Source organism: Theropithecus gelada, chromosome 2 (genome assembly GCF_003255815.1).
Source record: "Theropithecus gelada isolate Dixy chromosome 2, Tgel_1.0, whole genome shotgun sequence".
NCBI lineage: Eukaryota > Metazoa > Chordata > Mammalia > Primates > Cercopithecidae > Theropithecus > Theropithecus gelada.
Window position 1 is genome coordinate 7,909,007 of NC_037669.1, and position 72,089 is coordinate 7,981,095.

Consider the following 72,089-nt stretch of genomic DNA (forward strand, 5'->3'; position numbering starts at 1 on the left):
TAGGTATTTCTACTAATGCTATCCCTTCCCCAGCCCCCTCCCCAGCCACCCCCAACAGGCTCCGGTGTGTGATGTTCCTTTCCCTGCGCCCATGTGTTCTCATTGTTCAACTCCCACTTATGAATGAGAACATGCAGTGTTTGGTTTTCTTTTCTTGGGTTAGTTTGCTGAGAATGATGGTTTCCAGCTTCATCCATGTCCCTGCAAAGGACACGAACTCATCCTTTTTTATGGGTACATGGTATTCCATGGTGCCTATGTGCCACATTTTCTTTATCCAGTCTATCACTTATGGGCATTTCAGTTGGTTCCAACTCTTTCTATTGTGAAGAGTGCTGCAATAAATATATATGTGCATGTGTCTTCAGAGTAGAATGATTTATAATCCTTTGGGTATATACCCAGTAATGGAATTGCTGTGTCAAATGATATTTCTGGTTCTAGATCCTTGAGGAATCACCACACTGTCTTCCACAATGGTTGAACTAATTTACAGTCCCACCAACAGTGTAAAAGCCTTACTAATTCTCCACATCCTCTACAGCATCTATTGTTTCCTGACATTTTAATGATCGCCATTCTAAGTGGTGTGAGATGGTATCTCATTGTGGTTTTGATTTGCATTTCTCTAACGACAAGTGATAATGAGCTTTTTTAAATATGTTTGTTAGTCACATAAATTTCTTTTTTTGAGAAGTGTCTGTTCATATAATTGGCCCACTTTTTAATGCGGTTGTTTGTTTTGTTCTTGTAAATTTGTTCAAGTTCCTTGTCGATTCTGGATATTAGGCCTCTGTCAGATGGATAGATTGCAAAATTTTTCTCCCATTCTGTAGGTTGCCCGTTCACTCTGATGATAGTTTCTTTTGCTGTGCAGAAGCTCTTTAGCTTAATCAGATTCTGTTTGTCAATTTTGGCTTTTGTTACCATTGCTTTTGGTGCTTTAGTCATGAAGTCTTTGCCCGTGCCTATGTCCTGAATGGTATTGCCTAGGTTTTCTTCTAGGGATTTTATGGTTTTAGTCTTACATTTGCATCTAAAATCCATCTTGAGTTATTTTTTTGTATAAAGTGTAAGGAAGGGTTCCAGTTTCAGTTTTCTGCATATGGCTAGCCAGTTTTTCTAACACCATTTATAAAATAGGAAATCCTTTCCCTATTGCTTTTTTCATGTTTGTCAATGATCAGATGGTTTTAGACATGTGGTGTTATTTCTGAGGCTTCTGTTCTGTTCCATTGTTCTATATATCTGTTTTGGTATCAGTAACATGCTGTTTTGGTTACTGTAGCCATGTAGTATAGTTTGAAGTCAGGTAGCATGATGCCTCCAGCTTTGTTCTTTTTGCTTAGGATTGTCTTGGCTGTATGGGCTCTTTTTTGGTTCCATATGAAATTTAAAGTAGTTTTTTTCTTAATTCTGTGAAGAAAGTCAGTGATAACTTGATGGGGATAGTACTGAACCTAAAACTTACTTTGGACACTATTGCCCTTTTTATGATATTGACTCTTCTTATCCATGAGCTTGGAATGTTTTTCCATTTTTCTGTGTCCTCTCTTATTTCGTAGAGCAGTGGTTTGTAGTTCTCCTTGAAGAGGTCCTTCACATCCCTTGTAAGTTGTATCCGTATGTATTTTGCTCTCTTTGTACCAATTGTGAATGGGAGTTCACTCAAGATTTGGCTCTCAGTTTGTCTGTTATTGGTGTATATGAATGCTTGTGATTTTTGCACATTGATTTTTTATACTGAGGTGTTGCTGAAGTTGCTTATCTGCTTAAGGATTTTTTGGGCTGAGATGATGGGGTTTTCTAAATATGCAATCATGTCATCTGCAAACAGAGACAATTTGACTTCATCTCTCCCTATTTGAATACCCTTTATCTCTTTCTCTTGCCTGATTGCTCTGGCCAGAACTTCCAATACTATGTTGCATAGGAGTGGTGAGAGAGGGCATCCTTGTCTTGTGCTGGTTTTCAAAGGGAATACTTCAAGTTTTGCCCATTCAGTATAATATTTGCTGTGAGTTTGTCATAAATAACTCTTATTATTTTGAGATACATTTCATCAATACCAAGTTTATTGAGAGTTTTTAGCATGAAGTGATGTTGCATTTTATCGAAGGCATTTTCTGATCTATTGAGATAAAGAAGAAAAGAGAGAATAATCAAATAGACACAATAAAAAATGATAAAGGGGATATCACCACTGATCCCACAGAAATACAAACTACCATCAGAGAATACTATAACCACTTCTATGAAAATAATCTAGAAAATCTAGAGCAAATGGATAAATTCCTAGATACATACACCCTCCCAAGACTAAACCAGGAAGAATTCGAATCCATTAATAGACCAATAAGAAGTTCTGAAATTAAGGCAGTAATTAATAGCCTACCAACAAAAAATTTCCAGGACCAGATGAAGTCACAGCCGAATTCTACCAGCGGTACAAAGAGGAGCTGGTACCATAACTTCTGAAACTATTCCAAAAAATAGAAAAGAGGGACTCCTCCCTAACTCATTTTATGAGGCCAGCATCATTCTGATACTAAAACCTGGCAGAGAAAGAACAAAAAGAGAAAATTTTAGGACAATATCCCTGATGAACATCAATGTGAAAATCCTCAATAAAATACTGGCAAACCGAATCTGGCAGCACATCAAAAAAGCTTATCCACCACGATCAAGTGGGCTTCATTCCTGGGATGCAAGGCTGGTTCAACATATGCAAATCAATTTACCTAAACAGAACCAATGACACACATAAACAGAACGAATGACAAATACTACTTAGTTTTAAAGGTCATTTGTGTGCTCACAAAATGCAAGTTTAAAAGGTTGGATTCCATCAAGCTTTAAATAGAAAAATCAAAGCTTCTATTAGCTTTATTCAATGTTGCTTCCATTCTTCCATCTCATTAGAAAAGGCTTCATGAAATTTCTGCTGAGTTTCTTTCAATAAAAATTGCCCAAGGCAAAGTACCAGAGAAATAGTTAAAATTTATTCATAATTTAAAGAAAAATAAGTTTATCTGTGTATAACTTTAATCCATTAAGGAAAGTTTATTGTAATCAATATTCCTTTAAAAACCTGTAGCCTAAAATAAACATTTAAGAGTTATTAACTTCAGGTTAGTCTAAAATGCTATGATAGTCAAGCATTGTTCTTTAGTCTAAAATGCTATGATAGTCAAGGTTTTTTCATTTTAAAATGTTTTCAAGTTAAAAGTACTGATTTTGTCTTTTTTCATAAAATACTTTCTGTTGGACCTACCAATACAAGGTTAGTTGTCTTGTCCTGTGCTGCACACAGCAAAAAATAAGTCAAAACAGCGTTTTGACTTCCAAGTGTTTTTCCTTTTGCTTTGAATTGAAGATTGTCCTGTAATGAAGGCAGTCTTAATTTCTGTGATATATGTGTGTGGTTTCAGAAGGCCCAAACTATGCTAGTTGTGAAGATGACAAGACCAATTTCATCTCACCTGTCAAAAATAACATCTATGTTCGTGGCTTTATTACAATTAAGAATGGGGTGAGATTCTCTAAAGTAAAGAACTTGAAATACTGTTGGGAACTCAAATGATTCAGAGTAAGAGCCACATAGGAGACTAGCAAGAACCATTTGTAATATTATTGCCTAGGATACCTCTTTTTTTCACTTTACCTGTTTGCAAAAAAATGTGATGAAAAATGGTCTCAAAGGACAAAGTAGGATTTTAAGTCTCCACCAAAGCAGAAACAGCAGAAAATAATAATGTGTCATGCACCCAAGTGAATTTAAGAAGATCGAAGAGAATGGTTAGTTGTCTTGCCCTGTGCTGCACACAGCATAAAATAAAAACTGCAACTTTCAACAAAGCACTGCATGGACAAATCTACAAAGATGTAAGACGTCTCAAGACTAGAAAACAGCAATCTCAAACATTATCTTCAGTGAGTATGTTTGAGAGTAAATGTCATTCACCTATATAGATGTGAGACAGATGATCATTTTAGTGTCTTTGTGCATTTAGGTGTTACAGCCATTAGAAAAGATTAGCCTATAGGTACACTGTCCTAAAATGTGAAACTAATATTAACTAGGATTCAATATTGTGTAAAGTCAGATTCCATATAAACTTTAAAGCAGTTTTTTCCAATTCTGTGAAGAAAGTCATTGGTAGCTTAATGCGGATGGCATTGAATCTATAAATTACCTTGGGCAGTATGGCCGTTTTCACAATATTGATTCTTCCTATCCATGAGTGTGGGACGTTCTTCCATTTGTTTGTGTCCTCTTTTATTTCACTGAGCAGTGGCTTGTAGTTCTCCTTGAAGAGGTCCTTTACATCCCTTATAAGTTGGATTCCTAGGTATTTTACTCTCTTTGAAGCTATTGTGAGTGGGAGTTCAGTCATGATTTGGCTCTCTGTTTGTCTGTTCCTGGTGTATAAGAATGCTTGTGATTTTTGCACATTCATTTTGTATCCTGAGACTTTGCTGAAGTTGCTTATCAGGTTAAGGAGATTTTGGGTTGAGACAATGGGATTTTCTAAAAATACAATCATGTCATCTGCAAACAGGGACAATTTGACTTCTTCTTTTCCTAACTGAATACCCTTTATTTCCTTCTCTTGCCTGATTGCCCTAGAACTTCCAACACTATGTTGAATAGGAGTGGTGAGAGAGGGCATCCCTGTCTTGTGCCACTTTTCAAAGGGAATGCTTCTGGTTTTTGCCCATTGAGTATGATGTTGGCTGTAGGTTTGTCATAAATGGCTCTTATTATTTTGAGGTACGTTCCATCAATACCGAATTTATTGAGAGTTTTTAGCATGAAGGGCTGTTGAATTTTGTCAAAGGCCTTTTCTGCCTCTATTGAGATAATCATGTGGTTTTTGTCTTTGCTTCTGTTTATATGCTGGATTATGTTTATTGATTTGTGTATGTTGTACCAGCCTTGCATCCCATTGATGAAGCCCACTTGATCATGGTGGATAAGCTTTTTGATGTGTTGCTGTATTCGGTTTGCCAGTATTTTATTGAGGATTTTTGCGTTGATGTTCATCAGGGATATGGGTCTAAAATTCTCTTTTTCTGTTGTATATCTGTCAGGCTTTAAGAATGGGGTAAATAAATTTAGCTCAACAGCCACCCTCTTTCCCTTTAATCACAATAGAAAACAAGGTGACTTACATATAAGGAGTAAAAATTTGTTTCTTTCAAATTTGTAATTCTGGGAAATGGTGGTTTGGATAGAAATATAAGCTTCCATTGTTGTCCTTTATTATTTGTACGACTTTCTTTGATAAAGACAGCTTAAAAAGCAAACTGAAGGATAATATCAGAGAGCATAGTTCAACTAAATGGTATTTTATTCAATGATCTGTTCATAAAATATGTCTAATTTTTATGACTATATAATAAAATATCTGACAAAAACAAATGGAATGTGAAATGAGTTTATCCACATTTCTATAGATTTTTACACAGAGATTCAGAGAAATGTGAGGTGTAAAATAGGATTCAGGAAACACACAGAAGGCTCTTCACTTGCATATATTCTCTTCCACAGTTGTAACAGTGACCTCTCTATTTTCCTAAATTCTAAGTTTATCACACCTTTTTTGTCCTGAGGAAAGTATAGTTTTCTCAACCTGTCAGGTTTACCTTACTCCTGAGACAGGCTTAGACCTATTAGTTACATGACTTGATACTCTTTTATTGTGTGTTTTAACTGTGAAAAGAAGTTTGAATTTTCAAAGCAGCCACATTCAAAACGAATTTGAAATGTGATCATTTTTATTCAAGGTTTGTAATGTCCAGGCACTTGTCACTTTTACAGTCACACATAGACAAGTAGGCGTGGCTGCTGCCAAAGTCAGAATTAAAACAAAACTGAAGTAAAATTTTCTATTGTATTTTTTCATTTTATGAAACCTACACATTATGTTTCTTCTTCTTTTACGTGTCATTCACCTATTCTTTAAATGTCAAAGGAAATAAACATCCCTGAAATTATCAATGTCACTATTGCTTTATGCCTTTCCAAGATCAGAACAAAAGGAATCTTGTGAACATTCTGGTTTAGATAACAATAATTTAAATTTGTAATATAACAAATATGTTAAAGGAAACAAAGAAAACTTGGAAACATCTCAAAATACAGATCGTTGCAAATACACAGTGAACATGAAATGACTAACAATCTCATGACAAAATTGGGTCAGAATTCAAAGTACCTTAAAATAAAAACTATCAAAGTCCACTGATGTTTTAAATAATACCAGATATTCAAAATTAAAATATATTTGCTTTCTTCATGGCTTCTTTGCTTACAGGATAAAATGAATAACTGAACTATGCAATTAATTGCTAACTGATTCACTGCAGGTCAGAAAACTTTCACAAAACAGAGCAAAATGAATGCATATGGTAGAATTCATACACCCCACACACACACCCTACACACATATACATATAAATCAGATATTTTTGTTCCCTTTTCCGTGTTCCTTCCATAGTATAAAAGGGCTCTACTGTTTCTGATCTCTGGTCCTTGCTTCCCTAACCAAATTCTATGGGATGAGACTTTTTGTTGTTGTATCATCAAGATTTAGTCTTTATCTTTTACATTTCCCCATGTAGATTTAATAGTTGATGGCAGTACTCAATAAGTTTCCAGGGTGGGAGCAGAAATTGAAGAAGTAGAACTAGAACCATGCATGATTTCATGTAGAGGGACTGCCTTACTAGTAACAAAAATTGGGAAAGGCAGCAAGCAATAATAAGTCTAAATACTGAAAGCATTTTGGGAGTGATTGCCTAGAGTAGGAAAAGTATATTTGTCTGCTCAGGCTGCAATAACAAAATACCACAGGCCAGGTGAGGTGGTTCATGCCTACAGTCCCAGCATTCTGGGAGGCCATGATGTATCGATAGCTTGAGCTCAGATGTTGGAGACGGTGATGTATCGATAGCTTGAGCTCAGGTGGCCAACATGGCGAAAATCCGTCTCTTCAGGAAAAAAAAAAAAAAATAGGTAGGTGTGGTAGAGTTGGAGTATGCCTGTGGTCTCAGCTACTCAGCAGACTGAGGAGGGAGGATCACTTGAGCCCTGAAGTTTGAGGCTGTCCTAGACAACAGAGTGAGACCTTGTCTCAAAACCAAACAAGAAAAAAACAACCAAGACTGCATGGCTTACACAACAGAAATTTATTTTCTCATAGTTCTTAATGCTGGAAAGTCGATGATCAAGGTTTGGCATGGTTTGGTTCCTTGTGAAGACTCTCTTCCTGGATGGTAAATGAGCACTTTTTCCTCGTATGGCTTTTCCTATGTAAGTGTCTCTAGAAAGAGCACAAGCTCTTTGGTGTCTCTTCTGATAAGTACACCAAGATGGGGAAAGAGACTAAAGTAACCGTGTAATGCTGGGTTTCAGAATGACTCTCAGAGCAGAGAGGAAATAGCATTGTTAATTGTTAAAGAGATTTGTCTTCATTCAAAGACTTGACCTTAATAATCAAAATACAGGAGGTACTATTGTCTAGCATCAAAATAATGCAATATTAAGCCCCTAGAATGATCTAATTTCAATATTTTTGTAGAAATTATGTGGGTGTCAGCAATTTGCTTTATTAAAAAATTAAAATTAGGGATTTCACAGAACATCCTAGATGAATTAATCATAACTCTTTGAGGAGAACTTGAATTCTCAAATTCTTGAACAAGGTTAAATGAAGGATGCTGGAAATTTCTAGGTGATGTTTGAAGTACGTAAAAACCCTTAGCAAATCAGAAATGATGGTTGGCTTGGAGAGACACCAAACTGGGTGCCCTGTGTGAACGTGAGTTGTTTCTTAAAAAAAAAAAGTGCTTTATGTCTTAAAAAAAAAAAAAAAAAAAAAAGGATACATGTGCAAAGCATGCAGGTTTGTTACATAGATGTACGTGTGCCATGGTGGTTGGCTGCACCTATTGACCTGTCCTCTAAGTTCCTTCCCCTCACCCACACCCCACAACAGGTCCTGGTGTGTGGTGTTTTCCTCTCTGCGCCCATGTGTTCTCAATGTTAAACTCCCACTTATGAGTGAGAACATGTAGTATTTGGTTTTCTGTTCCTGTGTTAGTTTGCTGAGGATGATGGCTTCCAGCTTCATCCATGTCTCTGCAAAGGACGTAATCTCATTCCTTTTATGTCTGCATAGTATTCCATCCGGTATATGTACCACATTTTCTTTATCCAGTCTATCCTTGATGGGCATTTGTGTTGGTTCCATGTCTCTGCTATTGTAAACAATGCTGCAATAAACATACGTGTGCATGTGTCTTTATAGTAGAATGATTTATTTTCGTTTGGGTATATACCCAGTAAGGGGATTGCTGGGTCAAATGGTATTTCTCTTTCCAGATCCTTGAGGAATCGCCGTACTGTCTTCCACAATGGCTGAAGTAATTTACATTCCCACCAACGTGTAAAAGCATTCCTATTTCTTCACAGCTTTGCCAGCATCTATTGTTTCCTGACTTTTTCATAACTGCCATTCTGATTGCCATGAGATGGTATCTCATGGTTTTGATTTGCATTTCTTTGATGATCAGTGATGATGAGCTTTTTATTCATATGTTTTCGGCTGCATAAATATCTTTTGAGAAGTGTCTGTTCATATCCTTTGCCAACTTTTTTATTTATTTATTTTTCTTGTAACTATGTTTAAGTTCCTTGTTAATTCTGGATATTATACCTTTGTCAGATGGGTCTGCAAACATTTTCTCCCATTCCATAGGTTGTCTGTTCACCCTGATGATAGTTTCTCTTGCTGTACAGAAGCTCTTTAGTTTAATTAGATCCCATTTGTCAATTTTGTCTTCCGTTACCATTGCTTTTTTTTGTTTGTTTTTATCATGAAGTCTTTGCCCATGCCTATGTCTTGAATGGTATTGTCTAGGTTTTCTTCTAGGATTTTTATGGTTTTGGGTTTTACATTTAAGTCTTTAATCCACTTCAAGTTAATTTTTGTATAAGGTTCAAGGAAGGGATCTGGTTTTAGTTTTCTGCATCCCTTCTGAAACCAGCATAAGACAAGGATGCCCCCTCTCTCCACTCCTATTCAACATAGTATTGGAATTCTGGCCAGGGCAATCAGGCAAGGGAAAGAAATAAAGGGTATTCAAGAAGGAAGGGTGGAGGTCAAGTTGTCTCTGTCTGCAGATGATATGATTTTATATTTAGAAAACCCCATCATCTCAGCCCCAAAACTGCTGGAACTGGTAAGAAACTTCAGCAAAGTCTCAGGATACAAAATCAATGTGCAAAAATCACAAGCATTCTTTTACACAAACAATAGGCAAGCAGACATCAAATCATGAATGAATTCCCATTCACAATTGCTACGAAGAGAAAAAAAAAATGCCTAGAAATATAGCTAACAAGGGATGCGAAGGATCTCTTCAAGGAGCACTACAAACCACTGCTCAAGGAAATAAGGGAGGACACAAACAAATGGAAACACATTCCATCATCATGGATAGGAAGAGTCAATATGAAGAAAATGGCCATACTGCCTAAAGTAATGTATGGATTCAATTCTATTCCCATCAAACTCCCACTGACATTCTACACAGAATTAGAGAAAAAAAAAAAAACTATTTTAAATTTCATATGGAATCAAGTCCCCATATAGACAAGACAATCCTAAGCAAAAAGAGCAAAGCTGGAGGCATGCATACTGCCTGACTTCAAACCATACTACAAGGCTACAGTAACTGAAACAGCATGGTACTGGTACCAAACCAGACATATAGGCCAATGGAGCAGAACAGTGACCTCAGGAATAACACTACACATCTACAACCATCTGATCTTCAACAAACCTGACAAAAACCGGGAATGGAGAAAGGATCTCTTATTCAGTAATTGGTGCTGTGCTGTTTCTTAAACCCAGGAAAAAAATTAAATTTACATCAAAATATAACAAACCTTTCTGTATAACTTTCTGGAATTCAATTACTCTTGATGTGTATGCATAGGTCTCAAAGTAAGAGTCAGTATTCTGGGTCTATCTAAAAGCAGTCACTAATTGGGAATCAAAAGGCACATCACTCTTCCTTATTTTTAAGTCAAGATTTTGGTGTTACTGCTAATAATTTCCTGCTGTTACTTTACTTTCTGTTACTTTATTGTAAGCAGAAACATTAACATACACACAACATGTATGCTCACATACATGAAACTGACACAAAGCATATTTAAAGTTTTATTTAAACTACCACAAAACATTCACATACATTGGATCCCCCAGAACACTGAAAGACGTAAGAGATTCTTATTAAGATGTTTTCATAGTGCCAACACTGCGAGGAAAAATTGTAATAGCTTTTAAATCTGTCATTTTAATGAGCTATGGTACCCTTTTTAGTTTGTGTTTTGTATGTATGCTTGTTTGTGTATGCATGTGTTTGTATATCATTTGTGTATGTTTATATGTGTTTTGAATACCAGAAATTTTAGCATATTTCTGTTTTTGCCTCCAACTATGTAACTATTCATCAACTATCTGAGATGGAGAAATGTAAAATAATGTGTAGAGTTAAAAATAATAAAAACATCTTCGAGATGTATTAGCTAAAATTTATGCTCTTTGTTACATGTGTACATACTTTCCATTAAACATAACGAGTTCTGAAATTGCCATCGTCTTGTATTTGAAGCTTATGTTGTGGTGTTTCCTGTGTTGGACTTACCAACGTCAGCACTAACTGGGTAGATACTGCCTGAATAAAAGCTAACAGAATTACAACTTTCATTATAGGTATGCTGTGCTATCAATTTTGTGTGTCATTGTAATCAGAGCTATTTCTCATAAACAAACACTGAATATAAAGTCACTTCAACATTTAAACAATTGCTTTTATTCTTTAGATCATATACATTAAAATAAAAGAATATTCAAAAATTGTACTTTGCTTCTGAAACATTTAAAAGTGATTAAATATTTAACTCAATGATAGATGTTTAAATGTCAGTATGAAAGTACTCCATCCACATGTCCACAGGATTAATGAAGAAAAAAGGCTCTCTTTTAGAACTTGGACACATTTTTAAAGTTATTTTTCTGTATCTTAAATATAAATGAATACACAATGCTGGCAAAATGAAAACAGAGACAGGAAGGAAGGAAGAAGAGAAGAAGGGAAGGAAGGGGTGGAGAGAGTGAGGGAGGAAAAGAGAACAAGAAGGAAAAGGAAAGAAAGAATATGGGGAATGAAGGAGAGCAGGCCTGAATATAATCAGTTAGTTGATATCCCATAAGATATCAGCTACATGTGACAACTCTACAACTCCAAATACACAGCTACACAGAGTAATACATACAAATATTTAAGACATTTCTCCAAAATTGATGGTTCATTTTATAAATATGTAGTCATTAAGAAAACTACTATTTGCATTTTTATTGCTACAATAAATCTTCATTAAGAAAACTATTTTTATTTTTAGTTTTTAAACTTTTTTCATTTGTAAAATTTGTATTCATTCAAGAAAGCAATGCTAGCTTGATAACAGCTTAATTTTAGTTCTTTAACACCAAATCAGTTATTACTAGTGGAAATTCTCAGGTAAATTTTAAACACCTATATGCTAACACACACAGTCACACAACCAACCTAACTAATATTAGTAAAAAATATTTCTCTCACACCCATTTCACAGGAAATCCAAAACACTACTCTGGTATAATTAACTCAGGGTTTATCATTAGATAAGAGAAACATCAGTTTCTTTTCTAAAATTAGAAGATTCATGCAGAAAAAGTGAGAAATGCAATTCAACTCTATTAGTTTGCGGTATAAATATTCAACATACTGATGATATGTAATGATATTACAAATCATTATGGTTAATTTTCCATGTAAACTTGCCTCAATCACAGTACTTAGATATTTAATCAAAAACCAATCTAGATTTTCTGTGAGGGTATTTTGTAGATGAGAATAACATTAAAGCAGTAGACTTTGAGTCCTTAATGTGGGTAGACCTCATCCAATCAGTTGAAAGTTTGAAGAGTGAAAACTGAGGTCCTAGTGGACAAGGGAATTCTGCCTCCAGATTACCTTCAGACTGAAGCTGGAATGTCACTCTAATATACAAACAGTCTTTCACTCTGGCATACTATGCCAAATAAATTAATCCAGCAAAATAAAAATACAATCAACTTTAAAAATAATAAAATATCAAATGACTAGATGAACACTTCACATGATAAATTTAATTTAAACTCTTTTGTGCTTATTCTTCATACGTGTCATTTATGTTATGTCTTAAATAATTTGAGACAGCATTCTGTTCTAAATTATATACTACTCACTTTCTTTTACATGACACAACTCACATAAACTTTGTTATCTAAAGTTTACAAAAATAATAAATATTAGGCTATAAAAATTAACAAAATTAATAATAAAAATGTTTTTATTTTAGTTTTGTTTTTGAGGTGAAAAATGTTAACAAAAACACTGATAAATTCAGAACTTATTAAAAACCGTAAAACTTATTTCAAACAATGTAATATTTATAGTAATATATATTTATTACACATTTTTTCATGTATTTCAAACAACAGAATATCTAGGATAATCTAAATGAAATTATAAGCTAGTGGTAACCATGCATCAGGAAAATTACATTTGTATTTGATACATTAATACTTTTAACTTTTACATTTACAGCAGTTCCCTAGTCTGAATCCTAATTTTAAAGAGAGATGCATCACCTTAGTATTTAATGCATAAAAGTTGAGTGGCAATAAAACATTTAAAAAAGAATTTTTTCACTATTTCTTATGACTGCTAGGGCAATTTTCCAGGATTCCCAACACATATAACCAAATATGCTGAAAAATTTTATTCTTCTAGAAAACATTCTTCAAAGAGCCTAATGAATAAGATAATTGGAAAGTGCTAATAAACTGAGAGTGCCATAGCATTAACAGTTTTCAACATAATAATCATATTACTTTTTAATAAAATTACTGCTATTTATGAGATATGATCATTTAAAAAGAAATTTGGAGATACATTCTTACAGGATAAAAAGGAGAGGGAGAGAGATACAAAGAGAGAGACCAATAACTAACATTAAGAATTTCTTCTCAAATTTCTCCTTATCATATTAGTTTTCCTTTTGCTTTTGTTCTGGGAAAGTTTAAATTTGATATTCATTTAATTTCAAACCTCAATTTAGAAACAAAACAAATGATTGAATATTTTCACAACTATATTATTCACTAATGTCAATGACCTTTAACCAGAAACCACAAGGAACACATCAGCAGCTTCAGCAAGAAAGAAGATCCCCAGGAGGGACCCTCAGGCCTCTCAGTAGGAGGGTTTCAGGACTTACAGGATTTGCACTCTCATTCTGTGATTTTGGAAAGACTTTATGCAGTCATGGATTTACTCTTGAATTTGTTTCACTCTCAGGCAGCAGGATTAATTCGATGTATCTCTTTATCTAGAAGGATAAAGAGGCAGCAGTCCTTCATCCTAGCCAGAATAGGGGGATGTTGACCATTTTTATGGCTTGGACAAGGTTCAGTGTCTATGTTCAGACATGAGAACAGAATGGTCTGCTTTTGTCTTGAATCATATGGGCAGCGAGTGACCTTACCAATGCTAATATTCAGTGAAGCTGTGTGTTCAACAGCAGAACATCAGGGCCTAACTACAACTACAAGGCTAGATCTCCTGTTATGGAGTTGTTTTTCTCTTCCTCATTAGTCCATGTAAGATTTCTCTCAGATGATTTATACATCCCATTCCGTGTACGGGCAAAGAATATCAGGTGAAAGTGTCTTTCTGATTAAATCCTATGTTAATGAGTTCAAGAGAGCCTTTGATGTAGTATATATGTCAAATTCCTAAGGTCAGAACAGAGAATAGTGGACAAAGAGTTTGCAAGAGGACGTGAAACTGTCTAACTAAGAAAGTTACTCTTCCAACACTATGTTGAATAGGAGTGGTGAGAGAGGGCATCCCTGTCTTGTGACAGTTTTTCAAGGGGAATGCTTCCAGTTTTTGCCCATTCAGTATGATATTGACTGTGGGTTTGTCATAAATGGCTCTTACTATTTTGAGATACATTCCATCAATACCGAATTTATTGAGAGTTTTTAGCATGAAGAGCTGTTGAATTTTGTCAAAGGCCTTTTCTGCATCTATTGAGATAATCATGTGGTTTTTGTCTTTGTTTCTGTTTATATGCTGGATCGTGTTTATTGATTTGCATATATTGAAGCAGCTTTGCATCCCAGGGATGAAGCCCACTTGATCATGGTGGATAAGCTTTTTGATGTGCTGCTGGATTCGGTTTGCCAGTATTTTATTGAGGATTTTTGCATTGATGTTCATCAGGGATATGGGTCTAAAATTCTCTTTTTCTGTTGCGTCTCTGCCAGGCTTTGGTATCAGGATGATATGAACAGACACTTCTCAAAAAAAGACATTTATGCAGCCAACAGACACATGAAAAAATGCTCATCGTCACTGGCCATCAGAGAAATGCAAATCAAAACCACAATGAGATACCATCTCACACCAGTTAGAATGGCAATCATTAAAAAGTCAGGAAACAACAGGTGCTGGAGAGGCTGTGGAGAAATAGGAACACTTTTACACTGTTGATGGGACTGTAAACTAGTTCAACCATTGTGGAAGACAGTATGGCGATTCCTCAAGGATCTAGAACTAGAAATACCATTTGACCCAGCCATCCCATTACTGGGTATATACCCAAAGGATTATAAATCATGCTGCTATAAAGACACATGCACATGTATGTTTATTGTGGCACTATTCACAATAGCAGAAACTTGGAACCAATCCAATGACAGACTGGATTAAGAAAATGTGGCACATATACACCATGGAATACTATGCAGCAATAAAAAAGGATGAGTTCATGTCCTTTGTAGGGACATGGATGCAGCTGGAAACTATCATTCTCAGCAAACTATCACAAGAACAGAAAACCAAACACCTCATGTTCTCACTCATAGGTGGGAATTGAACAATGAGAATACTTGGACACAGGAAGGGGAACATCACACACTGGGGCGAGTGGTAGGGTGGTGGGAGTGGGGAGGGATAGCATTAGGAGATATACCTAATGTAGAAGACGAGCTAACGGCTGCAGCATACCAACATGGCACATGTATACATATGTAACAAACCTGCATGTTGTGCACATGTACTCTAGAACATAAAGTATAATAAAAAATAAAATAAAAGAAAGTTACTCTGTCCGACTTCCAAAAAGAAAAAAAAGTCTGGTAGCAATAAACTAATAAATGAAGAATTTTTGAATAGTTACTTTAGAAGTGGTTTTGTACTGGTGAGTTTTTATTGGCCTTTTGCTAAAAGTTTTCTCTTAAAAACATTTTCTGCAACATTTAATGATTTAAAGTTTTTAAATCATGAATAAATACAAAAATATAAATAGACTCATAAATATATAAAAGCTAGATAGACAAAGAAATTATAGTCCCTTCAAACTCAACATGTTTAAATAGAACTTTTTCTGTTCTTCCAAAATAATAATTCTCCTTTGTCCCCACATCTGATCTATTAACACATTTTGACACTCTGCTAAAAAGTTATTGAATCCAGCTGCTCTTCCCAAACCCCACATTTTTTCCTGATTGTAAAAGTTCATTATATATTGTATATATTATACATGTGTATATGTTACATTATATATTTTATATCTTCAGCTATAATGGTAGAATTTCTGGCCTTAATTATTTGTCAGTCTCCCAATTCTTTTTTCACTTCCCATCTTATTCTTTTCCCACTCAGCCCTCACAGTGATTTAAGAACACGTTCTGAGTATGCGCCTTTCTCTGCTTATAACTCCACAATGATGTCTGTCTCCCTTCAGAACAAAGTCCAGCTTCCTTGTCAAGCATTAGAAGGGCCTTAAGTTCCTTAACGCCCCGGATTCATCCTCAAAGTTTTAGGGGAAAGCAAGTTTGAGAGGCTCTGTCTCATTAGCCTGACCCAACCAATACTGTTATGTAGAAAATGGCCACTTAATCATTCTATGTAAAGGGTGAAGCAAATATATTCTCAAGGTTTTCTTTCCAAACATACTGATGCTCATAAATTCTTCATTTGAGCCCTCCAATACAAATGAGGGTTTCCCTCAATGAGCACACACACTTACACACACTATCACCCTATGCTCCAATTGCAATGTATTTATTTTGTTTCTCATATTTTGACATTTTCCCCCTTTGGGAGTTAGCTCACAAGTTACTTCTGATCAGAACACTTTGCCGCTGTTACCTTTGTTTTACTGTCCCGCCCCCCTTCAAATTCTGTGGATACATCTAACTTACTATTTGTAACTCAGCCTAGCAATCACTTTATCCTATTTGTGGAAGAAAGAACTATCATAAAAGGCCTCTCTCTTCTGTTAATTTGGGAGCTCACTGAGAGTTAATGAGATTTATGTCTTTATATTTTCAGTATTCACAATTGTATTTGAAAATAAAGTTATCTTGATATTAGTGAGAATTTATCATTTTTGAATATAAAATTATTTTCACTTTTTAAATGTATGATTATTAACACATTTCTGGGGGGGAAATAAAATAATCACACTTTTAAATTTCTGATGTAACCTGTCCAATTTGACATTCAAATACAGGATAATGTACCTCTGTGTTTTTCTCCCCTAACACTCATCAATCATCATTAATCTTTGACATCTTCTGAGTTAATAATAATCAAGAATCATCACTCTTTTATTTTGGCTCACATCATTTTCCTTTCTTTTTGAAATGTAAATATGTACCATCATAAAACAGAAGAGATTAGAAATAAAAATATCAGATAATTGCCATTCAAAAGTGTTGTCACTAAATACAGAAGAGATTTTTGTTTTTGTCACTGTGAAAACGATCCAAATATAAAATGCAAAAAAAGCTATCTTTGATGCTCTTTCTTGATCTCTTTTTGTGTTTATATTTTTTGGACTATTTTTCTAACTGTATTTGGCACTAGCAAAAGTTAATCTAACATTAGCCTGCTTTCAACAACAGCCAAAAAATTAACTGATAGCAAAGAGGTTGATGTTTCTGACAAAGGTAGAGTGTAATATTTACACCTTTGCCTTCTATTCCACAGAAGTTGGGTACAATTGTAATTGTTGCAAAAAAGAGTGATAGTGGGTTTGAAAATTATTTAAGCTTTTAGAGAAAGTTTATTTTTAAAATGCCAAATTTCCTGCACCTAACAATAGCAGTATTTTATTAAATTATTTAAATAATTATTATTTATTAAATAAACAAGTGTTATTAAATAAACTTAAATAGAAATACAAATAATATAGTTATTGGTTGCAGAAAAATTTAGCACATCCTATATATGTGGAACAAAGTCTTTTAAACAAAATCATGGGGTGTACATACTACATTTTATTTCACTTTGTGTGTGTGTCTGTGTGTGTGTGTGTGTGTGTCTGTGTGTATATTCCAAATGTCCTTTTATGACAAGTTCTACATTACCTAGCTTTCGCATACCACATTCTGATGCATCATACACAGTTCTTGGGTGGGGGTGGGGGGGTACTTTTGAAGTATAAAAAGCATTTAAAGAAATGTTTTTGTTTTGTTTTAGAGAGAGAATTTCTCTCTACCACCTAGGCTGAAGTGTAGTAGTGCAATTATAGCTCATTGCAGCCTTGAACTTCTGGAATCCAGTCATCCACTGACCTTGGCATCCCAAATATCTTTGATGAAAGGCCCGCGTCACCATGCTTAGCTCATATTTCAAGCTATTTTTAGAGATAAGAACTCACTCTCTTGCCCAGCTTGGTTGTGAGCTGTTGACCTTCACCAATCCTTCTGCCTGGACGTCCAAGTAAGAAAGTTTGTAAGAGTTTGAATGTAAATAAATCCTTTGAATGTAAATCCTTCTACGTTTGTTTCTCACTTTCTCTAATATTAATGATTAATGTGTTTCTAGTCACAACTTTTGTTAGTTATTCTCTTGAATCTCACGCCATATTTGTAATTATGTATATATATGTTTGTAATTATGTATATGTATTTGTAAATATGTATATATCCATAATTATGTGTGGGTTTGTATATATATATACACACACACATACATAATTACTAGCTGATATGGCATAAACAGATTTAGGATTAATGCTTTTCACCTGTTGAAAACCAGAGTACATAGGAGACAGGAGATTCCTAATGTACATTTAGGGTGCCATAGACATTAGTCAGTATATGCCACAGTGGGAAACAGGAACGTTAGATAATCTGGAAAGACTGCTAAGTGGACATTCTTTACGTGACTTTTTACTGTTTCAATGCCTGTAAGTAAAAGTAGTTAGATTACTTAAACTGTTTTCAAATCTCACCAAACATTTTGCATGTTTTATGTATAAGATGCGTCAAATATACAAATTAAAATTCTCATTATTATTGCTGAAATCAGACATCCCAAGAATTTGTATACATTCTATAAATTAGAAAAAATAATTACAATGTTTGATGTGTTATGAGCTGAATATTTTTGTTATTAATAACAAAAACTACAGTTTATTAAAATATTTAAGGATGCCTTTTACGTATTTTCCAAGAAATTTCAATGTCTGACAAAATGAAATCTAAACCTTAAACATGATGGTTATCACAATAATGCTTTGCTATTAATTTTATTAATAAAAACAATCACTAACACCAATAGTCAAGCAGAAGATCACTCACTCCTGAATTAATGCATGCACATCCTTCTGTTATAATATGTCTTTTACATGAATCTCACCTGCTTTTAGTGTAATTAATCAAAGGTGGGGTTATGTCTTCTCCATTATTGTATTCCAACTGTAAATAATAGAGTCAATTATATAATAGGCATTTGATATACATTTGCTGATTAAATAGATGTATTCATGTACTTTGACATATATCAAATACTTTAGAAATTCCTTTTGAAGTTTAAAAGTTTGGAAATATATGAAAAGAAGAAATTAAAATTTATTTTCTTGCAAATTATAACTAAAATTATCTTCCTCTTTCATATAATTTACTTTATGATCATATTAAGCAAATAGCTTAGCCTTTGTATCTCAGTTTCTTTTGTAAAATGAGATATTGGACTAGGTAATTTTTATGACTATTTATATCTGCAACGTTCTATAATAACAAATACAAAACACTCTTTTCTCAGCATTTCACACTTGCAATAATTTATAGGTGTTTATATAACTTTTAGTTTTGGTTTCCTCTCTGAGTGCCTGAAGACATGGAATCCTCTGTATTCTACTAGATTCTCTTAGTCCTGCTATAGAAAGAACAATTCAGTAAGAACCTTCTTAAAAGCTAAAAAGAAAAAAAAAATGTACGTGCAATGTGGAATCTCAATATTCTAGGGAAAACAAAAAGAGAGAGAGAGAGAAGCTCTTAGCAGGAGAATAAATAGGGAACAAAAAGTTAAAAAAAAAAAAAATGTGAATACAGTCCCAGGGAGATGAATCAAAGTGTCTCACACAAAGACATAGCACTGATCACATTAATCAATTAGAAAAAGTTTATGGAAAAGACGTCACAATTCTCATAACAAAGGTAAGAGTTGAGAAAAGGCTTCAAGAAAATACATGGATATTGGTTGAACTCCCAGAGGGCACAAGACAGCCAAATATGGAAGTTTTTACAAAACAAAGAAATAAAAGCAAACACTGTCTGAAAGATTTCACTACATACTGATCCAAACTTCCAACCTTGAAAGTTTCGTTAGAACACCAATAGCTAAATGGTGGGAAAGGGCCATTGTATTAAGCTAACTCCCTTAGGAAAGATAAGACTACTGGGGCTGACAAAAGTTCTTACAAGCATACCATATTTAGTTTCTAATAAGAGCTATGTAGAACTATTCAACAGGATTTTGAAATACATACCATGTTCTTGAAATTTGAGGAGTAAAAATATTTTTCTAAATTAATGACTATATTGCTCTATTCTCAGGCCTAACAATGCCTTGAAATCCATGGAATTTAAAAATGGAGGATAACACCTCTGATTTCACAACATTAAAGAAAGAAAAGGTAAAACAAGATTGATATATCTAAAGTATATGTTCAGTTTATTTTAAAAATCCAGACAGGAAACCACGAGGGGATATATAAAAACAGACCTATTTTAATATAGATGGATGAAGACAGGCATTCAGAGATAAGAAAAGATTTAGTAAAACTCGAGGGAATATCATGTCTGTCTCTACTTTAAAAAGTGTGCAATATGTCCCTTTTCTAAATTTACAGAGTTCTTGTTGTGTAAAGAGTCGGAAAATAATTTTACTTGGCATCAAAATTGAATGTACTATAATTTCATAGGAAAGGAAGGAGAAAAAAGAAAGAGAGAGAGGGAGGTTTCATCAAAGATTCACATAGGTCTCCTGTGAGAAGCAGACAAAAATGTTGCAGATCCCCTGTAAAAGAAGATCTATACTTCAGAAGGAATGCCCATAGTGTAAAATCTAAAAGGTGTTCTTATATTTTCCCACACTGGTCCTACAGACATATATTTAAATCTTATAAGAGATGCTGATTTAAGTCTTCAGTTTATTCAGTCCTTACATAATGTTTTGTCACAAATATTCAGTAAAATGTAAGGTATAGCAGTATGTTCTTTAATGAGACTTAGAATTTATTTTGCATTGGAACCTTAAGCTTAAAGTGTTAACTTCTGTAACATTAAAAAATTGCAACTTTCTATAATATAATAGATAATGTAAAGATCAATGCAAAATTACATAGATTTTGCATTTCATACTGGGAATAGTATACAAAGTAAAACCAACTGATTCTCAGCACATGACCCCAATTATAAAAAGTTTGAACACCCTCTACATTTGAAAAAGGAAAGAATTATAGGCATCTATTTACATTGTATAATGAATGATGAATAGTAGAATTAAGTCATAGAGCTACAATTAAGTTGTCTTCAGATAATATGGCAAATACAAATTATAAAAGGAATAATAAATTGGCCTATGGCTTTCACTCCATATGAATAGTTAGCTATCAAGTGTCATGAAAATGCCAAACATTTCTTAAAATACAACTCATTTTAATGTAATGAATGAATACATTATTATGCACTTTTTAGAAGGTAGGAGAAGGGCAGTATATCTATACAAAGAAAGAATATGACACAGACTAGTTTTTAAAAAATCCGACAATGCTTTAATTGAATTTGTACTCAATTTTTTTAATTTGTGAAATAGAATCATTTGAGTTTATAGCTATATACTTCATAGATACATTTTTTAAAGTTGAAACACATTTTGAATAGCAAAAGAACAGATATAAGAAAAATAAATAATTTACTGTTAAATCTTGTTTTTTTAATCATACCACAATTCCTTAAAAAATGATTTAACACATTAAAGTAATACATGCTCCTTTCTTGTTGCTGTTCATTAAATAATTTTCAGGTTTTCATCTGTTAAGTACCACTAACTTTTTCATAATTTTGCAAACAATTATATGATAACTAAGACAGAATTTTCTACCAGACAATATTTAGCTTTACAACATGATCAAACAACTTATAGCTTGCGTAACTCATTTTGCTTAAGAAATTATTAATTGAACTGTGATGTTCCAAGGTAATATAAAAACGTTACAAACCAAAGAAAAAAGTAAATAATGGTAATCTTATATCTTTTTACATACCTATGGAGTTAGATTTTCTCATTTAAACACTCCAGAGAACCCTCTCAGAGCACACAATAACTATGTTCTCATTAAATTAATTGTCCAGTACTTCCTAGTTTGAATACATTTTATATAGGTGATATTCCATCACCATTCTCCATCATTCAGTTATCCATATTTCATCATATTTCATACAGTTTTTAATTTTTATACTATATTTTTTATTTTTATACTATAATTCTATGCATTGTATAGCTTCAATAAAGATTATTCCATTCACCTATCAAATATTTACACTAAACCTACACATAATTGTTTGATTATTTACAGAGCAGCTGCAATCATTTAACCTAGCTACTAAAAGAACAATTTGACTAAATGTCTACATTCTTGCTATTTCCCCTTTGGGATTATGCTTGTAGCAATATGGAAAGGTAAAAAGGGACTGCAAGAAATTAAATCATTTATAAAAATAGAAAATTATTTTATGATAACCATAAGGGCATTGGATAGTGTATGTGTACTCCTGTGTTTGTATCTCTATATGCTCTGTTTTCCCTACCCTCTCCTCCCCTTCTTTCTCGTCTCCTTCCCTTACCTTCATTTCCCCCTGTATCTTTCTCTCTTTCTCTCACCATCCAATATTCATTTATCCACCCATTTATTTATACATCAATGCATCAGCTACATGTCTGCATCTGTGTGTGTGTGTGTGTGTGTGTGTGTGTGTGTATGTATGTATGTATCTACCTATACTTACTGGTCTATGTTTATCTATGTATCTATCATCTATCTGTCTTTCTATCTATTTATCTCTCCATTCTCTTCCTAAATATCTGGAAATCATTATATTGTTATGAAAAATCCAAAACTTTAGTTAATAAATCTAAACTTATTTCCAACCTAACTTAAAAATTTACTTAAATGTAAGGCTTGACTCTGGAGGTCATCAACATCAGTTAGTGTTTATCTAGAGAAAATTTCTCAGTATGTATTTTTACAATAGAGACTCAAATGTGCATGGACCCCAAACCACTGCCACGTCTAAAATGTTAAAAATTCTAGTATTAACTACCTAGTCAGTATTTGCCTTTCTAGAGTTGTCTTATATCCACTGTTATAACAATTTGTTTCAATCAGGAACAACAGTAACAAAAAGCTATTATCTTGTCATTTATACTTCTCTAAAACTTAAAAAAATCTATAATTGTCCCTCTCTCCATTCTGATTATTTAACACGTTTGCTGAAGAAAGTAAGCTATACCTTCTGTTGAGCTGTAATTTTACTAAGTAGTCCTTCACACTTTCATTCAACATGTTGCTCTGTCACCTGAAATTTCATTAAACTGATGTTAACTCTGATGTGTTGATCTGATTCTGTCCCCTCACCCCCAAGATACCTTCAGAGGTGGTGTAGGTTTCCATCAGGAAGCACATAAATGGTGACCATTATATTTTATATTCTGTAATGAAATAAGGAACTTAACTGCCCAGATTCATTATTTCATTATGGAATGCAAAATGTTGAATTTCTAATTCTAGCATTTTTTTTTTTTTAACTAGAACACTGTTAAGAGCAATGTCCCCTTAAGAATTATTTGGCTATTCTGAAGCAGAGTTTCTACATGGAAAGCAGAGTTAAAGGGTCGATTATTTTTCTTCATTGGCCAGTACAAACATGTGTGCTTAATGATGGGGATATGTTCTGAGGAGTGCATCATTAGGCAATTTTGTCATGTGCACATCCTAGACTGTACTTTCACAAACCTAGCTGGTACAGCATGTTACAAACCTAGTCTATATGGGATAGCCTATCACTTCTAGGCTACAAACCTGTACAGCATGTTATGGTACTGAATACTATAGACAACTGTAACATAATGGTAATTATTTGTGAACCAAAACATACCTAAACATAAAAAAGTTACAGTAAAAATATGGTACAAAAGATTAAAAATGGTGCACCAATATAGGGCACTTATCATAATTGAAACTTACAGGACTAGATGTTGCCCTGGGTGAGTCAGTGAGTAAATGTGAAGGTCCGTGTAGACATTACCATGTACTACCGTAGACTTTATATAAACATTGTACATTTGGGCTACACTAAATTTATTTTAAAAATTTATTTTCTTGAGAATAATTTAGCCATAGTTTACTGTAACATTTCACTTTACAAACATTTTCATTTTAAAACTCCTGTAATAATGCTTAGCTTAGAACACAAATACATCATACTGCCGTACAAAATTATTTATTTTTATATTCCGAATCTCTAAGCGTTAGGCAATGTTTAATGTTTTCAACTTTATAAACATTTAGTTAAAAACTAAGACATAAACACACATAGTAGCCCAGCCCTGCGCCGGGTCAGAGTAATAAATGTCGTTGTCTTCTATCTCCATGTCTTGTCCCACTGGAAGCTCTTCAGGTGCAGTAATATGCATGGAGCTGTCATTTCCTATGATAACAATGACTTCCTCTAAAACACCTCCTGAAGGACCTGCCCGAGGCTATTTTAAAGTTAACTTTTTAACAATTACGTAGAATTACTATGTGAAAATAATAACAAGACACTTAGTATAGTAAATACATAAACCAGTAACATGCTTGTTTACTATCATTATCAAGTTTTATGTACCATGCATAACTGTACATGCTGTACTTTTATACAAGTGGCAGTGCAGTAAGTGTGTTTACACCAGCATCGCCACAAACACACCTGTAAAGCATTACACTATCACTTTACAAAGGCTACGACATCATTGGGTGATAGAAATTTTTTAGCTCCCTTATAATTTTATGGGACCACTGTGGTGTGTACAGTTTGTCTTTGACCAAAACGTTGTTATGTGGCACATGACTGTATTTAGAATATAGAGTTGCTCTCCTTACATGCATTTTTGACTAACATAAGCTCCTGGATTCAAATATATTTAATGTTTCAATACTTTATGACGATGATGCTTATTGGTGCTCCTATGTTGTCCTATATCTGGGCAATGAGAGCAAATGCAGGATAACTTTTAAGTGTTCTTGACATGACCTTTAATCTTTGTCAATTTTCTTATTTCTGGTATGACAAAACATTTGTATTATTTTTATCATATAACTGGAATCAGCTATTTCTTCTAGAAATCTTCATCCCTACTAGTAAGAAAATCAGAGGACATTAATCTCACTGCTATTAAATTCATCATAATTTCTATTCTCTTTCAGGACATAAACCTAAAAAAGACACATACATCCATACTTTAGTGATAAAATATATACATTCATTCTGTTTTTTCTAGATCATATCTAAGCTTCTGGATTTTCACTTATTTGATTTTATGTGTCCATGCCATTGATACTTACAACCTTGATTAATAACAAAGTTGTCTTAATTAATGGCTTGCTTTAACCTACGTGCCAGTTTCAGGAAACAATACCAGCACTACTAATAACAATATGATTAGAAAAAAACAGGGTTCTTTTGTGTTGTTGTTTTGGGTTTTGTTTATTTGTGTGTTTACTTTTTTGAGACAGAGTTTCACTCTTGTTGCCTAGGTTGGAGTACAATGGTGTAACCACAGCTCAACGCAACCACTGCCTCCTGGGTTCAAGTGATTCTCCTGCTTCAGCCTCCCTATTAGCTAGGATTACAGGTATGTGCTACCATGCCCAGCTAATTTTGTGTTTTTAGTAGAGACGGGGTTTCTCCATGTTGGCCAGGTTGGTCTCAAACTCCTGACCTCAGGTGATCCATCCACCTTGGCCTCCCAAAGTGCTGGGATTACAGGCATGAGCCACCGGGCCTGGCCAAAACAGGTTTTTTGTCTGTTTGTGTGTTTGTTTTTAATCTTCTTCTTCCTTTTAAGACATATTCCATCAATCAGATTAGTATTTCAAAATCACTGAGATAATGACTCTCTACTGCACTATGAAAACAACTTGCTACAGTTAAACTTGTATTTTACTCCATTTTTAAAGATTTAATCTTTTAATATATTTTGTTTTATAATTATAGAATGCATGTTCATGTGTCTAAAGTTAATTCCATAAAAGTCCACCTTTTCTTTTCTTTTCTTTTCTTTTTTTTGATACAGAGGACAGAGTCTCACTCTGTTGCAGAGGCTGGAGGGCAGTGGTGCGATCTCAGCTCACTGCAACCTCCACGTTCTGGGTTCAAACAATTCTCATGCCTCAGCCTCCCGAGTAACTGGGATTACAGGTGCCTGCCATCACGCCTGGCTAATTTTTGTATTTTTTATAGAGACAGAGTTTCACCATGTTGGCCAGGCCTGTCTTGAACTCTCTACCTCATGTAATCCTCCCACCTCGGCCTCTCAAAGTGCTGGGATTTCCTGCATGAGCCACCATGCCCAGCCTTTATTTCTCTCTCTCTCTCTCTCTCACACACACACACACACAAAATTCTATTTGAATTTTGATTTATCCTTTTATTTTGATTTGTTTGCAGATTTGTTTTTAAATAAAACACACACACATTTATGCATGTATTATCTCATCCATCCATTCTTTGATAAATGAAAACACACCGGTAACAATAGTATCCACTTCACTTTATACTTTATCCCAGAAATTTGTTACGTATATAGCTTGTCTTCATTCTTTTCTAAACTCCAAAGTATTACATTGGGCGAATATACTATAGTTTATTCAATTAATCGTTATTAAAGGATTTTTGGATTTTAGACAGTTCTTCACTATTGGTTTAAAGTTGTTCTTTCTTGGTTTTATTCATTGTATGTTTAATTTCTTTGTAATTTTTGTTTTATTAATCTATATGCCTGATCTATCAATTTTTTCTTATAGCTATGTTTGTTATCCCATAATTTTCAGGTGTTTAGTTTTTATAATTACTTCCAAGATGTTCTAAAATTTCAGCCTATATTTTCCATTAGACAGAATAGTCAATGAATAACTTGGTTACAATGTTTGTTATTTTAATGTCTTTTGATAAGCAGATATTTTTACATTTTTAATGATTCATCTATTTCGTTATTTAAATTATATTCTTTCTCTTTCTTTCTAGTAAACATTTGCTTAATCCCAAATCACAAAATAATTATCTTATGTTTTCTCCCAAACATTTTTTACTTTTCTGTTCAGGTGTATTATCCATCTCAAGTTAATGTTGTGTTTGATACAAGTCAATAATTAGGCACTTTTTTGTCTCCACATACATGGATATCCAGTTTTTCTGAGATCATTTGTTTAAAGACTTTCCTTTCCCACACAGACTATATTTAATACTTTACTTTTTAAAATATATTTTCCATTTTTTGAAAATCAGATGACTGTGTAGGTATTAGTCTATTTCTGTGCTTGTGTGTGTGTGTGTGTGTGTGTGTGTGTGTGTGTTTCTATGTGTTGGTTCTTATGCCAGTACTGGTAGTGATAGGAGGCAGATAAATTCCTAGGCAGACAGCGAGGAGTCCCCAGTGGAACTCAACCTTCAAGCCAAGGACAGTCTGAAGCCTGAACACCAAACTAGCAATTCCGGATCGAGTCCATAGACCAGAGTGAAAACTTCCTTTTTATGTTCAGTGTGCTCAGCCCCTGATTGGTCCCAGGCCAAGCCTTCACTTCAGCCCCTGATTTGTTCTCCACGTCACCATACCTCTTTCTGAATGGTACCTTTTCCAAGCCCACCCATAAATCAATCAGCACGAATCTCCCCATTCTAAATCCATAAAAACCTGGATTCAGTCTTCAGCTGACAACTCACTTTCAGGATCCCTCTCACTGCTGAGAGCTTTCTTTCTGTCCCTCAGTAAAATTATACTCTGCCTTACTCACACTCTAGTGACCATGTAACTCATTCCAGTTGGTTATGAGACAAGAACTTGGAACTTTCCGAACTGCGGGAATGAAAGAGCAGTAACACTCCCTCCCACCTCCTGAACTTTGAGAAGGAAGAGATTTCTTGGGGACTCATCCAGAATCAGTGGAAGGCTGAGTAAGAGTGAACCTGTGATTCTTTACTTTCAATTCCACGGCTGCTTGTCCTCAGGTATTTTTCTAGAACAGACGGAGCATTGAGCTTCTGTCAGTTAATTAAGGGTGAATTGTGTGGCTACTGGTCTACAACACACAGGTAACAGGCTTGCCGGGCAGAACTTTGTTAATAACCCTTCACCTTTAGGTGTTGGGAATGCTGGCATTGTTCCAATCTAGTTTACCTTCATGGAAGTCTTGCCATGCCATAGGATCAGAACAAGGTCCTTAAGGTATCTTGCTGAGGGTACATCTTGGTGTTACCTGAAGACTCCTGGACCAGCTCCAGTCCCCAAAAGTCCATTCGTGTGTTGTTTAAAGGTTTCCAGTCTTTCCCATCATATTTTCTTTTGAGACTGTCATGGCTGCTAACCCGTCCTTATATACAACTTTACGAGCGGTTTTGCTACCCCAAAGAGATAGTATTACTGGGCAGAATGAGTACTTGGCTTAGTCATCAGGAGTGTAACTCAGAACAATGTGGTTTTTATTTATTTCTAGAAAGAAGGGAATACAAAGATTTAAAGAGTTTTTTTTTCCTCTGTTGAAGAAACCCACTGGCAAACAATAGGAGGCTATTTTGCCCTAGACAACATTTCATTCTCTGCATTATAGTTGTTTTTCCAACTTGTCAGGAGTCAACACAGTGCAGCAAACATGGGAGTCAATATATGCAAAAAAAATTGTTCTTTTGGGGCCATTTTGTTAGGCTGGGCCCCCAGTCCTTGTGGACCTCTCTCTGCCTTCTGCCTAAAGAGGATCTGGTCCCTCAGCTTCACACTAACATTTCAGACTCTCTCAATAACTGCAGAATCCCTTGGATAAATTGGAACGGATGGCAAGTGGACGCTTCCCTTTGAGTGCTTAATCTGCCTTATTCCTGAAAATCGAAGTCCCTTGTCTGCTGGTCTTATTAAAATCAGCTTGTGTGGGTCCTACAGCTTGCCCCATTTGTGAATGGAAAAAATCTGCTTGTAATAGGGAAGCAACAGTGCACATGCCCTGCCAGTTGTTGGCTGCAATTTGATGAGGGCCACTGGGAACTAATTTAATGGATCCATACTCCCTCCTAAGGTACCTCTCTTGTCTTCAGTTAGAATCATTTCTCGGCAGGAGAAGGGGACTCTGTCTGGGAGTCAACCACTCCAGTTTCCTCAGGTGATATGATCTGGCCCTGTCTATCAACTATCAGTTGAGGGATGTTTTGAAAGATTTAAGGATGCTCCCTCTGTTAGAGTTCCTTGACCAAATCCTATTACTTCAATGTGTTTTCCAAGCTTCAGTCTGGAGCCCTAGAAGGAAAACTAGATCTGAAGGATCCAGAATCAGTCAACAGTGAAAGGCTAGAGAACAGTGAGGGTAAGCATGATGAATCCTGCCAATCAGTCATTCCTGCTTCATGGGTGGAGGTCATGCTTGCATCCATGACATGACATGAATGCCATAAGCCCATCCATGGTGTCAGTACCAGTTACTGAAATTCTGAAGATGCCTCAAATTCAAGATAATAAAGATGGGTAACAAACCATCTGCAGCCAGCAATCCCCTGGAGTGTATCCTGAATCACTGGAACTCCTTTGACCCTCAGACTCTAAAGAAAAATTTTCTTTCATTCTTTTGAAAATGGGCCTGGCTGGATTATAATTTGCAGGATGGAGAAAGTTGGTCTCTGGAGGGAAGTACCAATTTTACTACTATCTTGCAACTGGACCTTTCTGTAGATGTGAAGGCAAATGGTCTGAGGTCCCATAGGTTCAGGCTTTCCTTGGCCTTCAGTGTAATCTAGACCTTTGCTGATGTTGTAGGATTGATCCAGCTCTCCTGGCAGTCATCTCAGGAGTGGCTGCAAGGACAACCCTTTGGACTTTCTGGGACTGGAGCTGGTCCAGGAGCCTTCAGGTAACACCAAGGTGTAGCCTCAGCAAGATACCTTAAGGACCTTATTCTGATCCTATGGCATGGCAAGACTTCCATGAATAAAATTTAGATTGGAACAAAGGAACTAGGGAAGCAAACTCCAGAGGTGTCTCCAGTGTGGGAGTGGGCTACCTCTGGTCCTGCTCCTCCTGGTCTATCCAGGCCTCCCTATCCAGGTCCTCTCTAAAGCTTGTCCTATCCTAGAAATCCTCATTTCAAGTGGGTCCCAGCCTCACTTATGCCTACCCATGGTCTCATCAGCATGCATTTCTCCATTCTAAGACTGTAAAAACCCAAGGATCATTCTTACAGCCACCAACCCACTTATGCTTCCCCTCTCACTGCTGTGAGCTTTCTTTCTGTCACTCAATAAAATTCTACTCTGCCTTACTCACTTTCTGATGTCTGTGTACCTCATTCCTCTCAGTCATGATGATAGTGACAGGAGAGAGAAATTTCTAGGCAGACATGGATTGGCCCCCAGTCAAACCCAACCTTCAAGCTGAGGACAACCTAAAGCCTGAAAACTGAACTGGCAGCTCCAGATAGAAGCCATGACCAGAGGGAGAACTTCTATCCCATATTTCCCCTTCCTTGATTGGTTCCTTCTGGATAATGCCTTCTAACCAATCAGATGGTACTTTTTCCAAGACCACCCATGGACCAATAAGTATGAACTCCCCAATCCTAAGCCCATAAAAACCCCAGACTCAGCCTCACAGACAGCTACCTACTTTCAGAACCCCTCTTGCAGCTGAGAGCTTTCGTTCTGTTGCTCAATAGAATTCTTCTCAGCTTTACTTCCTGGTGTCTGCATACCTCATTTCTCTTGGTTACAGGACAAGACCCTGGAACCCACTGAATGGTAGGAACAAAAAGAACTGTAACACTCTTTACCACTTTCTGATCTACAGAAGTGAAAAAAGCCACTGTGTGCCACACTCTCCCATTTATCAAACCACAGACAGCAAGAATAAAAAGACTTGTAACACCCTAGCTGAACTACTGGAGTGAAAAACCTACTGGATGCCACTCCCTTCTGCTTACCAAACTATGAGAACAAAAAAGCTGCGACAGTGGGAAAAGAACTTGGAACTTCTCAAACTACAGAAGTGAAGGAGCCTAAACACTCCCTCTCACTTGCCAGACTATGGAAATGAAAAAGCTACAATACGGTAACACTTCTTCCTGCCCCCCAAACTACAAACTACAGAAGTGAAGAAGCTGCAACATTTCCACTGCCTTGATTACTATAGCTTTACAGTAAGTCGTAGAGTTAAGTAGTACACATCCTGCAATTTGTTGTTCCTTTTCAAGAACGTGTTAACTATTCTACATCATCTGTACATTCATATGAGTTTGTCAGTTTTTTACACAATATCTGCCAGGATTAGATTTGGAATTACATTGAATGTTTAAAACAATTTTTCCAAAATGGATAACCTTAATATATTGAGTTTACTGATTCACGAAAATCATGTACAGCTCCATTTTTTTTCTTCAATGTCTGTCAAGAATATTTTGTAATTTGCAGTTTATACATTACCTACACATTTTATTAAAAGTATCTCTAAGGAGTTTTTGTTTTTTCATGTTAATATTAACTAAATTATTCATTTTTTTCTCTTTTTATTTCCTTTTAGTGTGCAAAAATAAAATTTCTAAGTTATTATGTAGATTCCTAGAGATTTTATATGTAAATAATGAAGTAATTGATAAGTAGCTTTTTATTTATTTTCCTTACCTTACTGCAACAACCTTTGTTGCAATATTGAACTGAAGTGGTGAGGTCAGGCATTCTTGACTTTTTCCAAAATATATTTGGAAAATCTTCAAAATTTCACCATTGGATATGATGTCAGTTTTAGATTTACTTACATGCTGTTTACGTGGCTTAAACAATTTCTTTATATTCTTAGGATGCTGGGACTGTTTATGTTATTAACATTGTAAATTTGAATAATGCCTTTTCTGCACCTATTGGAATGATCGAGTGCTTTTCTCTTCTATTCTATTAATAACAAGAATTACATAGATTGATTTTAAAATTAATCAGACCTGAGCTAAACATCGGCTACCGTGATATGTGAACATTTTCTATATTGATGGATATGATTTGCCAGTAATTTGTTAATGATTGTTGTGTTTGTGTTTAAGGATGACATCATTGTTTATATGTTCTTTTTCTTTCCTTTTTGGGGGTAATTTTATTATCATAGTTTAGTGTTAGGCATTAGCAAAGAAGTGGGAAAATGTGTTTTTCTTCTCTATTTAAAGGATCATGTAAGACTCTGATGATCTGATTTTTGAGATTTTGATTATATTCACCAATGAAATAATTTTACCTTGGAGGTGTCTTTATGAAATATATTTTATAACTAATAATTTAATTAGTAGCTATAGGCTGTCAAGTTTTCCGTTTTACTTCATGCCTTTTTTGATAGTTGTACTTTTCAAGAAGTGTATTTATTTTATCAACATGTTCAAGTCTATCAAAACAAAGTTGTTATTAATATCCCCTTATTATTTATTTGTGTATTATCTGTGGTGATAGTCATGCTTTCAGTCAAAGATGCTGATTTGTGCTTTTTTGGTGTTTTTTAAATTTAATAGCTGAGCTAAAGCACTATCAATTTTGTGGGTATTTTAAAATGACCAACTTTGGCTTTACTAATACTCTATGTTTTTGCCATTGATATCACTTCTGTATTTTGTTCATTCACCCAATTATTATTACTTCATTTCATCTTACTCTTTTTTTAGCTTATTTTGGAACCATAAGCAATTACTTAGGCTTTCATTTTTTTCTTGTATAAAATGTACAGCTATGGATTCATCTCCAACTATTTTTGTGGCAGTATCACACTGTTTTTGGTATGTTCTAATTTCTAGTACAAGGTATTTTTTTGCTGTTTGTGTGCATGTGTGATTCTTCTTTGATCTTGAATCATTTGTAAATGTATTCTTAAACATCCCAGAGTTTGTATTTTTAAATATAGGTTATTGACTACTGACTAAGTATATTTTCTTACAAAACTAATTTTGCATAATATAAGAACTTTTAAGTTATTTAACGTGTTTTAAGTACCATCAAATAGTATATTTTGGTACATGTGACAAGTACAGTTGAAAATAATTCATATTACGAAGTTGTTAAATTCAGTGTTCTATATTACAATTAATTCAAAGTCATTGGGAGGATTTTTTCAAGTCTACGTCATTGTTTTTTTTTTCTAGTTGCTTTTGTCAGTTTCTGAAAGATAAATTTACTATCACACATTCTGCTTATGATGTATTCTACTTCTCTTTCTATGCTTATCAATTTTGTTTTATGTATTTGAAAGCTCTTCTGTACATAAACATTTTCAAGTTTTTTATTTTCTGAATAATCTTGTATTATTATGAAATATTTCTATTTATCTCTTTTCATTATATTTATCATGATATCTACTTTTTTATAGGAATGTAGAAAACATACCCTATTTATTCTTTTTTTTCCTTTGGCATGATGTTTTTTTCTATATAATTAACTTCAACATATCTTTGTCTATTTACTTAAAATATATCATTTGTCAAAGTATTTTTCTCCACTTTGTAAGTAATGCATCATAAACATTAAAGATTAAATATCTTCAATTTAATTAGGGTATTAAATTCATTAATATTTGATGCCAATCAATTAGTTTGAATAGAATCCTAGAATTTTAATTTATGTATATCATCTTTCTTATTATTTCTATGCTTGTTTTCTTACCTTTTGGGGATGACTTGAATTTTTTTTTTTTTTTTTTTTTTTTGAGACGGAATCTCACTCTGTTGCCCAGGCTGGAGTGCAGTGGCCAGATCTCGGTTCCCTACAAGCTCCGCCTCCCGGGTTCCCGCCATTCTCCTGCCTCAGCCTCCCGAGTAGCGGGGACTACAGGTGCCGCCACCACGCCCGGCTAGTTTTTTTTTTTTTTTTTTTTTTTTTTTTTACATTTTTCTTAGAGACAAGGTTTCACCATGTTAGCCAGGATGGTCTCGATCTCCTGACGTCGTGTTCCACCCTCCTCGGCCTCCTAAAGTGCTGGGATTACAGGCGTGAGCCACCGCTCCTGGCAACTTGAATATTTTTAGATTTTCATTTTAGGTTATACAATAATTTTTTAGATGAATTTATTTGCATACATTTTTAGTGGATATACTAAGGATTAAAATATAACTCCATCAAGTTTGATAATCTACTAAGAATAACATTTTTATGCCTGATAAAAAATATATAAATCTTGTACTTATACTTAATAATTCATCCCCTTCCAATCTTTCATATTCTAAATGTAAGATATTTGTGTATGTATATATACTTATGAAATATATATATCATATACTTATGAGATATATATGAGATATTTATATACTCATATATACTTATGAGATACATAGATATCATAAGTACATAAGTTTTAAGCTCCACAAGGCATTTTTATTCTGCTTTTAAAAACAATATATACATACATATAATATATATCATATATTATATATTATATATCTTACAATCTTATAAGATACATATATCTCATATATACTTAGGAGATATATACATATGCATATATATCTCATAAATACCTATGTTTTAGGCTCCATAAGGCATTTTTATTCTGCCTTTAAACAATCAAATGTTGTTAAAATTATTAAGATAAAAATACATTATTTTATTCACAAATTTGCCTTTAATTTTATTTATTTTTTCAGATTAAAACGTTTCCATTTCATATTATTGTCCTTTATTTTAAGGTCATCCACAGTAAAGGTTTTCTGACAAAAGATTACTTTGTTTCTTTTATCTAAAAATATCTTTATCTCAATTTCATTTTCAAAAGATATTCTTAGTGGATGTAGAAATCGATTTTTGTGGCACTTTAAGAATATGTTGTTCCACTGTCTTCAGAATTTCATTATTTCTGATAAGAATCAATAATCATGCAAACTGATATTCTTCTGGATATAATGTGCTGTTTTTCTCTGGTTGCTTTTAATATTTATCTTGATTTTCTCTTTATTTGGGTTTAATAGTGGTTTGATGATAAGCCTCAGTGATTTTCATTTTCTTAGTTTAAACTCTATTAGGTTTTGTTAGACTTCTTGGATCTGTAAATTTGTATCCATCACCACATTTGTAAAAATTGCAGTCATTATTTTTCCAAATATTGTCTCCACAATATATATCCTACTTATTTTCACTATTTCAGACTCCAACTACATTTATGTTAGAATATGATATTGTTCCATATGCCCCTAAACAACTTTATTTAATTTTTGACACTTTTTGTCTACTCTTGAATTTGCATAAACAAATAAAACACAAAACAATTTATTAGTCAATGCTTATATAAATGAATGTAAATGAATGTTAAAGCATCTAATGTTATGTTAGATGGGATTTTATTATGATTTGAATATCAAATTTTAGCAATAGAAATGATGACAGTTATTAATAGTTTGGTATCATATTAGGAAACTTCAATCTGCCTACTAATTTTATCCATTTATGTATTAATAACCTAGAACAGAGTTTAGCAAACTCTGGTTCATAAGTTTGTCATCTGCTTTTTTAAAGAAACTACTACAGAAATTTATTTATTTATATATTTCCTATGGCTGCTTTTGTGCTACAATGTCAGAGTTAAGTCGTTGCAAAAGAGACTATAAGGACCAGAAGTCTGAAACATATACTATCTTGCCCTTAAAAAAGAAGTTTGCCTACTCCTGACTTAAAACATAGGTGAAAACATATTTATATGGAAATTTTAAGCACTCTCTCTTATTATAGGAAACACAAAATATAAACTGTCTTTAGATTAATTTGCTGGTTATTCCTTATTATTAAGTTAATATCTAATGAATATATGTTTTCCTTATGACAAGCATTACATTTTTATCTGTTTTATAAGCAAACCATATTAAAAACATTTTTTCAGATCTAAAAGAAATAATAAAAAATGACAGTAATTAAGTGGTTGATTAGTGAAATTCATATATACTAGTCATTGCTTAAGGAAGAAAACATATGTTTAAAAAATTGACAAGAAGACAGAAAATATACTAACACTTGGTATTTTGTCTGTTTTCAGGGATAATGAACCTTAAATATTAAAATTTTATTTTGTAATAAGGTAAATATATAGATAGAATTTATACTGATAATAAAAATATGTTTTTTTAAAAGCATGAGAAAAAGCTAAAGACCATTAGTGATCCTATCAATAGAAAATAAAATTATGAAACGATTCTTTTTTTTTTTTTTTTTTTGAGACAAATCTCACTCTGTCACCCAGGCTGAAGTGCAGTGGTGTGATCTCGGCTCACTGCAACATCCACCTCCTGGGTTTAAGCGATTCTCCTGCTTCAGCCTCCCAAGTAGCTGGGACTATAGGCGCCCACTACCGTGGCCAGCTAATTTTTGTGTTTTTAGTAGAGACAGGTTCCACCATGTTGGCCAGGCTGGTCTCAAACTACTGACCTTACGTGATCCGCCCTCCTTGGCCTCCCAAAGTGCTGGGATTATAGGCATGAGCCACCAGAAAGAATTGTTCGAAACGAATGAAAGTTAGCAGACATAAGACACTTATAAATAAGAGTTCAAAAGGCATAATTAGAGTTTCAGGTAATAAATTTTATTATCACATAAAGACTCTCAAAAATATTAAAACTATTAACAAATTTGAGGGAGAAATCTTATCCATATATTATGTTTGATTACAGATTAAATCAATATGTCATTTTACAAGAATAAAAATAAAATTTTCTGAAACTATTCAGATGTAAGACAGAAAATAACAAACCAAATACCGCATGTTCTCACTCATAGGTGGGAATTGAACAATGAGATCACTTGGACACAGGAAGGGGAACATCACACACACCAGGTCCTGTTGTGGGGAGGGGGTAAGGGGGAGGGATAGCATTAGGAGATATACTTAATGTAAATGACGAGTTAATGGGTGCAGCACATCAACGTGGCACATGTATACATATGTAACAAACCTGCACATTGTGCACATGTACCCTAGAACTTAGAGTATAATAAAAAAAAAGAAAAAAAAAAGAAAATGCTCACGTTTGGATCATTACATCAGGAAAAGAGTTGGGAAAATATATAAACTCAGATCTATGCCTGACAGTTTCAATAGCAAAAACTTTATTACATCCACATGAAAATAGATTCTAGAACAAAGAATTTTGGACTGGAAACTCAATCTCTTCATTAAAACAGTGAATGGAAACTGATAAATGGAGACCCTATGTCAAGTGTCCAAAAGTCAATGAAAAAAAAATCACTTAAGATTGTAACAATGACTGACTGTGTATACATTTCTTTTACTACTACTTGCTATATACAAGTCATATTTAAAGGATTTTCTATAGGTCAAATGAATGAAGTCAATAAAAGCTAACATATTTATTGTGCTTAATCTACTTCAGGCACTATTCTAAGTACTTTCAAACATTAATTCATATAGTCTTTATGACAATCTTATGTTGTCAAGCTTCACATTTTGGCAATGTCTCTATTTGCCTAGACCCACATTGGGGTCCTAGAAACTGGTCTTCAACTACTGCCCTACACCTAAATCCAAATTTTGATGTGATAAATATTTAATTTTGCAAAATTTTGGAATGTACAAGCCACCCTTGTTTTTTATATGAACTGCAATTTTGGGGGTCCTCAAGAGCACCGTCCAGTGTAATAATTCATTAAGACTCACAGAACTCACTGAAAGCCATTATAAACACAATGACTATTTAAAATACGCCATTAAAATCAGCCACAAAAAGAGATGAATGGGGAAGAGTGCAGGAGGTTTCCAAATATGAAGCTTCCAGTAGTACTCTTCCAGTGACGTCATGCACAACACTAACCGCTCTCGGCAATGATGTGTAGCAATATGCATGGAGTATGGCCAACACAGGAAGCTCACCTAAGCCTTTTTTTCCAGGTTTTTTTTTTTTGGATTTGATCTTGTAGACATCACTACCCATGTGGCTGACCTTAGCCTCCAGTCCCTCCAGAGGTTAAGTTGACACCTTGTGGCTCAGAGGTCCCACCATAAATTATTGTTAGCATAGACTATTAGGCATGACCCAATCCCCACAGGTAAACAAAGCCACTCTTATCAGGCAGGATATTCAAAGGACTTAAAGATTAACTCTCAGAAAAAAAGAGCAAAAACTGGACCTCTCTTTTGGAGAGGTTAATTTTTTCCTACATTAGTCCACAGATATGATGCATCTGTATTGGGCTTTAATCGATTGCATAATTATGTTAGGTAAACAGGAAAATGCCTTTTCAGATTTTCTTAAATTAAATCTTAAGAATACTAATGACAAATGCACAAAAATCGTATGTAGTTTCACATTCCATCTTAACCAAATATGCCACCTTTTGAATGCGGCAAAATTAAATTATTTTCAAATTATTGTTATATGACTTCAAAAATGTCCTGCACAATTTGATGTGCCTAAATAATAAGAACTATCCCTGGAAAGAGAAATATACACCCGAAATGATTATTGCAATTTATTTTCCTCTCACTTTGCTTCCAAACCACTTGTAAGAAAGATATAACTTAACAATACAATAACAAGTAAGGATGCTGCAATTTCATGTCTTGGGAACCTAATATCTTTCTTAATTATGAATACAACTCTTATTAACAATATATTTGGAAGAGCTGCAAAGGACATGTATAAACCCTTACTTTGAAGTCACTATAAAGTAAAAGAATGACAAAGTAGGGTAAGTGTAGTGCAGAGTAGAAAAGCTATCTTGGCACAATTGTCACTGCCTCATAAAATTCTTTTTTCCTGACTTTACAAGTGAAAATTTAAACATGAGTATACCTTTAACTAAGCTTAGTATGCCAGGCTAAACATGGTAAACTCTATGTGTTGGTGAATAAATATGTCTATTGGTATTATTATATGAATGTCCTTAAATAAAATATCTTTCTAATTTTAAATACTATGCAGAGTGTGGTAATGTGAAATTTCCTTTCAATATCTGTAGTATAGCTGTTAGGAAATAGTAGCTGGTAGTGTTCTGACTTCTAGTCTTAATAACTACTTTCACTGAAAATAAAATGCATCATTTTGGACGTTCATTTTCAATTTTGTCTGCCAAATGAAATGTTATCATTTACAAATCAATGGAGTGATCTGATCAAACACAAATTCGATTATACTCTCTCTTCCACGCTAAAATTTAAACCTACAATAGCACATAATACATAATTCAAAGGTATTCAATTTTTGCAACATTTCCTACAGTGCACAAGAAAATTTCTTTTTGCAAGCCACTAAAATCCAACTAATTGGATATTTTATTTAATACTACCTTCGTTAAGGTTATATTTATCATGTTATTGATCACCTTTCTCATTTTGTGTTAACAAATTCAAAGTAAAGAACTCATACTTTTTTGATATTAACTATTTTGTTCACTGAACCTCTTTTAAAAGTATATTTATTTTTCAGAGATGTCTCATATAGGTAATTTCAGAGGAGCAAATATTATGTAGACGTCTTTGTCTATCCATGTGTAATATTTGGATGCCTTAGCCAATATCAAAATCATGTACGAAGACTTATTTTAGAATAAAATTAAGTATATGTGTTCAACTTATAAATTGTGATAAACCTAATGCTATATTATTATACCATTACATGACATTATATATTATTTGTTCCTTATTCTTATATTTAAAAGTGTATATATTCTCCACAGTAATTTATGTTGTCTGATTTGTTGTCTATTGTAATATTAGAATAAGAAAACCTTTTATCTTTACAGTTGAATTGTTGTTTTTAATTTTTTTACTGTGGTAAAATACACATAACATAACTTTTCCATTTTAAGCATTTTAAGCATACAATCCAGTGGCATCGATTACTTTTACAATGTCATGTATCCATGGCTTGTATTTCCCAAGATTATACCTCATCCCAATCAGAGACTCTACCCGCAAACAATATCTCCTCCTGTCTTTGTATGATTACGTTTTATTTTAAGTATCTGTTTATAATCCAATTTTGTTTAACGCTTAATTACTGTACACATAAATAAGAAGACTTTTGGCTAAACCATGAGCCTACAATTTCTGTTTATTAAACTAGAAAAATATATTTTAGAAACTGCTGAAAATATATCTTAAACACACTGTGGTATTGTGGGCAGGGAAGGGAAAGGATGTCTTGAGGTCCTGGTAAACATTGGTCACACAAATGGTGTTGAAGGAATATATTTTGAATTAAATTCATTTAGATACATGCTATAGGACTGCAATAAACAGATATCCAAGAACTTCCTCAGGCTTCCAGAAAGTGCTAAACATTTATCGTGATAACTATTCCAATAAGCGTCTAATAATAGAATCAAAGACTTTGTCACCACCTATTAGTTTCCTTTCCTTTTTACAACACTCATTCTGCCCACACTTATCAAAGGGCAACTATCAGATCCGCATATCTGGCAACACTTTCTTAAGTCATCTACTGTTAACTTAGAGAATCCAAAATACAGGCCGAGGTTAAATAAGAACCACACATTGATGCTGCTAATTGTGTCTTGCCACAAATATCGGAAAAGTACTTAGTTCTAAAACCATGAGAAGAAAATGGATTTAATCAGAGACAACATATTTGCCCTCTCAAAGATTTTTATTTTTATTTTTTGGATGAAGCAGAAACAAATGTATTTGTTTATAACAAACTCCATACAGGCAAAATTGGGCCAACTTCAATACCATGGAATATCCTTGTTTGCAACAAATAATCACTTGGGTATCACAGCAGGAGAAAATGCTTTATTTTCTAATTCCTAAGTCTAATTTATATTCATTTTGAAATATAATTTATTTGCATTATTATTTTCTACTAATATGGCTACTCAACATAGTTGAACAGATAGAAGCATTTTTGTTTTTCCAGAAGACCAATAGAATTATAGTTTGTTCTAATGTTTATTTAAAAGTGTTTTCATGCCACATTCTATACATTCATCTTTTAAAAAGTACAAAGATTTATTTTTGAAGTATACAACCAATAATCCTTCATTTTCTTTCATAAATTGTAAGAACTGTAATGAAATTACCTACATCTGATATACTTTGATTTTATTTTTTAAATTATAATTTAATTTAAAATCAAATTATAGTCTAGTACTCGGTGGAATCCTCCTGCTTGTCCCTGAGCTTTGACATATAGAAAAATCCTCTATCTTATAACTCAAGTCAATGTGCCTGTATCTGAGTCCATTTGTCCTCCAAACCAAATTTGCTAGTGCTCGTGTTTCTCCCCTCAGATTGCCAAAAGGAGTGATTATCTGCAACAACTACCCCATTGCCTAGCACAGAAGCCTATGTTTCATGATTCACTGACCCATTTCCTTTTCTTCCTGCAATATCTAACAAATCACAGGTGGATTCTATCTTCTAAAACACCCTATTTTTCTCCTAGCACTTGCCACTAATCTGGTTATGTTGTCATTAATTCGTCTTTGAACTGCTGCAAATTATCACTGTTTTCTTCGTTTCCCAAACTTTCGACAAATCATGTCATTGCCCCTCCTTAATAAATATTTAAATTAATATGTAACCACGTCATTGTTACCAAAGTACCATATGTCTTCTTATTTTTTCCACGGACATATTATTTAATCACATAATTTTTACAAAGCATTGAGATTACATATTTTTTTCTTTGTTTAGGTGTTTAAGGACATTATCCCTTAATAGATCACCTTTTTAAGACAGGTGGCTTCAAAAGTATCCTGGATATTTTTCAGTGCCTGGAAATGAAAAAATAGCTTTGGTGGGCAGGGCACAGTGGCTCATGCCTGTAATCCCAGCACTTTGGGAGGCCTAGACAGGTGGATAACCTGAGGTCAGGAGTTTGAGACCAGGCTGGTCAACATGGTGAAACACTGTCTCTATTAAAAATACAAAAATTAGCCAGGCGTGGTGGTGTGCGCGTGTAGTCCCAGCTACTCAGGAGGCTGAGGTGGGAGAATCACTTGAGCCCAGGAGGTGGAGATTGCAGTGAACCGAGATCACACCACTGCACTCCAGCCTGGGCAACAGAGGGAGACTTCATCTCAAAAAATAATAGTAATAATAATAAAAGAATGAAATAAAAAGACGTGTACTTCTCTCCTTACCACTTACGAGCTTACCAGAGGGGTAATGTTGGCCAAGTAACTAGACTATGCTGTACCTCAATTTTCTCATCTGTAAATTGGATATAATAGTAAAATATATCAGGCGGGGTTGTTGTGAAGATTACGTAGTTTATTATGTAAAAGTACATAGAATAGTGCAGAAAACTCATAAGCACTATGTAAATTTTAGCCATTATTTCATAAGTAGCATATGAAGACAAGGAATATTTCTTATTTATTATTTTTTCTTTCTAAGCAGAACAGTAATTCTTACAGGGCTTATGCTCCATGAATATGTGTTAACAGATATGTCCTCAACTAAGTTAATTAATGCTTTAATAAATTCAAGAGAAATAATTATTATATAAAACAATAGATGTTACTCTCCCACCCAGAAAGTTGGAAAATATAATTCTATAATACAGAATTATTATCCAAAAAATTATATAGTCTTAATGTGCATAATGATTATATGCTATAAATATATTACATAAAATGTAGTTATCTTTTATTAAGTCCATAATCTTGTTCAGAAATTATACATAAGCAATTTTATTTCTATTATTTTTATAATTGGTTGCATTTTTACTCAAGATAACCAAGCTACCATGCTATTTTGTATCCACAGACATTATGTTTCCAGGCATACAGATTTCTATCAATTATCATTAAAATAATAATTAGTATGGAATTCTTTCTCATCCTTTATTTTAGAAGGCATAATCCTATATTACTCTGATATCATTATGGGCCTTGCACATAATTAAGCTACATATATTCATGGTGCAATTTCAGCACTGCTCTCAAAGTCCTTCTACAAGTAAGAACCCCACTATGAAATTATAAAGCAAATATGACCTAATGTGTGAGAAGTGCAATATTACATGATTAGTTTCTGTAAATGTATTTTATCAGACTCTTCTCAAAACACTACCTTGAAGCATTTTCTCTAAATGAATGGCAGTTTTTGATTATAGAAAAACAAATGAGAAGAAGTAGATATTTTGGAATGTGAGGCAGTCTCTTGAAAAGTCTAGATCAAAACAGTAAAGTTGCAGGTAGCCAGACAGCAGCAGGGGATGCCTATACACAGTAAAATTTAACAATTTCTAGTTACAGATTTATTAACTTTTTCACGAGAGTGATTGATAAATAAGCTATAACAAGTAATCTTACGCAAGCTTTCTCTTTGCCATTCCAATACTGTGCTTGGCTAATCTTGTTCACCTATAAGATGTCACCCTGGGGAAGCTGTCATCCTGGATTCTCTGTCCTACTCTGTGCTATACTGCTTAATTGGGGTAAAACAATCTTACATTATCTGATAAAATTCTAAATATACTTTCCATAGAGACCAAGCCAAGAGCTATAATTAACAATAATGAAAAGGTTGCAATCAATACTATTCTTCTACTACATCAAGGTAAATAGTATTTTTGAACTGGCCTCGACAACTCATCTCCACTGACAATATCCTTTCTTAGAATAAGACAATCTGCATTCCAAATTACTAAATTTCTTCACCAGAAACTTTTAGAACATATTAGAAATGTATATTGAGGGTATTCCCAAAATGATATCCAACAATTAAAAGTTTGTACCATGATTCTGGCCACAATGCAATGAACTATTTATTAGCTGTTACTGCAATGAATTCAGTGGCTGAAAAAAAATTACTAAGCCTGAATGTTTACAGCTACTTTTAATTTCTGATTAGTCCCTATTCTTTTAGAAATACAAAGACCGGGCCCAGAGACTCACACTTGTAATCCCAGCACTTTGGGAAGCCGAGGCAGAAGGATTGCTTGAGACTAGGAGTTTGAGACCAGACAGGCAACATATTATGGCCTCAGCTCTACAAACACTAAAAAATTAGCTACGTATGGTGGTTCATGTGTATATTCACAGCTGTTAGGGAGGCTGAGACTGGAGGATCATTTGAGTCCAAGAGCTGGAAACTGCAATAAGCCATGACCATGGCACTGTACTGCAGCCTGGGCAGCAAAGTGAAACTCTCTCTCAAAAAAATAAATAAAAAAAAAAAAAAAAAGAAAGAAAGAAAGAAAAGAGAAAGAAGAAAAAAGAAAAAGGAAGAAAGGAAAGAAGAGAGGAAGAGGGGAAGGGAGGAAGAGACAGAGAAGAGAAGGGAGGGAGAGAGGGAGGGAGGAAGAAATTAAAAATACAGAAAAAGTGAAATATATAAAATTTATTTGTATGAGTATTGGTTAAATTCTTGAAAAGGGGGAATTTAGAATATTAAAACAGATTAACTAGATTTTTAAAAATTATGGCTAGATTTAATTTACCAAGAATATCATTGCCAACAAATAACATACATTATTAAATTCTAACAGCTGGGTGGTGGTGAGAAGGGAATTAATCAATACATAAATCAATAATGAATGAAGAAAATAGTATTTTAGTGTTCAGTAAATACGTCAGGCAAAACTTAAAAGCACTATTACAACAATTTGGCAAGAAAATTCAGTTATTAAAATATATTCACTAAAGCTCTTCCCTTCGTCTAAGAATCACACTGCAATTACTTACTACAGTACCTCTGGTTTTGAACTTTTATTAACTGTGAAAAAAAGCACATTGGGATTATTGGTCAGAGTTTTTCACAGTTATTTCCACATCACCAACTCCTCATCAATCAAGAAATTGCCATTTTTTTCCATAGAGTATATTGAAGTTCATATTGTCTAAATGTCAGTGAGAAAAAGACTTAATTCTCCTTGGCAAGACGATCATGTACTTTCACTCTTGCTCCATAATTTTCAGCCATTATGGCACTTTCATTCTGGAAATGTGTGCACACATGAAGCAGCAGTATAGATTGAAATGGCAGAGGCTTTCTAATAATCCAGAGAGATGAAAATCCCCAATGTGCTGTGAGCAGTATCTGAATAAAACAAACTCCAGCATTTAATTCATGGGAATAATTTTCAAAGTTCCCTTGAATTGTCCTGACAGTTTCTATGTAAATAATTCAACTTTACATGTTAAGAACATTTCTAAGCATGTCTGTATTCAAAAGATGATTGTATTATCAGTAACATATTTCTTGCTTTATGAGTTTTTACAAATAATAAACCCAAATATCCTTGTCATTAACCAATATGTTATAACTCTGAGACTTTTATACTAATTCTAAAATAATGGAAATTATGTTTGTATTTCGTCATTGGGTTTCCTTGGGCTCGCTGATTTTTTTTTAAGTAAAGTGCAAGGATTTTTATGTATTTCGTATCCTGCATCTACTCTTTAAAAATTGAAGTATTCATGTATATATCCTTTTTATAATATATCACAGAAAACTTTATGCCACCCAATAATGTTCATAAAGATTTATTTGACTAATTGCCTAATTAATATAAATCCTACTTTAAAAATTTCACAGGCCTGTGCAAATCCATACTGATAACTTTATTAAAAATATAAGCCTGTACATGAATGTATGTATGTATATATAAATATACTTGCACATACTTAAAATGTAGAACTTAGTCTATTTTAGGAGCTAATCCATAATTTAATACATTCGGATGCATATGGAAAGTAGGAGAAGGTGTTTCTTCATGATATTTAGTGCAAGAGCACAATGTGTTGTGTTTGTTTAGCACCTGCTGTGCCGCCACATGCCAATCCACACTCTCTTCATCACCCTCACTTGCACAAACAGCAGAAAGAAGGGACATTGAGTAGGATGATTTTATCTGGAATGAATATATCTCTTTATGTTAAAGTACATAACAGCACTTTCGGTCACTTACAAACTCTGCTCATTTTCAAGGTCTAGTACATCTCTCACCTTTTTTTTTTATGCAGAATTCCAAAATACTGATAATCCCCCCTGAAGTTTCCTTTCACAGAAGTGTAATGCTTTTAAGAATTAGTAAGTTCCCCAAACATGTCCTTCCTTAATTGACCTTCAGCATCTTTTTTGATTGTTTAGTTCTAAAACCTCGACTGTTTTGTATGGTTCCATATCCCCATATCTGTTCTTTTTACCTGATATTTTGAAGATGGTATTCAAGCATTTTTTTAGTATTTTATATGTATATGGAAAGGGACAATGACTGAATGGAATATTTCCAGATAAGGCAATCTGACTGTAGAAAAATATGAAGAAGATTTGAGAAACTTATCATATTCAATTGAAAAAGATTTAGAGGGTAATTTGATCACTGCACTGATATCATTCAAAATGTTCTTCATAGATAAGAGGGTAGATATATTCTGTGTTGCTTCAGAGAGTCATACACGAATAATTGAAATCAATATACAATTACATTTTTGAGGAAGGAGAGTGTAGCCTATTATCTAAGTACCAATTAGATCAGTGGATAGCTTGGAAATTGAACAGAGAACAAATAAGAAAACATATCAGGAAGGCATAAGGACTAGAGGCATGAGAAAGGATTTTTCATTAGTCAATTAATGAGTCAATTTATTAATATTCCAGAAATCAAGAGACAATAACACAAAGATGTATTACTTTTCTCCTCCCTCCAATTACCACTGTGCTGTTCTCAGCCAAGCTGAGTATCTTCCCTACAGGCCTCCTGACTGAATGAGACTTAGCAGCCCAGTGGAGAACAATGGGAACTCTACTGAGTTCTGTCATTAACAAGGCAAATGGTCCCTCAGTTACTTCTCTTGTTCACTGTGTCTGAAAAACCAAGTTCACATGTTAACTCATATTTTCGGGATTTTTACAACTTATTTCTTAACTCCACAGGGAACGTAATAATCAGTGTTCCTGAAAACATCTGTTTTAAGGTAAAACTCTAAATGGCTAATTTAGAAGAAATAATGAAATATGCTAAATACAAAAACACAATGATAGAAAGGAAGGAAGAATCAATATTTGACAGATATTCAGAAACATTTGAATTATGGCTGAATATTGGAGAAAGTAAAAGGAAGTTGTAAATTTTGTTCTTTCTCACGTATTCTTCAATACAGGTCATATTACAGAAGACAAATATTTGGTGAGATGATAAACCGAGTATGGAATATATTCGATTTTACATGTCTATGGGAAATTTGATTAGGAGATGGAACAAGTAATTGTGTATATAGATCATGATATGAATAGGAAGTTCTAGACTTTTAATCAACAATAATTGGAGAGTGAGTATAGAAGAGATTGTACATATAAATAACTGGTATGAAAGAGAGAATTCAGAATAATTATACTGGAGGAGAAGAGAAAACTACTGAGAATGTTTGCTTATAACATCAGACATTTAAACCTTTGGCAGAGGAAGAGAATCAGTCATGCAAGAATAGAAATAATGAGTAAAGAAAGCAAAAAAAAGTAAATTGTCTAAGTATTACAATTTAGAGATATTTCAAGAAGGATAAAATGAAGAAAATTATTTAACAATTGAGAGATAGTAAATAAGATGAAATATGAAAAAAGTTTCCCAGGATTTAGGAATAAAGATATCATTGATGCTTTGTTTGAACTATAATCCTGTGGAAAAGACAATTTATTAATGGGTATGGCTTTTAATCATTGTTCTATGCACATGTTTGTTTTTATTTATATATTTTCAAAATTTTTATTTTAGGTTTGGGGGTACACATGAAGATGTGTTACATAGATAAACATGTGTCACGGGAGTTTGTTGTACATAATATTACATCACCCAGGTATGAATCTCAGTACTCCATAATTATCTTTTCCGCTCCTCTCCCAACCTCCCTCCTCAAGTACACCCCAGTGTCTGTGATTTCCTTCTTTGTCATTTAGCTCCCATTATAAGTAAGAATATATGGTATTTGGTTTTCTGTTGCTGTGTTAATTTGTGATATGGGTTGGCTGTGTCCCCACTCAAATCTCATATTGAATTGTTAACTCCTATAATCTCCACATGTCATGGGAGGAACCCGGTGGAAGGTAATTGAATTATGGGAGTGGGTTTTCCCCATCCTGTTCCTGTGATAGTGAATTAGTCCCACGATATATGATGGTTTTATAAAGATGAGTTCCCTCGCCTGCCACCATGGAGGATGTGCTGTTGCTCCTCCTTCACCTTTTAATATGATTGTGAGGCCTCCTCAGCCATGTGGAACTGTGAGTCCATTAAACCTCTTTTTCTTTATAAATTATCCAGTCTCATGTATTTCTTCATATCAGCATGAAAATGTACTAATACAGTTTGCTAAGGATGATAGCCTCCAACTCCATCCATGTTCCCACAAAAGACATGTCTTGTTCTTTTTTATGGTTGTGTAACATGCAAAATTATTTATTGTGTATCATAAATGCTTTACGTAACTTTTATTTAGAAACTATAGTTAATTTTTACATGTATAACTATTTGTAAGTAATGTTTTTAAAGACAGAATATTAATAAGAATGAGGAATACCTCTGCTATTTTTTAGCTCAATATTATAGTATTTTAAATTTTCCACTATTAGAAATAATACTACAACGTACGTGTCTACATATAAATTCTTCTGTAGTTCCTATATCTTGACAATAATGTTCCAGACAGGATTAGGAGTATAACCAAAATTTTGAATTAGCTATATAAATTATATAACACAAGGGCCCCAATGTATTTTGCTAAAATAATTTTCTAGTATCCAATACTTATTTATAATTCTGTCAATGAATTAATGGCATTTTATTAGCATTGATAAGTTTTTTGAACATTATATCTTAATAGTTTATAGACTATGAAAAGATATACAATAAAGACAAAATAGAATATTTGAAATAAAGGCAAAAATTAATCACAATAATGTGTTAATCTATAAAGGTCAAAAAAAAGGATATTTGGGAGGGGAATGGGAAATTAACAACTGCTAGTTGCATAACAATAACAAAATTATGACACAGTCAACATCCCAATTTTCAAATATATTACAGTGTATTAAAGTTCATTAATCCACAAAGTACAGAAAGCTAGAAAACAAAGAACAATTAAAGTTCATTAAATCATAAAATGCAGAAATCCAGAAAACAATATTTTCCATAAGATAAACAGATTCATGATCACTGAGAAGGAGGAAGTACTTCAAACTTGAATTGCTGAACGTTTTATAAAAAAGGTAAATCATGACAGGACTTTCAAAATTTCATATAACTTTTTTACTTAAAAACATTAAAGATTGAGAATCTTTCATTTTGTTTCAAAACTATGAATTTAGTACACCAATAGGATAGTTCAAATGTTTACTTTAGAGAGGCATGTGAATGTAGATGTTAGTAGCACAGATTCTGAAGTGGCACTCCCTCTCTTCATATCCAGATCAGCTAACCTCTAGCTCTGTGACCTTAGACAAGTTATTGAAGCCATCTTTTCTTTTGTTTTCTCTTGCATAAATTGGAGAATATAATTGTATCTGCCTCTTCGAATTTTTATGAAGATTAAAACTTTAACATGCAAAAATGGTTCAGAATGATGCCTGACACATGTCATCTGTTATATATAGATTGCCATGATTATTATTATTATTATTACTGTCATCATTCTTATTACTACAAATAAATCTTAGTGAAAATAAAATTTTAAAATATATTATAATAAAATGGAAGAATAATAAATTGATGAATTTAAATTCTCTTCTAAAGGTAAAGGGGAAGCATCTGGATATTTTCAATAGAGATGTGACCATACAAATATTTGTCTGATTTTTACCAAAAGGAATTTGACAATAGTAAACAAAATAGTTTAGCAATAAATCAGTTAAGAGTTAATGAAGAAATAGGTAGGGATTGCTAATACGGGAAAAAACAAGGCAAAGATTGCAATATCATTCTCAATCATTTTTCCTAGTATGTGCATTGAGCACAAACTACACAGCAGATATTCTACATGCAAAGAGTTATCATCTCAGACTGTTCTTTTAGAAAAAATAAACATCTAAATGTCCATTGCGACATCAGATCACAGGCTACAAAACAGATGAAACCAATACACCTGCTGTTTAAAATGTCAAAGCTCAAATACTTTAATATTTTATAAACTCTGTTGTTTCCAAGACCTAATACATGAAAACGTCATTCACCAATTCTATGCTTATCTGTATAGCAGCACTTAGCAATCACATTGATGCCCTTGGGATAGTCTCCCTTCTTTATCTCTTAAAATTGATTCTCTCTTCATGACATTTGCACCTTTTTTGTTATAGGATATGGATTTTAAAGGAGTCTTCAGTCTTCCTCAAACTTGACACCCAGAGGATATATCTTAATTAAGTTTCAATAAAATGTTTCTTTTAGCACTTTAGATTTTATGAAAAAGTTGAGCACAGTAAGACCATAATGAAATGCAAATTTCTTTAATGTTAGCTGCTGAGTGTGGGAAAAAAAAATGTTTATAGCAGTAACCTTCATATGGCCATCAATATCTACGCAGAAGCTAAATAGTCTTTGGTCTGCCCTTGTAGTTCTTGTCTTTATTATTTCACAGTGAATATGCAGAATATAAAAGCTATTTTGCAAGAGAGAAAACTAAAACATATATAGCTTCTCTTTTCTGGTAGACTGCGCATTGTTAAAAACCAAAATGACCTACTAATTAAGTCAAATATAAAATTAACCTAGTAAAAATATTATTTAGCCCAATTATCACAGGTAAACAAAAAAGCAAGCTGATTTATTATTACATTTTGATTTAATTATTACTGTTATTAAACTGACTGCTTTGATTTAAGTAAATATAAGTTAATGTAAAGAATTAATATAATCTTATGAAAATTAATCTATTTGTTAAAATAAAAGAAAAATAATGTGGTAATTGAACCTAAGACTACTTTAAAAAGTGAAGTCTATTAAAAATATTAATGTGGTCATAAGTTTCTTTGATGTTCTTCTTGCCTCATATACTCCACATAGAGCTGAAGCATGCAGTTATCTAGAAATGTCAGTGACACAGAGAAAAGAAAAATCCCCAAGAAAAGTGGCAAAGGGGGGCAGTTTAGCAATAAAAAAAAGAAAAAACAAATCTGTTAGATGATAAACAATCTACTCCAACAGTACACCATAAATATCAGTTGCACCACCACCTCCCATGCCAGGAAAGTGAAACGGGTAGCTGAGACCTCCACCCTCATGATGGTATAATGAGTTATGTTACAGACCCCCCAGAGGGTGTCAGAGAAGGCTTGTAGAATATTCTGGTATTTTACCATCACATAGAGCTAACTAGGAGACCCTCAATGTGGAGATTCCATGACAAGACAAAATTTCTACACTTGCCAAGCAGCAATCAGGAGCCCCACCACCCTGCGTGTCAATTAGAGGCCAAGCAGTGAGCCTGGACTTTTATGGCCAGTTGGACATGTCAAGATGGTGATCCCCTTTGCTCTTCTAAAGTGGCATTGAAAAAAGCTAGCTAAAACAGAAGGTTTAGTTAAGATTCAGTCTTATAGCATAATGCCTAAAATCGGGTTTTAAAAAATCTTCTAAAAGTAACATTATTTAAGCTGATGAATCATAGTTATATACATTTATGGGATAAAATGTGATCTTTTGATGCATGTATACAATGTGGACTGATTAAATCAAGTTAATTAGTATATCCAACCAGGTCTTGATATAAAATGATCATGTCAAAAACTAGGAAAATCTCAAACTGAATGCAAAAAGACAATAGATGGCATAATTGATATGGGGGAAATGCTAGAATAATCTGGCAATAATTTTAAAGCAGTCATGATTAAAAAATGCTTCCATAATTACAAATTTTTGCAACAAATGTGAAAATAGAAAGCCACAGCAGAGAAATAAAAGATATGAAAAAGAACCAAACGGATGTTTAAGAACTGAAAAATATAATAATCAATATAAAAAGTTCAGTGGATGGAAAGAGTAAAAATTGATAAACTGAAGAATAGAAAAATAAAAATTAACCAATGCAAATACTTGAGAAAAAATTAGACTAAAAAATGGAGACTTAGGAACTTGTAAGAGGATAACAAAAGATCTAACATTCCTGCCAGTGGAATTACAGAAGGAGGAAAAGATGATAGAGCTGAAGAAGTACCTGAAGAAATTAGGGCTGAAAACGTTCCAATGTTGTCCAGAGATACAAAGCTACAGACTTATCATGAATGAAGCAGTGTGTTACTTTTTTTCTTTTCTTTTTTTTTCTTTGAGACGGAGTCTCGCTCTGTGGCCCAGGCTGGAGTGAGTGGCCCGATCTTGGCTCACTGCAAGCTCCGCCTCCCGGGTTCCCGCCATTCTCCTGCCTCAGCCTCCCGAGTAGCTGGGACCACAGGCGCCGCCACCACGCCCGGCTAATTTTTTGTATTTTTAGTACAGACGGGGTTTCACCATGTTAGCCAGGGTGGCCTCGATCTCCTGACATCGTGATCTGCCCACCTCAGCCCCCCAAAGTGCTGGGAGTACAGGCGTGAGCCACTGCGCCCGGCCAAGCAGTGTGTTACTCTTAGTGAATGGAACTGATGCTTACTTGGGATATAGACTTGCATTTCCTGCATGTAATGCTTCTGGGGGAAAAAAAAAAAAAAAAAAAATATATATATATATATAAAATCAATTGGTTTACAGAATGCTTGTCTACCATTATGGTATGCCAAACTGCATTGCTTCTGATCAAGACATTTACTGCACAGCAAATAAAGTCTTGTAATGAGCCCATTCTCATAAAATTCACCTGTCTTATCATGTGTTCCTGTATTCTGAGGTAACTGACTTTATAGGGGAGGAAAACAGCTTTTTGAAGACTCAGTTACAATGCCAGCTAGGTTAGAATACCTTGTAGGGCTGGGACAAGGCTCTCTAAGAGACTTTATGGTCTTTGAAACAGCATCCAAAATATAGCGCTACTTTTCCAATACACAGGATTCATGGGTCCAGGAGTCAAGGAGTAAAAATGGAAGTGGAACAAGTCACTATTGCCCCTGTTGACCTACTAGCAAAATATTTGCTTTCTGTCCCCATGACCTTATTCTCTGCTGCCTAGAGGGCTTAGTTCCAAAGGAAGGAGTGGTTCTAGCAGAAGATACACCATAATTTAATTGACCTAGATGTTAAGACTGCTACCTGGCAATTTTGGGCTCCTCATGCCTCCGAATCCACAGGCAAAACAGGGAGTAACTGTGGTGGCTGGCTGGATTAATTCTGACTGTCAAGGTAAATTAGACTACTATCTTTGAAATGGAGATAAGAAAAAAGCATATATAGAAATCCTTTAGGGTGCCTCTTAGTATGACTATTACCTGTGCTTAAAGTCAATAGGAAGCTGCAGTAACCCTATTCAGGCAGAACACTTATGGCCCAGAGCCTTCAAGAATGAATGTTTGAGTCACTCTTTTAGGTGGGAATTACAAATTTGTATTACAGTTTTTAAGTATTATTTACATTATAGAATTTACATTACAGAATATCAAAGAAAAAAGTGAACATCATTCATGGATTTACATTCCCATCTAGGGAAAAGATTAATGTGTTTTTATGCAGAATACTATATTATGTTACGTAGAAGTGTGATCCTGCCATTGTTTTTATTTGAAGATTAGGTATTAAGGAGTTCTATATGGGTTTCAAGCTACAAAGGCATGGAATTATAGTGGTTAATTTTATATGTCAACATAACTGGGACATAGTACCTTGATATTTGGTCAAATAACACTCTACCAAAGATCTTTGTGAAGGTATTTTTAAATGAGATTTAATCATTAAGCCTTGAGTAAAAAAGATGATCCTTCATAATGTAGATGGACTTCATCAATCAGTTGAAGTTCTTAAGATAAAAAGACCAAAGTTCCTGGAGGTAAAGAGATTTCTGCCTCCAGGTTGTAGTCAGACTTGAGCTACAACAGCTCCCCAGGACTCTAGCCTACTGGACATCCTACTGGTTATATTTCTCTGGAGAACTTTAACACATCACCTAAGTAAAGTTATAGAAAATTTGTCTTTTGCGATTGCCATATTTCATGTAGCAGAATGTCTTGCAGGTTTATGTGCATTGTCACGTGTGTTAGAATTTCCTTCACATTTTACTGCTGAATCTTGTATTCCATTGTTTGTTGTCTTAGTCCATTTTACATTGCGATAACAGAATACTGTAGACTGGATTATTCGTGAAGAAAATAAATTTGTTTCTCAGAGTCCTAGAGGCTGGGATGTCCAATATCGAAGTGCCAGCTTCTGGTGAGGACCACCATGGCAGAAGTTGGAAGGGCAAGAAAGTACAAAAGGGTAAACAGGAAAGTGGCCACGATGCCTCCTGAACTCACTCCTGAAGTAACACCATTACTTCATTCATGAATGCAGAGCTCTCATGACCTAATTACTTTCAAATTCTCCACCCCTCAACACTGTTGCATTGGGGAATGAGTTGACAACAAATGCACTTTGGGTGACACGTTCAAGCCAGAGCATATGTAAATAACACATTGATTTTATTCATTCATCCATTTTAAAGAACACTTTGTTGCTTGCACCTTTTGGCTCTTATGAATAATCCTGCAAAAAATAACAGGGTACAAATACCTATTATTGCCTGATTTCCATCCCTTTGAGTATCTACCCAAATGTGGAATTTCTGGTTCAAACAGTAATTCTAGTGTGAACTTTTCAGAAATTGTCATACTGTTTTCCATAGCAGCTATAATATTTTATTTTCCTACTAGTAGTATGCAAGAGTTTAAACTTCTCCACATCTTTGTAAATACTTGTGATTATTTATTTTTTTAAAAATAATGGCAATTGTAATGATATAAAATAATATCTTTTGGGAGCTCTTTTTGTATTTCCTCAGTGATCAGTAATATTAGTCACTCTTTCGTGTGCTTATTAGTCATTTATATGCCTTCTTTGGAGAAACATCTACTCAAAGGCTTTATCCAGTTAATGTGATATACACATATCTTTATGTTGTAGGAATTTTTTTTTTCATTTTCTGGATATTAATCATCAGCTGTAAAATTGATAAATATTTTCAGTCCATAGGTTACTTTTTCACTCTGTTCAGAGTGTATTCTATATACAAATATTTTTAATTTTGCCTGGGCTTATGATTTCATATCCAAGAAATCATTGTGAGATCCAATGTCATGAGGTTTCCTCAGTTTTCTGTTAAGAATTTTATAATATTAGTGCACACATTTAGGTCTTTAATCAATTTTGAGTTAATCTCTGTATATGTCATAAGGTAAGATTCCAACTTTATTATTTTAAATATGGATATACAATTTCCCCTAAATCATTTGTTTAAAAGACTGTATTTTTTTTTCCATTGAATAACACTAGTGTATAGAACACATATGTGAAGCATTATTTCTGGAATCTCTATTTTATTTCATTAGTATATATATATATATATGTCTTTATGTCAATACTACAGGTTCTTATAATTATTGCTGAATCCGTGTAGTAAGTTTTAAAATTAAATGTGCAACATCCAACTTTTTATTTTTCAATATAGTTTTGGTTATTACATGTCCTTTGAGATTCTGTGTAAACTTTGTAATAAATTTTTTCATATTTTCAACCAAACATCATTGGAATTTTGACAGTGATTGTATTCAATCTGTAGATTGCATTAAGTAGTATTAATACCTTAAAAATACTAAGGCATCCAATTTATGAACATGGGATGTCTTTACATTTATTTTTGTCTTTCATTTTTTCTTAACAGTGTTTTATCTTTTACCTCTGATATAGTTTGGCTCTGTATCCCCACCTAAATCTCACCCTGAATTTTACTTTCATAATTCCCACATGTTGTGGGAGGGACCTGGTAGGAGATAGTGAAACGTGGAGGCAATTTTTTCCATACTGTTCTCATAGTAATGAATAATTCTCATGAGACCTGATGGCTTTATTAGCAGTTTCTGCTTTTGCATCTTCCTCATTTTCTCTTGCTGCTGCCATGTAAGACGTGCCTTTGCCTCCTCCCATGATTCTGAGGCCTCCCCAGCCATGTAGAACTGCAAGTCAATTAAACCTCTTTTTCTTTCCCAGTCTCAGGTATGTCTTTATCAGCAGCATGAAAACAGACTAATACAGTAAATTGATACCAGTAGAGTGGGGCATTGCTGCAAAGATACCCAAAAATGTAGAAGCAACTTTGGGACTCGGTAACAGGCAGAGGTTGGAACAGTTAGGAGGCCTCAGAGGAAGACAGACATCTCGGAGAGTTTGAAACTTTCTAGAAATTTGTCGAATGGCTTTGACCAAAAGCCTGATAGTGATATGGACTATAAGGTCCAGGCTGAGGTGGTCTCAGATGGAGATGATGTACTTGTTGAGAACTGGAGAAAAGATGACTCTTGTTATGTTTTAGCAAAGAGGCTGGAGGCGTTTTACTCCTGCCCTAGAGATTTGTGGGACTTTGAACTTGAGAGAGATGATTTAGGGTATCTGGTGAAAGAAATTTCTAAGCAGCAAAGCATTCAAGATGTGACATGCGTGCTTTTAAAGGCGTTCAGTTTTATAAGGGAAGCAGAGCATAAAAGTTCAAGAAATTTGCATCTTGACAATGCAATAGAAAAGAAAAACCCATTTTCTGAGGAGAAATTCAAGCTGGCTGCAGACGTTTGCACAAGTAACAAAGAGCCAAATGTTAATCCCCAAGAAAATGGAAAAAATATCTCCAGGGCATTTCAGAGGCCTTCATGGCAGCCCCTCCCATCACAGGCCTGGATGCCTGGGAGAAAATGGTTTCATGGTCCAGGTCCAGGGTCCTCGTGCTGTGTACAGCCTAGGATCTTAGTGCTCTGCATTCCAGCCACTCCAGGCATGCTTGAAAAGGGTCAATGTAGAGCTTGGGCCGTGGCTTTAGAGGGTGCAAGCCCCTTGGCAGCTTCCATATGGTGTTGAGCCTGCGAGTGCACAGAAGAATTAAGGTTTGGGAACCTCCGCCTAGATTTCAGAAGATGTATAGAAACACCTGGATGCCCAGGCAGAAGTTTGCTGCAGGGGCTGGGCGCTCATGAAAAACCTTTACTAGCATATTGCAGAAGGGAAATGTGGGGTCAGAGCCCCAACACAAAGTCCCTACTTGGGCACCACCTAGTGGAGCCGTGAGAAGAGGGCCACCGTTCTCCAGACCCCAGAATAATAGACCCAATGACAGCTTACACCATTCACCTGGAAAAGCCAGACAATGCCAGCCTGTGAAAGCAGCTGGGAGGGAGGCTGTATCCTGCAAAGCCACAGAGGCAGAGCTGTCAAACACCATGGGAACCAACCTTTTGCATCAGCATGACCTGGATGTGAGACCTGGAGTCAAAGGAGATAATTTTGGAGCTTTAAAATTTGACTACCCTGTTGATTTTGGACTGGAATGGGGCCTTTGGTTTGGCCAATTTCTTCCTTTTGGAATGGCTGTATTTACCGAAAACCTGCAACCCCATTGTATCTAGGAAGTAACTAGCTTGCCTTTGATTTTACAGGCATATAGGCAGAAGGGGCTTGCCTTGTCTCAGGTAAGACTTTGGACTGTGCACTTTGGGTTAATACAGAAATTAGTTAAGATTTTGGGGAACTGTTGAGAAGGCATGATTGGTCTTAAAATGTGAGGATATGAGATTTGGAGGGACCACGGGCAGAATGATACGGCTTGGCTCTGTGTTGCCACCCAAATGTCGTCTTGAATTGTATTCCCGTAATCCCCATGTATTGTGGGAGGGATTCGGTGGGAAGTAAATCAGATCATGGGGACGGTTTCCCCAATATTGTTCTTGTGGTAGTGAATAAGTCTCACGAGATCTGATGGTTTTATCAGGGGTTTCTGCTTTTGCATCTTCCTCATTTTCTCTTGCCACCACCATGTAAGAAGTGCCTTTTGCCTCCTGACATGATTCTGAGGTCTTCTCAGACACGTAAAACTGTAAGTCCAATTAAACCTTATTTTTCCTTCCCAGTCTTTGGTTTGTCTTTATTAGCAGTATTAAAATGATCTAATACAACCCCCTTGGTTAAATTTATTCCAAAGCATTTTATTGTTTTTGATGCCATTGTACATGAAATTGTTATCTTAATATTTTTCAAATTGTTCATTCTTAGTGTAGAAAAGCACAATGGATTTTTTGTCTTATGTCTTGCAATTTTGCTCAATGTCCTTATTTGTCATAATAGTCTTGTCTTCATGGAAACATTATGGTTCTCTACATATAACGTTATGCCATCTGAGTTCAGAGATAATGTTAATTATCTCTTTTCAATTTTGGTCTTTTTTATATTTTTTTCTGTCTTAATTGCTCTGCCTAGGGAATTACAGTACTATGATGAATACAAGTGGCAAAAGCACTCAATTTTATTTTGTTCCTAATCTTATAGAAAAATATTTCCATTTTTGCCATTGACTATAATGTTAGCTGAAGAATTTTCATATATAACTTTATAATATTGATGTAGTTTTTGTATGCTTAGTTTATTTACTGCTTCTATTATAAAAGTGTTGAATTTTGTAAAATCCTTTTTTTCCCTGCATTAATGGAGGTTATATGGGTTTTTTCTCCATTCTGTCAACATGCTATTTAAGTTTATTTTACTATGTTGAACCATCTTTGCATTCCATAATATAAATGCAACTTAAGTTATCATTTATAATACCCTTAATCTGATGAATTTATGTTGAATTTTGTTTCCTAGTATTTTAATAAGCATTTTTATTAATATTCATAAGGTATATTGGTCTGTACTTTTTTTTGTACTATCTTTGACTGGCTTTGGTATCAAGGTAATACTGAACTCATAAAATAATTTGAAGTATATTTTTTCATGTAAGTCTTTTCAAGCTTCTGTGACAAAATACCAGTTTGTGTGGTTTAAACAAAAAATATTTATTTTTCACAGTTCTAAGGCTGAGAGGCCCAGGAAACGCTGCTGGTCAGGTGCCTCTTCCTAACTTGTAGATGACCACCTCCTTGCTGTGTTCTCATGTGGTACAGGGAGAGTGATTTCTTTCTTTTTCTTCTTATAAAGCATTAATCCCACCACTCGGGACCCACTCTCGTGACCTCATCTAACCCTAATTGCCCTCCAAAGACTACATCTCCAAATACAGGTACATTATGGTCTAGGCCATTAGCATATACATTTTTGAGGAAACACAATTCAGTCCGTAACACCTCATTTTCAACTTTTCGAAGAGTTTGAGAAATATTAGCATTAATTATTTTTTAAATGTTCTGTCAAATTTACCAGCAAAGTTACCTGTTTCTGAGATTTTCCTTGTTTGGAGGTTTTTGATTACTGATTTTGATTACTGATAGTGTTATCGATCTATTCATATTTTCCATTTCTTCAAAATTCAATTTTGATGGGTTATGTTTTTCTAGGAATATGTTCATTATTTCTAGATTACTCAAAATATTAGAATACAATTGTTTGCATTACACATTTATAATTTTACAAACATAGATTTAAAATTATTTCTATGATTGCCTTTAAAATGTGGTAGAATAAAAAAATTAATTAAAGCCAAAGAATTTTATATTTTTATATGACTTTAAGTTGCTGTCTAATGTCCTTTTCATTTTAATTCTCAGTTGACTTTCTTTCTTTCAGCACTTTAGATATATAATTCTACTCTCTTGGCCTGCAAGCTTACCACAGAAGAATCTTCTGCTAGTCTACTTGAGGATGCCTTGTACATAAAAAGTCATTTTTTTTTCTTGCTGCTTTTACAATTCCCTCCTTACTTTTCAACAGTTTGATTATAATGTATCTCATTATGAGCAACTTTGAATTTTATTCTACTAGTGCTTTTTGAGTTTCCTGAATTTGTATATCCATGACTTTTTATTTTTTCAAATTTGGAAAGTTTTCAGTCATTACTTTTTTCCAATAAGTTCTTTGTCGTTTGCTCTCTCTGTCTTTACTTGACTATTAAAGTCTGCTGTTTGACCCCAGCTTTTATTTGTTTTAGCTCTTGAATTTCTGTTTATTTCTTTATTTGCAATTTTTAGCTGTTTGCTGATATTTTAATTATGTTCATATGTTATTTTCCTGACTTCCTTTACCTCTTTGAGCATATTTAGTACAGTTCATTTAAAGTCTTTGTCTAGCAAATATAATATCTGTGTTTCTTCCATGGTGGTTTCTGAATATTAATGTTGTTACTTTAAATGGGCCGTGTTTTCATATATTTTTGCATACTTTGTGATTGTTTGTTAGAAACTTGGCATTTGTCAAAACAACCACTGATCCCAGTCTTTATAGAACTGCTCTGTGCAAGGAAGTACATTCACTTTTTACCCTGGCACATAGTTTTAAGGTTTTCTCAGACTTACATGGAAAATGCATCTTCCATGAGTGTGCTTGCATTATTTTTTTTAATTACCCTGTACATGTAGCTGCTTTCTAAATGCTGATTTCACAATGAATCACACAGTTGCTTCTCCTAATTGACTTCACTTTTCTATTGTATTCCACAAACAGTCTTCTCTTGCCCCAGTCTTATGTGAGTCTGTAACTCCCTTGATATTTTTGGGAGAAATCTGCTTCCTGTAGATTTCTGTAGCTTGAGATCTAAACTGTGATAGTTTTGGCTATTTGAACTGTAAATTATGCAAAACAGAAACTATCAGGTAGATCTTAGACATGTTAAAATGCTACAAATTAGGTTCATTTTTGGTAAGCAGAAGGGAATTGGATTGCTGCTTTCCCCAAAACAGGTCATGCAGAAAATGTTTCTACCATTTTTAATGTGCCTTTAACTTGACTGGGCATTTGGCTTCTTGCTATAGATATTTTATAGATTTTTGGAGCCATTGTAAGGTTATTTAAAATAATCTCTGTTTATTTAACGTTTTCATGGATAACAGAGACTTGAAGCTAACTAATCTACTATCCTGCTGATGTCATGATGTCATTACTAAGTCTGTTTTCTTTTTTGTTTTGTTTTGTTTTTTGTATTTTGTTTTTGTTTTTGTTTTTGGGGGGTTTTTTTGTGGTTTTTTTTTTTTTAGATGGAACCTCCCTCTGTCACCAGGCTGGAACGCAGTGGCGCGATATTGACTCACTGCAACCTCCGTCTCCTGGGTTCAAGTGATTCTCCTACCTCAGCCTCCCAAGTAGCTGGCACTTCAGGCATGCACCACCACGCTCAGCTAAGTTTTGTGTTTTTAGAAGAGATGGGGTTTTACCATGTTGGCCAGAATGGTCTCAATCTCTTGACCCCATGATCCACCCAAACCAGCCTCCCAAAGTACTGGGATTACAGGCGTGAGTTACCGCACCCGGCCTGTCTGTTAATATTTTTAATTTTTTTAATGTGCTAGAAATAAAACCATGATTGTTAAAATTAAAATCAAATACAATTCACAATTGCACATAAAGTGAAATCCTATCGTCTTTGCCTCTAAGTGCCGGGATTAGAGATGTGAGTCACTGTGCCTAGCCTGCATTATTTCTTATAACTGCATATTAATTTACAGTTATTTCTAATAAGAAGTCTGCTATTTTTAAAAACTGCTTGTTTATGTAGCTGTACAAGATGGAATATCATCTATTAAAATTATAAAAGTAGAAGTATTTTTAAACATAAAATAAGATCAGTGGGGTATCCTTAACGTCTTTGTTTTATATAAGAAAATAAAAAACATGGCCAGGCGCGGTGGCTCAAGCCTGTAATCCCAGCACTTTAGGAGGCCGAGACGGGTGGATCACGAGGTCAGGAGATCGAGACCATCCTGGCTAACACGGTGAAACCCAGTCTCTACTAAAAATACAAAAAATTAGCCGGGCGTGTGGCGGCACCTGTGGTCCCAGCTACTCTGGAGGCTGAGGCAGGAGAATGGCGGGAACCCGGGAGGCGGAGCTTGCAGTGAGCCAAGATAGTGCCACTCACTCCAGCCTGGGCGACAGAGCGAGACTCCTTCTCAAAAAAAAATAAAAATAAAAATAAAAATAAAAAATATAATGCCGTATGGTCAAAGAAATGTAATAACTTTGTTGTGGGAATGACCCATAACAGAGAACAAAATAGTAGAATTTCAAATTAGTGACAAATGCTATTTCTTCATTTGATGACTGCAATATGAATGAGTACAACATGTTGTTAGATAATATTAAGAATATCTTGAAATAAGAAATTATGAAAGCTGAAATAAAAACAAATTGAATAAATTTGAATTCTATGTTTTATTCAAAATTCTAACAGTAATTATGTGACATATGATTTGATGTTCAGACCATAAAAGTTAGCTGGAATTTTTAAATTTAAAATATATTGTCATCTCTATAAATCAATAATATAATAAGCTTGAAACCACTACTTTAAAATATATGCACATTTCATAGAAGATAGCATATAAGAAAGACAGTATTTGTGCTCAAGTAGTAGAACTTCAGATGAGGTCTTTCTAATTCTCTACTTCGTAAATTTTCTTCAGCACAATCCTGTTATCACAGGAATAACTAGGGCCGGGCACGGTGGCTCAGGCCTGTAATCCCAACACTTTGGGAGGCCGAGGCGGGCGGATCACCTGAGGTCGGGAGTTCAAGAACGGCCTGACCAAGATGAGAAACCACGTCCCTACTAAAAATACAAAATTAGCCGGGCGTGGTGACACACGCCTGTAATCCCAGCTACTCCGGAGGCCGAGGCAGGAGAATGGCTTGAGCCCAATAGGCGGAGGTTGCAGTGAGCCGAGATCGCGGCCAGTTGCACTCCAGCCTGGGAAACAAGAGTGAAACGCCGTCTCAAAAAAAAAAAAAAAAAAAAAAGAAAGAAAGAAAGAAAGAAAAAAGAAAAAAAAGGAAAACAAAAAAGAATAACTTCAGGTATCTTACCAGAGAAAGTTAAATCCTGCTTAATGTAGACAGAGGGGCAGAAGGTGAAAATGGGGAGCTTATTTTGCAGTCAGTGTCAATACGTCAGGGGCACCTGAAAATATTGCCAAGGGGGAATTCTAAGGCAAACTAAAAAAGAATGTGCAATAATACACTGTGACACAAACCTTTGAGGTCACTGACAACACATATCTTTGAATTACTCTGCAGATATTTCAGCTCATAATATGGAAAAGGTATCGTGCTAAATTGGCCTGGTCCAGAAATGGTGTTGGTTAAGGCTACAGATTGGACGTACTGAAGAATGGAGAGCCAAGAAATTTATTGCTCAGAATTGACTGGGTCTATAATTTGTTGTTTGCACTTGAAAATAGGCAAGTATGTTGAGTATGTTGTCAGTTTCCAAAACAGTGAAGAGAGACACAGGATTGTACAAAAATCCCTCAGAGGAGAATGAAGACTTCTTAATGAGCACAACAAACATCTTAATAGACAGGAGGAGATCCTCTTTCTGCTCCGAGATTATCATAAGTACCGGCCAAATTTGTGAACACTTGAAAGTCAGGGAAAATAGTGCCTCCTGGTTTATGTAACAGCTTCACCCAATAAATCTTGTATTTTTTCCCAGACTATGTCTGATTGTTTTCTTAGCTCTGTAGACATCTTTCCAATAAATAAGTTAAATAATTGGGAAAACTGTGCAAATGGAAATCAAAATATGTGAACTATTCATCTCCCTCAGCTGGGCTTGTAGTCTATCTCGTGACTCAGAAACACCAGAATTATCATACTTTCAAACAGATATGAAAAATTAAAAATGCCAAATGAGTTCTGACTTCAGAATGCTCACTTCTAGCTGCCAAAGATATTCTACAGGAAAAGATGTGAATTCATCTTCTCCCAAATGGTTTAAGAGGAATTGTATAGACGGGAGAGATAGAAATTTGCATGAAGAAATTCATAGGGTTGAAAAATGTAAGATATGTCAGCGAGAAGTATATCAGTGTAAATGGAATGAAAGGCTCATGCTTTTTCTGTTATACCATTGATATCAGATCCTTTAGTTGACTAACACTTGATGACTCCTATACGTGTCACTTAAGTGTGAATGAAAATAAAATGCATGCATATGGTCAAATAGAATTATATTTTCTTAGTATAGGATCAAGGTGCCCTTCACAAAATTTCTAAAATATCTATTTAACTAAATATCTAGCTAAATAGTTGTTTAACAGTTTGATTTTATTTTACAGGAAAAAAAATGTGCATTTCTAGAACTACAAAATTTTACATTGGTACAAATATGCTAGTATCCTTTAATTAACTTACTTTTCCAATATACTTAATACTGAAATTGGCATTTGTTAATTAGGAAATATTGATAAATATTTTATTTGTTGATAGAAGTATATATATATACACACACACACACACACACAATATTTAGTCCATTTATGGAAGTAAACCAATATGTCATAAAAATCAACTTATCTTAAACAACAAACATATTTATTGTTAGGATATAGGAGAATTGCAGAACTGAAGAACAAATGCTACTCGAAGGACTGGTAGCACTCCAAAGACAGACTGAATATAAACCAGAGGGTGGAAAAAAAATGGACAGCAAGCTATAGCTGTTGCTGAGATGAATTTAACCCCTAATAAAATGCTGGCTCTCCCCAGGCAATCCTGAAATTTTATTGACCATAAAAGGCACAGTTACTTTCTATCATTGTCATCTCTATCCATTAACTATACAAGGTTAACAATAGACATACTCTAGCCTGATATACATATGCACAATAAAATCTAGTTTTAAAAAATATCTATTTGGTTAAATTACCAAGAAGACATCTCAGAAATGAAATATAAATATTTTTTCTATGGGATGTGTTTTCTGATACAGATGAACTTCTTCCTCCTATTCAAACTTTCATAACACTCTCCCTTTTTCGTATTAAACTCATACTTTCATTGCACACCATTTTTTTATTTTTATTTTTTATTTTTTATTTATTTATTTTTTTGCCCTTAAATAGGTACAACTTGCTATTGTTCTGCCTAAATGCAATTCCTTTTGCCCCTGTTATGGCTGCCCACTTCTCAACGTTTAGGATTCTCTGTACATCCCTTCATCACATTGTTATATAAAACTTCTCATTTGTTTTCTGATTAGCTTTTATCACAATACCAATATATTTTGTTTGTGTGTTTACTGTCTTACTGGTTGACTTTTGATAATGTCATGAGTGTTGAAGTGTCGGTAGGCCCAGACCAACATGGCACCTGGCTTACAGTATGTGACACTCTTTTATAGTAAATTTCATTGCAAAATTGCTTAGGAAAGAGCCAAGACTTTATATTGCTGATAAAGCCACTATAGTAACTATCACAGTGCTGAATATCTAATTGGTATTTAACATTATTGACCACTTGACCAAGTTGCATCTGTTAATTGCATACATGTCATTAAATACCTGTTGACTAAATGAGTGAATGATGCTTCACCCTTTAGAAATTATGGGACTACCCAGCACTTTGGGAGGTTGAGGCGGATGGATCACCTGAGGTCAGGAGTTTGAGACTAGCCTGATCAATATGGTGAAACCCTATCTCTACAAAAAATACAAGAATTAGGTGGGAGTGTTGTCGGATGCCTGTAATCCCAGCTATTCATGAGGCTGAGGCAGGAGAATCGCTTGAGCCCAGGAGGCAGAGGTTGTATTGAGCTGAGATCGCGCCATTGCACTCCAGCTTGGGTGACAAGAGCAAAACTCAATCTCAAAAACAAAAAGAAAGAAAAGAAAAGAAATTATGAGACTAGATCATTAGCCTGAAACTTAAATATAATTTGTAAATACTGATTTGCAGAAAGAAATAAGAATAATAATAAATTTTCTTGTGCTTTATAGTAGGTGAGAGTACTTCTCATTTCTCAAAGAATATACTATCTCTAGATATGCAAATTCATATTTTGTGTAAGGTTAAAGAGTATAAAATACAGTTCATGCTAAAACTGAAAATAAATTTGGACATGACTATTTTCCCCAAATCAAGGCAGAAACATTTAAAATCCAGTTGAATAAATTCTCTGAAATATTACAGTTGTAGCAAATGTCAATACAGAGTGACAGAGGCAGCTGCTGGATGATCTCAAGGGCCAAACATTCAGTGTGTTCTGTTGTTCAAGATGTGAAAATTCTTTGGCCACAGTACGTAAGGACTTGAGGCTTTCATTCACTGTGTGGGGAGAGTGGAGAGCGTGGAAGAACTCCATAGCAAATTTTTAACTACTAACCCAAATGAAGGTGAAAACGTCTCCAGTAATGTTCACAGCTTAGGGTAAAGATTATAACAAAAGCAGTGACTAAAGTAGAAACGCTTATGGACTATGTGGGCTGGCAAAAGACTTTTACAAGATGAACTATTTACAATAAAATATTAGAGGTAATGAAAAAAGGTCAGCTTCTTAATTACTCATCATTGATAAAAATGATTAAAGAACACAACAAATTAGCTACTAAGAATTATTTGCAGAGGGAAAGGTAATAAGGTAAGTATTCTGTGCTATAGGTTGGGTATTCAAAATGAGAATAGAGAAGAGTTTGGTATACAATTTTACAACTTAATGGGTAAAATTCACACTTTTGCCCATCTTGTTACTTTATTTAACCTTGGGAAATTAGAGCTATAGCAATAAAATGTTTGAGTAAAGTTCAACTATCATTTCTTATTCTGGTAAATTAAATGGATAAAAGCAAATTGCTCTTATTTGGAAATTTAATTTATGTCATACATATGTATCAATACTTCTGCAAACAAACCACATCACAACCCAATGGATTCAAACAATAATTTATTATCGTTTATTCTTCTATGGGTTGACTGGATTCAACTATATGGTTCTCTCTTGGGTTATGTCAAGTGGTTGTGGTAAGATACTATAGTCATTTGAAGTTTTCTCTTCAGTGGACATTGAAGAAGGCTTATTCATATGGTGGTAGTTGATACTCATTATTGTCTGGTAGCTGTTATGTTCCTGAAAACCAGAGGATGATAATGTGATCATTCTATGGGATTATTTTGGCTTCCTACACTGTGGTGGCTGAATTCTCAAAAACAGTATCACCAAGAAAGGATTCCAAGGAATATGTAGCTGTGACCCTTTTAAGAACTGGACCCAATGCATATACACAGTCACCTGCTAAAATTTTGTTGGGTAAAGCAGTAATGAAATTTGTATGATTATTAAGTGAAGTGGCAGAAATCCTGCTTTTCAACTGGAAAAACATCAAAGAATTTGTAGTCACTTTAAATTTTCCTTTAGACATGGGATTTAATAGTGACACTTAGAAACCGTTATATATAAAGAAGGATTGGAAAACGAAAATCTTACATGCTTTGAAAGACTTAACTCTTTGGCCACAAGAAAATTACTTATCAGTGTCAATGTATTGTATGAATATGTATTCATGTATTCATTTTCAAAGCTTCATGTGTGATGGAATAGTTTAATTGCATTGTTGTGCCTAGAATATTGCACCATTGCTGAAATTTATGGTCACATACAAGGAAGAAAAATCAATTTGTATTGATTTGGGAGTATTGTAAACAGAAACATAGTATCAAAATCCATCCTGACTTGAAATTTTGAAATTATATTGTCAGAGACATAGACATTTTTTTTGTTTTTGTTTTTGTTTTTTGTTTTTTTTTCCGATTGTTTATAACAAAAGACTTCAGAATGAGAAGATATTTTCTGTACACCCTGAGAAATTTTACTTCAGTAGCTCCACAGGACCTGTAGAATGAAAAACATATCTGAAGACTAAACTTATTTTTATGTCTTCACTGTCTTTAACTCAGGAAGGAGACTTGGAATGTGCCCAGGGAAGTGAATTCCCTATTCAACTATATTCCTGTGTTATGAAATAGATCTCCATGGTGGATTTCAAATAATACACATTAATGCAGGGCAAGGAAAAACCTTTGTGTCCAGAAAATTTTACCAAAGATATGCCACAAGGTATTTCGAGAACCATCTTTCAGAACATAATGGAAAATTAGATCAATGAACCAATTGCTAGATTCTATTAATCTACCTGAATCAGATCAATAAATTTTGGAAACCTGGAAAACATGAGATGGGAACATAAATAGCACTATATGAGATGAAAAGTTGGGGTTAACATGTATATTTCAAGGAATTTTTTATATTTATTTGCTCATATTTTTTATTTGGATTGTTTTTTGACTATGTAAGTTATTTCAAATTTCAAAAGCAGTCTGGTTGTTTGAAGAACTTGGAGTGTATAGGACACAAAAAAGAAATAAGTAAAGGATAAAGTCTATATATACATATATATTTCCATTTGCTGTAGAAACCTGGAGGCTGTTGAAGTGAAATTGGATTCTCAATTATTCAAGGTTGACAAAAAATAAATCTATGGGGGTGAACATAAATGTCTTATCATGTTAAGATGAATAAAATTAAATAAATTAAATACATGACAAATAGTTTATTATATTTAATACTAAGATTTTACCTAAAATGATGCATATTTGTTAAATTCATTTCATAGGCTCCTATATATATGATGTGCAGGCACCATGAATTTGTCTGTATAAGTTCTAGCATGCAGTAAATTTATGAACCTTACTTTTATAATATTACTTATTTATAAAGTTCAAAAATTATGAAAACTACATATGCAAAGGATAAAGGGAATTCTGTGAGGAGGAAGAATTTTCCATCATATGTTAATTTTTCCTGAAGTAATACAAAATGTTTAAATTTCATAGTGAAGCTTCTGTTTATATACAAACACTTAATAAAGAGAAAGTAGTTGAATTTGCTTGATAATTGAGGTAAAACATGTGAGATGGAAGCAATCTGATAAAGAGGGCTATTCTTGGTCCTGTTTGAGTGTCAGGTACTGTACTTTCAAATCTTTACAGATGGTTTTCTCTACAGTCTTGGATACTGGCTTAAAAACTTCTCAAGCAAGTAAACCATGGTAAATGTATGCTTTAAGCATTTTATTTTATTTTATTTTATTTATTTTATTTTTTTTTTTTTTTGAGACGGAGTCTCGCTCTGTCGCCCAGGCTGGAGTGCAGTGGCCGGATCTCAGCTCACTGCAAGCTCCGCCTCCCGGGTTTACACCATTCTCCTGCCTCAGCCTCCCGAGTAGCTGGGACTACAGGCGCCTGCCACCTCGCCCGGCTAGTTTTTTGTATTTTTAGTAGAGACGGGGTTTCACCATGTTAGCCAGGATGGTCTCGATCTCCTGACCTCGTGATCCGCCCGTCTCGGCCTCCCAAAGTGCTGGGATTACAGGCTTGAGCCACCGCGCCCGGCGCTTTAAGCATTTTAAACCATTAATCATTAAATGAAATCATTAATCACTTTAATTGTTTTGTTTCCTGTCTCTTAGGTTTCACTCTCCTTCATTGGCTGGTACCCCATGTCATACAAAGTGCAGTTTCATATATATTACTTCCTTTTTATTTACGTTTTATGTTCGTTTACTTTTGTATTTATTTTGCTATGTTTTGTTTTGGACAGCATAGGAACTCTGGTCCTTGTTACTCTATGTTGGCTGAAAGTAGAGGTTTATTTTATCTAATAACTGTATATCTTATGATAAAAATTGTTCTACTTTTAATCTCCAAATACCCAAAACTCTGAACACCTTAATCATGTAATTTACTTGTTTAAAAGTTATTATTTAATTTATTGCTAAATTATAATTACATAATAAAAATAATGTTAATGGTACCTAACAGAAATTAAGTACTCAAAAATATTATATTATATTAACCATTCTAGGACTTACTCCCAACCCTCTCCTATCCACTGATAAAAACTTTCTCTAGAACCAAACTTCAGTTTGGCTTCTCTAAAACTTCTTCTAGAATAGGCCTCAAACTTGGGCTTCCATGTGCATCCTTACTGAGTCTTGTTTCAGTGGAAATTCTGCCAAGTCAGTTTAGCAGGAGTTCTCCCACCTTTGATGTTTTCTTTTAGCAATTTTTTATTCACTGATCACCTCATCTGCTCATTGGTTATAAATCTCCAGATGTCTTTGCTCTATTCAAATTTAAGCCTAAATATCTCTCCCCTAGTGCAATACCAATAGTCTTGAATAAAACTTTAATTATCATTTTAACAAGTGTTTAAATAATTGGAATTTAACAGCACCTTTTTTCGCTCCTCAATTCAATAATCCAATTCACACTTAATCTATGGCCCAGGCAATTTGCTTTCTACTTGGTTCCTATTGCATGTTTATATTGAAAACGTTTTCACCTAATGCTTAACCAGATCTAGGGATCTTATCTTCTGTCTACGATTTAAAAAATATTTAACTTGCATATGATACATGTGGATGTTTTGTACCATGATGAAATATACGTTCTCATTCATTAATCTTCAACGTTAATGGAAATTTGAACTCACCACGTCTACACTGCACACATGAACAGAAATGAAAGGTTCTGCAACCAAATTGTGGCTCTTTACATTTTGCCATGTTGACTACATAGCTGTCATTTCTCATCAATATATCTCAACACTTGAAAATATCCTAGAAGTTCACAGATGTATTCAATGGTTTTTTTTTAATTCTGAGAATATCTAAGGCAGTGAATAAAAATCACAATATTAAGCTTGTCACATATGTACTTTTCAATCTTACCATTCCATGAAGCACATGTTGTTAATATTGACTCAGTAATTTTTTTAAAAAAGTTAAATACATAATCATAATCAAATATAGACAGCATAGGACATATTCCTACAAGTAGAGTGGAATTATAGGAGTAGTCAAATTATAAAATTGCATATTTTATGATAATTACACTGTTACTTTGTTGTTTGGTGAACATTAAATGTTTTTAGGTATTTTCATTTATTACACTTTAAATAATACTTCGAACTATTTTCAGATAATACTGATAGCAGTGGCGGGTAGTCTGGTGCGGCGGCTGCTATCACGCTGGCTGCAGCAGGGAGGCGGTGGCTGGGGCTGCACACTTCATGGAGCCCTTGGGAACCCCACCCGTTCTGAGTTAAGGCAGGAATCCCCAGGTGCTGCCCCAGCCGCCGGAACTACAGTTGCAGAATCAGGCCTCCCGCTCCACGGCGCAGACAGACGCCCCGCCCAGGAGTGTGGGGCTGCAGCCACCCAAACTGCCGCTGTGGATTCCAGCTTCCCTGTGCTCTTGTGGCGGCCGGGAGCAGGCAGAATTTCTGCCCTCCTGGGTGAAGGTGCAGCCACAGGTCGGCTGCAGACCCGGGCCTCCTGCTCCAGGGAGCAGGCAGGAGCTAGGGACAAGCGGGAGCCCTGCCCTTTTTGAATTAGTGGAGCAGGAGCTTTCCGGTGCAGCTGCGGAGGCCCTCCCTGGTTCAGCCTGCACCCTTGGGGCCCAGAAAGGCGCCCCACCCCATCCCTGCAGGCTCAGGGGTGTCTGCTCCCACTGCCTTGGCCTCTCTCTGCTCCCAGCACCGGCTCAGATCTTGGAGAAGGCTTGGGGCCAAGCTTCCAGGTCGTGAATGGCAGCAGGAGGCATACGGATTTCTGGGAGGAAGAGGGAGGGACGCCAGTAAGTCCCCACCTTCAGGTCAGAGAGGGCCTGCAGGCCGGGGGCCAGGGCGCCAGTCCCAAAGACCAGAGCGGGGGCTAGTAGTGCCTCTTCCATGCCCGCCCACAGAGCAATCAGCAGGCACTTCCTCCCCTCCGAGGTCCATAAAAGCCTGGGGCTCAGCCAAAACCGGAGAGAGGAAGGCCAGAGCAGGGCAGAGAGGATGAGAGAGGACAGGATGCCTAGCTGTGGAAAAGAGTCCCCGTCTCTGCTGGTAGCTGGAGATGCTGGGAGGACCAGCTGCAGGGAGCAGCTACCCTCTCTCCTGAGAGCTGAACCCTGGAGGAGCTGACCTGTCTGGAGAGAGGCGCTACCCACTGTGCACTGTGGGGCTCCTCTAAGCTGTTGTAACACTCAGCAAAGCTCCTGTTAGCCTCGTTCTCCGTCTCCTTACCTGCATACCTCAATCTTCCTGGAAACAGGACAAGAACTCAGGCAAAGGTGCAACCAGCCCCAGAGGTTTCCCGCCAGAAAATTGACACCCCAAAGATCTTGTGACAATATTTTCAGCTTAAAATAATACTTTGTATTTAAGAAAAGAAAAATATGCCTATTATTTGTAGTTATTATTTATTGGTAAATTCTGATACTAAATGTATTGCCTACTTCTAAGCAAAAACGTTACAAGCCAGTTGGAGAGGACTTAGCTCCATGAAATGCTTTTCTTTTGTCCCTCAAGTTCTATAAGTTATACAGGAATCACTTAGATCCTGCTGTATAATCAGTGTATAAACAATATACACTTTTGCTTTGTGGTCTGTCAGGGTGACTTGTTTGGGGCCCTAGAGAAGGAAATAAAATCGCCGTGCTTTTCAGTGCGGACAACTACATTCCAATTGAATGTCCTCACATTCGTAGGCTGGATTCATACCTTATA